The sequence below is a fragment of the Ischnura elegans genome, chromosome 7 (genome assembly GCF_921293095.1).
Source record: "Ischnura elegans chromosome 7, ioIscEleg1.1, whole genome shotgun sequence".
In the NCBI taxonomy this organism is placed as follows: Eukaryota; Metazoa; Arthropoda; class Insecta; order Odonata; family Coenagrionidae; genus Ischnura; species Ischnura elegans.
In genome coordinates this window covers 18,991,154-19,063,242 of record NC_060252.1, presented here as the reverse complement: position 1 = coordinate 19,063,242, position 72,089 = coordinate 18,991,154, and the positions used below count along the sequence as shown (strand labels likewise).

General features: G+C 38.2%; 1 protein-coding gene across 1 annotated transcript; it reads right to left on the bottom strand.

Annotated features, from left to right (window-relative positions):
- Positions 1–23,531: 23,531 nt before the first annotated feature.
- LOC124161953 (arylsulfatase B-like) lies at positions 23,532–46,597 on the bottom strand. The gene is made up of 9 exons (XM_046538232.1): positions 46,330–46,597; positions 41,704–41,850; positions 40,900–41,059; positions 39,231–39,457; positions 33,664–33,931; positions 32,594–32,751; positions 31,589–31,724; positions 30,274–30,429; positions 23,532–25,913 (listed from the first exon to the last, which is right to left on the bottom strand). The coding sequence occupies exons 2-9, from the start codon at positions 41,839–41,841 to the stop codon at positions 25,177–25,179; spliced, it is 1,980 nt and encodes a 659-aa protein (XP_046394188.1). The 5' UTR covers positions 41,842–41,850; positions 46,330–46,597; the 3' UTR covers positions 23,532–25,176.
- Between the last annotated feature and the right edge of the window lie 25,492 nt (positions 46,598–72,089).

The window sequence follows — 72,089 nt, the reverse complement described above, 5'->3', positions numbered from 1 at the left end:
GACAAAAAAAGGGAGACAGACTGCAAAACAGACGGATTTATGTCGTCTTTCATTCCTGGTTCTATCAGGGATAGCAACAGTGCCTCGATTATTAAAATTAAAGGCATCACTCGTAAGGACGACTCATTACATGTTTTTATTTCTCATTGTTCTAACCTTACATGGATTTTCGAGAGGAATTACAAGCCGTGGGAAAAGCTTGCCTTCGCATGAAGATGGAGGTATATTTTTTTACTGCGCTTAACATTTTACGACCACGTGGTGTGCAAGTGAGATCATTTTGCACTCTGAAGTGTGGATAAATATCATCTCCTAGCAAACACCCTGGAGGTGGGTCTTAGGGCAATACGAAGATGTAGATGACAAGAGGTAGTGTACGTATCCAACTTGGTTTGGACCCTGCGCCTTGCACTCCGCAAAAGGGCATTGAGAACCATGGAAATTTAAGAAATTTTCCCCTGCATTTATGATACTATTAATACTGTAATTTGATTTTTGAAATATGTCTGACTCACAAGACAATTTAAGCACTTCAAGAAGCTCTCTCCTCATGTTCTAATAATGCTTGTTCTCCTGAAGATTATTAGTGTATAAAAAGATCGCTGACATTGACTTCACGGTAACTAAAAGATGTTGCTAACATTGAAATCTCAAACTTCATGGTGATGATAATAAAAGCAAATGGTTTTATACAGTATTTACAAACGTGTTTGGAAGTTAAGTTCTATTAAGAAAAATGTCTGTTTTAGGGTAGAAACAGAATTTCACGGGCATTGGTGAAATGGTGTAACGATATTTCATTAATATGTATGAATGAAAAAAATAAAAAACTTTCTCTAACGTACTACTTGACCTTGGGAAAAAAGGTAAAGAGAAAGAAAAACAAATGTTCAAAATTCAATGTTACGATGGGAAAGGAAAAATTTAGCTAGATAAGAATTTATAAAAATAGTGTTTTATTCGGATCCTTAGATTTCTTCATGTGGATAAATTTCAATGAAAATTACCGTAGAAACGTACTATTGGAAAAGAACTAATCATCGTATTCAAGCGATCCGTGTCCGTATAACGAGTCACGTGACACGATCACATGCACAGTATCAAGTCAATAAACATTGATCGCATGCACAAAGGTCTAATACTGCTCTAGCTCACATATTTGATGTGATCACTTTCCTATGAATAAATAAAATATGTATATGATATACGGCCTTGTCGATACATCTATCCCTAATCTAATAGTTTCCATATTAATTGTCTTTGGAGAAATGACGTTAAATGCGAAAATTCTTTGGTAAAATATCAGTTTTACAACGCGAAAATGTCTTATTAAGCCATTTACTAAGAAAATAGCTTTTGGGGTTTTCGTTTTCTAATTAAATGAAAACGATTCGCCAAATTTGGTCAAAATCGATTGCGTCAAAGGTCACTTTTTCCAATTTTCCAATTTCCAATTCGAATATAGATGGGGCAAATAAGAATATTTAGCCACGAGCAAGTTCAACAACGTTGACTCGCAAACAATTGAAGGTGCTTATTGATAGGTTTTCGGTCTGGTTACTACATATATCATGCGCAACTTATATCCCATAGCCTCCGAAATGTCTGCACACGCCGGTACACTACATACTACCTACCCCACCTTAAGTTCAATAAAGTTTAACATTTATATTTTGATATAAACCTCATTTTATGTGAAAAGTCAATTTTATTCGAAATATTTATGCACTAGGGAAATTCTTAGTGTAATTTGATGCGGAAGGGTGGGTGACTTCGTGTTCGGTGTTCGTAAGTTGTTGACACTCTTACCGAGGCCCAAATTGTCACTTTTCAGAAAAAGTTTCATGTAAATTGGACAAAAAGTTTACAACTCATTGCCATGTGAGTACAAAAGGACGGTAAATCTTCATATTAAAAAAAATTAAAAAATGGCTCTTAATTTATCGTAAAATTGAAGAAATGCATTGTTAAATCAAAATCGATTATTATAATTATATACTTTTTATGTTAATACATTTTAACCTAAACACAGGTCCACTTTCTAAGTTACCTAAAGCTCTTTACATTTTTATATGCTATTTTTTGTAATTAACGTGGAGTAATAAACATTATAAATAATTTCAAGGAACATTAACAATTACGTTAAGTTGCACGGTTTATTTTAGGAGCCAATTTTCCTTTAATTTCCATTGCATCAATCCTTTAGAGATAGCTCTAGTATTATTTTAGGCGGGTTATGAGACCGCTATTACAAAAATTATTGAAACAGTTTAATCATTGTGTTTTGAACGACGTGATTATATATGGGATAAAATCACATAAAACGCTTCATGAGCCGTTAGTAGCCAGTTGTTTTCTGTGGCAATTATTGCATACAAGTTTAAGGCACTAACCAAATCTTGTACGTCCCAATAACTTTGCACATGAAGATTATTATAGTAACCCATAAGAGTAAACACTTACTTTAAACAGATGGCAATCGAAATCCGGATGTTCTGGCCGGCCCTCGGCATCTTTCTACCTCTCTCCTATTGGTCCTGTCTCCCTTTATATATCCGACTGCTATTGTTTGTTATTTTTGTCGCTGGCGCCACTTGTAAATTGGTTCGTCTTGAACCTTGCGCTTTTGTGACGCTTTGGTGATTCACTACGATAAACCGCTTCGATTACAGCTCTATTCAGTTAGGAAGGCCCGATTTTCTGATCACATATCGTTCATTGAGTGTGTATGACTGTGAAAATCTGTCTTTGTAGGTAGGCAAATAAAATGGTGGGGAAAAGTTGCAATGTTCCAGGTTTTATTACTGGTTAAAAACGTAATCCAGAAAAAGTACATGTTTTTTGTGGCCCCGAGGGAAGAAAGATCGTGCTGAGTCTCATGCTAGATTGGTAAAAATTGCGTCATAATTCCGTTGTACATCCGAATAGAAGACTGTTTTCTTTAATGAAAATATTTGAGGAATATTAAAAAACATGGCAAGTGAAGAGGTGCTGTTAAAATAATTTTGTTTGAGGAATTAGAAAAGAAAGGCCTATCCTTCACATGCAATTTTCATCGGGAAATAATGATTGTTGCCCGATTATTAACACGATTTTTTTACTACCTTCACCAGTTGGTCTATTTCATCAATGGAATCTTTGAATTTATTTCTAAACCCTTTTTAATTTCTAAACCCCTTTTCAAATAACTTTGAATTTTCTCAAAGCTACGATTATTTGCAGACGAGGCAGTACTTTACAGGGATATCCGTTCCAGTAAAGATAGGGATGAACTATCGAAAGGCCTTGCGTGGTACGATGCATGGCAGTTAGAATTAAATTTAAAAAATGCGTCGTAGTGAATTTCTGGAAGAAGAATAACTCCTCACAACGTAGCTATATCATTCGGGGCACCCAATTAAAGGCGGTTTAATCCGTGAATAATCTAGGAGTTAGACTCAATAATTATCCATCGTGGAATAAACATATTCGGGAAATAACCGGTCAAGCTAGTCGAACGAAACGAATCAAGCGAATCGAATTAGCTACTTTTCCCTCGTTAGACCCCATTTAGATTACGCTGCCAGTGTTTGGGACCCTCATGAAAAAGGCTTAATAACAGAGTTAGAACTCGTGCAAAGAAGAGCTGCCAGGTATGTGAAAGGTCGTTACGATAGTCTTATTAGTGTAACTGACCTCTTACATAAACTCGGATGGGAATCTCTGTCAGACCGTAGATTGAAAAATAGACTAAACCTTTTAGATAAATTCAGGCGCGGTGTCTTTTCTAACAAAGTTAGCCATATCTTACGAACACCAACATACTACGGAATGTCAGATCATATAAATAAAATAAGAGAGATAAACTGTAGATCATACAGATTCATAATGACTTTTTTTTCATGATCAATGAGAGATTATAACGGCGGCGTTAGGACTCACAAATAGATTAGATGACTTTTAGTGTAGCATACTAACTTAAGCATACATTAATGCATGTTTCTGAAGTTTATAATTATTTCTAACGGCAGGTGTTTCCATAATTTGTTAGTATGTGTGGAGTTTTTACGGACCGTGTGGTGTGCATGTGGGAATCCAATTGCATGCTGCATGCTGGTGATTGATCATCCCCTGCATAACACCCTAGAGGTGGCTCGCAAGGCATTATGCAGATGTAGAATAGATGGCGTAAATTATATTTTTGACCGAAATTTCTTTAACAGCTGCGGTTTAATAGATTATATAATGGTCCAATCAAAGAAAATAAAAAAAGGAAAAAGGTCATGTTTTTCCAATAAAACAACATAAAATGCACAAAAAAGCAAATAATACGCTTTACATGACTCGGAGAATGATGGGTGCTTATAAATTTTTATATTAATATTTTGTGCCAATCTATACTCACCTATCAGCCTCTTCTGAACTCATTCCTAGCAACCTAATCAGCACCCACGTTTTATTTATTCAAGTATTATAAAGCGTATTATTTACTTATTAGTGAATTTTATACAATGTTTGGAAAAAGAGTGTTTTTGGAAAACTAGTTTTTAGTTTACATTTAACCCTCTTAATGCTGCCGACCGTTATACCGGCTTTTGCTTTAGAGTCGAAAAGTTCCACGTGCCGAAATATCGGCTTAGAGGTAGTTAGGTAATTGTACAAATTAATTATTATGAAGCAACTAAACTCTTAAGTACGAAATTAGGATTAACTTACAGTTCAAAATTAATATAATAGAGTGAAATAAAAAAACAGCCATAACAAAAATTTCACAACAGAAATTTTTCGAAGATGTTAAATTTTAGTGAAATAACTTTGGCATTTCCTTCTTTCCAATTATGTGACTCTTAAGAGGGTTGAATGATAATGTTTCCAGCCTGTGTATCTCGAAGGCTACGCTACGGCGACCGGCATTCCATCGTATTGATTTTTTTGGCGGTGACAGTGCCAAGGGATGAAAACTGTGCATAACTTCATTGTTTCACTCTATTACTCCTACTTGTGTCTAGTCTCTAGGAGATTCCCAATTCCCTCCACCGCTGGCGAGACGCATTCGCTCTTACGCAACAATGACGTTGACGTATCGCTGACCCGGTCGCTCGACCCACGAGCGGGGATCTCCAAGATGTGTGCGTGTAAGTGTGTGTGCTCTAGTGTGACGTCACTCCTCTCCCCGGCGGACATGTCAGAAAAGTCATAATCGCTGCGATAAGCTGTTGCGTAGTTGGGAAGGCTTGTGCTGAAGCCGTAAGAGGAGAAATGGTTTTCTCCCCAAGGACGCAGGGAAGGCCTGAGAAATGGTCATTAACGAATGATTGCTTCGATCGCAAAATTTCCCCAGCTAATGTAACTGCAGTTTCCTCATGAACTCACACATAATTTTGCTCGTATCGCCCTTTGGTAATTTCATAATTTCTGTTGCCAGGTCGATAATTCTTGAGATACCCATAACATTCCTTGCTCAGTATTTTTGTATGTGTAGTGCTTTTGACCTACACTCGCAGGCACTAATCAGCGTTAAACATAGAGATTGAGAGAAAAAAAAAATCAATTGATTGAAAAAAACAAAATGTGAAGTTTTGACGGATGATCTCTACATACCAAACTCCCGAAGCCAGTTACTGAATTCGTAAAAGTAAAACGTTTGGACGGGTGCAGTGTCGTAGCCAGGAATTTCGTTCGGGTGGGGGGAGGGGTCCAAAACCAGGGGGAAAATTTTTGAAAAAACAGGGTACCAAGTGGAGGGTTTACTAATTTTAACATTTTTCATAATCGAAAAAACTTCATTTGTTAAAGAAATATATTGTAAATTCATGATTTTTCAATATTTTGTTTTCTTTTATGAAGGAAAATAATTGTGTTTATATTTCGGGGGGTGTCCGGACCCCCCAGACCTCCCCCCTGGCTACGCCATTGGGCGGGTGTGATGGCGGACTCTTGCTTGCGGCGTTTTAGTCTTGTTGGTAGATCGTGTGCTCAGTGACCCAGGCATCACGTGGTCAAATCCCAGGTATATGAATGAAGCCTTAGTACACCCGTAACTAAAATTTCCGATTTAAAAAATCTCAGATTACCCATTAAATTACCCATGGATCGCCGGATGGTGATTTCATTGGCTCTGTTTTGAGGGTGTCCATTATTCATGAAATATCCATGTATATACCACAATCGCTCAGGATTTCTTACGGAGTAAAATCATTTATGAAAGCACACATCTATCCCGATAGAACCTTCTTTCTTATGGCACATTTCCCGCTTGTAACTGACGCCATGATCTTGGAATTTTAAAGGCGTATTCAGACTAGTAGTAATTGGAGGCTTCAAAACCCTCGGAAAATTTTCCCTGGTGGCAAAAATACGCAATGCATCTGCTGAGGAGACCACTAGCCTAGGAGCATATATCATATGACCTTCCTTTTTTCGATATTAAAAATAACATATTACTTTATGGATATCTTCCTTATCCGCTCGGGGAAGAAGAAAAAAATCAACTTCATAATTTTGAATTATTTAAACGTCTTTTTTATTTTAAACTACCTTCTCTCAAAGTAAACTTTTTAAGCACCTAGACGACAAAAAAACAACTCAAATAAATTGAGATAATAGCATTTAAAATACTGTAAATATGCATACTGTGCTGTAAAATACATTAGTCAATGAATTGGAACAAGAGTGTGGCGTTGCAGTGGATAAAGTTCACTCACGTTTGCAGGCAGATGGGTGTTTATTATTACCAAGCGAAGTTTATATTCACAATAATTGCGTTGTAGCTCATCAGGGGTATGCATTACACCGAGTAGAGTCTGATTTTATCGTCAGCATCATAAGTCAACAATCTGGAGACTCGTTTGACGTCGCTCTGCACACCGCTCCTCTGTCTGCTGAACTTTCCTTATTTTCGTATTTCTCATCTTTTCCGTTCTTAATAATCTTTTCTATGTCCAGGGCCGATTCTAGAGATTATTATAGAGAAAGCAGACAACATTCCGACTCCCCAAAATAACCTGATAGGTAGTAGGGATTCTCTCTGGGTACATTTTAAAATAAATACAAATACTTTAGGAATACATCTACATACAACCCCGCAAGCCGTCTAAAAGGCGTGTGGCAGGAGGTGTTAGGACACCAGCCATTTGCACATAAAAAGGATACGAAATTGCCACTGACATTTATTAAAGTCATTTATGGTTCGGGGAAAAAAGGAATTAGAGAACTATCCGTTCGGCAATATATCTCTTTTAATTTATCCCCTCTGTAAATATAGTGGGGCTCTAATATTATGTTCTCCGTGTCGCTCTCAAAGATATCCATTCTCAATTGTCCAAACAATCTAATCCTAGCGCGTAGCCTCGGAGTCTCCAGCGGCTCCCAGCTTTCCATTGTATTTTATTCAGTTGGCTGATTAGGTCTTTCTGCACCGGATCCCATACGCTCGCTGCCTATTCAAGGTGCGGTCGGACGAGTGCGATATGACACTTTTCTTTTACTTTCTCATCCGAAAATCTTCCCACAATGTTTAAAAATCTTTCCCACAATAGGCTTGGCGAATCCCATTTTTTCAGAGCTCTACTGCAAATATTCCTCATATGTGTTCCCCACGAGGGGTTTGAGGTAATCGTAACTCCTAGGTACTTCACTTCGTCTGTTGCCTTTATGCTGATGCCATCTGCAGCATAAAAATGGTTAAAGTTAGACTAACTCTGCAAAAAATGCACCGACCTGCATTTGCTCAGATTAAGTTCGAGTCCCCACTCTTGACTCCACAAATAATCGTTGTTTAAATCCAATGATAGAATTTCATATTCAAGAGTGATCACTAATTTCATGATAGATGACAGCGTCGTCAGCAAATAAACGTATTTTACTGATAATTCAAGAGCAGAGGTCATTAATGTATATAATGAAAAAAAGGTGGCCGATTATGCTTCCTTGTGGAACCCCTGATGTCACGTTAACTATATCAGAGCTAATTCCTTCAATAACTACTTTTTTTACGATCACTCAGAAAGTCACGCATCCAGTTTACCACTGTTTCGTTTAATCCGTATGACTGTAAAATCCGCATGAATTAGGGTGGAGACTAAAATATCAGCGTGAACTTAAAACATGCTTCTTCTTATACATTGAATGTTATATTTTTAGAGGTTAAAAACCAATTTCAAATACTATACAATCATTAGCCGCTTAGCCGCCCCCTTTTGCTTGGGGCCCTATGTGCCCACGTACTTTGCTTACCCCTTGAACCGGCCCTGTCTACGTCACTTATTCTGGACCTTCCTTGCCTTTTATTCCCATCCACTGGTCTTTCCACCATTTCCTTCCCAGAACTCTTGCTAAATATGTCCTCACTCCTTTCTCAGTCCTTATAAGTATGTTTTTTCACTGTCTCCCCGCTGTTCGTCTGTTTCCCACCCATTCCTCACCCTTGTCAATCCTCCCCATCCCTTCCTCAAATGTATAAATGTGGTTATCTCATGTATTGTGATGTCTTGTAACAGATGATGGCTCAATGAGCCGAGACGCTACGTAGGCATTAAAATAAATGTGGAAAAGTACAATAACATTTTATGTTAATTCTTACATCATTGTATTCATCCTGCCAATGAGGACTAAGCATTTCGCATCTAGAAATATTGGCAACCACTTTTTTACTCATACTGCTGAATATTCGATGAAACTTTGAAACTCATATCGGATATGTTTCGTAAGCAAAAAACCGCAAGATGAAGTCGCTTATAAATAATTACGTGCGTGGTGTGGTCATTTATGCGATCACATAAAGCGTGACTATTCTCGTAGCCGAGACAAAGCACGCGACAGGATAATTTATCTTGTAAAATAATTTATAATGGAATCCGCGACAGGTTTCATATTTCTAAGGCACAGGAGAAGGTTGGAGGTTTTCTTGCTGGATGCTATGGACATAAGTTTCGCGGAATTCAGTCCGAGAGAATTTGTGCCGTATACGAAACATTTCGTCGGTTTAACATGCGGTCTTTGGCAGTGATGAAGATTAGTATCTCTTCGGATGTTAGCTGTCTAAGCTGTCGAAAAAATCTAGAGATGAACTAGTAAATCAGGTTGAGAATAAAATTCACGTTTACACTACTGAGGCATCACCACCAAAGAATTACAACGGATTTTAGTTATGGTTGGTGATTGTGAGAATGTAGCTGTTAAAATTGTTGGATTTTAAGCATTCCATTAAGAAATAAATAGTGCCGCCGGAACAAATGCCACTTTTGAGTATAAAAATGTTAATTTTAGAGTCGAATAGGCATTTTGCATATGAAATTTGTTCATTATTTTGCGGGAATGGTGTTTGGGGACTACACATTATAATAAATAACTAGACATTATAATGTTTCCCTGAACGTGCGCAAATTTTTTCAGTAAAAATTTCTTTTTTTTTTGGGGGGGTTCTATATATATCGTATGCTCATCGTGGTCGTGGAAAACCAATGCCTAAATATAAAGCGATTCATTGTCATGCTCGAGACTGAGGAGTTTGTTGACATATTATCATCTGGGGCGATTTCTTTTGTGTGGGTCTGAGTTTAATAGTTTGTATGAATGTATACATCAGTACATAGTATTGCAATTCTGAGATTGATTTACTGCAGCACTCAATTTCTCTTGATTCAAAACTAGTTATTTAACCTCCCTGAGGCACTTCTTTCCAGTATCCCTCTTGATCGGTGCTATTAATTCTCAATTGATCCATTGGTTTTGAAGTTAACAGAAATTTGAGTTGTTTGAAACAAATCCATTAAATTTTCTAATATATACGATTTGTTTTCCACACAATTTTAATATTAGGTCTGGCTTCCATGTATCAAAATTGCAAGTTGTCCGAACGAAAACTACAGGAAAACCAAGCGCTCAAATTTGGGAAACTTTATTTTTAAGCGCAAAAAACGGATAATATTTTGAAAAAAATAAAGTGAAAGAAAACTATCGTGCCGAATATTTTTTAAAAGTAAACTATCCAAAGTAGAAATAAATTCTCTTTCGTTTGATTTTTGTTGCACTGAAATTGATTACTTCGTTTAGACGAAAGAAATCCTCAAACTCGGGCGTTTTGCTTCTTTTACAGACCAGGTACTTATTCCGCGGGGAAATGGGACATCTTGGCGCGGCCATTTTGACAAAGTGCTTTGTTAGAAAGTTGCAGAGAGCTTCCAGAGAGAACAGGAATTAGGCTGGGAGCTGATCGGAGCTCGGAGGGTACGTGCTATGATAATATTGCTAAATCATTTAAGGAAAGTTAGCATAATGTGTCCCTGCTTCCAGAAAAGTCATGCTTTACGTAACCATATATATGATTAAAACTAGTACGAAAACATTTAAAATTAAATTCTGCTCGCAGTTTTTGCTTGCGAAAAATATCCGAACGTATAAGTTTCAAATTTTCATCGGATATCCAGCAGTATGAGTAACACAAAGATCGCTGATATTTTTGGATACGACTCTTACTTACATTGAAACTTTCGATTGCTTCTATCTCACTTTGCACTAAATTTCTATGTCGGACAGAAAAGATAAATTGAGAGATATTTTGCCAAACGGAAAGGAGTAGGAATACATTTTTACCTCGAACAAAAAATGGATCTCAGTACATGCTAGGTGATATTCAGCAATAAAATCACTCCAACGCGCATCTAATTGTTGTTGCCATGACAACCTCGGCCACATACCTATTGATGTGGCTTGCGAGGTAGCATGTTCATATCATAGATTGAGCGAGTTCGAAATTATTCAGCGCTTAAGGAAGAGATTTTGTAGATTTAACCATAATACGAAAATATTAATATAAATCAGGCAATCGTATTTAGTCAAGCTGTACTGTTTACGAGAAAGTGTTGGAGTAGTTTTACTTATCAACTAAAATTTAATGAGCCTCCCCACTTATTGAGGCTTTTTAATAATTTGCCAATAAGAAGGCATGAGGCAACACTCAAATATAATATCGAGATAAAAAATATTTTTATAAATGCAAGGTTAGTAAATTGGAAAAGTAGAAACATGGAATGAAACGTCCCAGCGAGTGATGCCAATAATATTATTAATTGAGACCACAATCTTATCCTTAATATTAGGATTAAATAATGATGCTTTTAATCTCTCTGTTTGGCAGTGTATTTCCTTTATTTTCTTCTCATAATCACTCCTAATTGGAGCCAAGAGTGGGAACTCGACTTTAACTGAACAAGTGGATGTCGGTGCATTTTTTGCAGAGTTCGTTCAATTTTCTCCATGTTTGTTCTGTGGATGGTATTAATATAAAGGCAACAGACGTAGTGAAGTACCGAGGAATTACAATAAACTCGAACCTCTTGTGGGGAATACCTCTGAGGAATATTTGCGGCATAGCCCTGAAGATGATAGGATTCGTCAAGGGTATTTAGGGAAGATTTTCGGATGAGAAAGTAAAAGAAAGGTGCTATTTCGCGCTCGTCCGACCGCACCTTGAATATGCAGCGAGCGCACAGGATCCGGAGCGGAAAGACTTGATCCCATAACTGTAATATACAAAGGAAGGCTGCGCGGCTAGTCAAAAACTGCTACGGGCGTACAGGCAGCGTTACCCAGATGTTAAGCAAATTGGGCTGGGAGCGCGCTAACAATAAGCTTAGATTGTTTGAACAATTGAGAATAAATATCTTAAAGAGCGACATGGATAAAATCATCTTAGAGCCCCATACTATATATTTGCAGGTCCGACAGAAGCGATGAATTAAGAGAGATATTTTGCCGAACGGATAGATATGCGAATTCCTTTTTCCGCCGAATCATAAAGGACTCTAATAAATGCCAGTGGTAATTTCCTTAGAGCATATACTTTTTTTGTGCAAATGGCTGGTGTCCTATCACCCCCTGCCACACGCCTTTTGGGTGGCTTGCGGAGTAGTGTGTAGATGTTGATGTAGACTTCTACCGTAGTAAGACGGTGAACGAGGGATAGTTTCACGTCGGTTAACAAGGACTCTTCTCCGAATTAACTAATTAAGTGTAGCCTGTATTCTGCTCCACGCTCCTACAAAGATTCCTATCCTAACTCGCCCAACATATTGCAAGCGATAAACATTTTATCCTAAAAACTCTTCACGAATCTCGCCGCCATACGCTGTACTCTATTGATTTCAGCTCTTAGTCCTAATTCCTAAGGATCCCACATGCTAGCAGCAAACTCCAAGAGAGTGGTTTCCTATTTTTTATAAATTGCGTAAATCGAAAGGTTATTATTCCTGGGTACGTATTTCACTCTTTTAGATTTTTAAATGACGATATCTATTTTTCTCGATTTAATAAAAAGTGAAAATTTTCAAGCGCGCGAAAACGCGACGGCTAAGTATGAATGCTGGGAAAAGGCCGTGTGATGTCATTCTGGTTCCGACCTCCGCTGTGTGAGGCCACCTTGTTGCGAGGTAATGAGCGCCGCTACGATGCAGGCTGCGAGCAGGTAGCGGTTGGCTTAAATAAGGATTATAAAACGAAGGAAACTTTCCGACTATAGGGAATTCTAATAGGTGATTATTAAGAGTTGTTTCCCTGAGCTCTGTGCCTAAGGCATGCATTGGTAATCTCAAACAACGTGAGACTCCTATATACTCGTATAGCACATAGACCACTGTGACCTCACGTGGAGTGGCATCGCATGGGCGCCAATTTGACCTTTTTCAAATGAGGTTTAAATTGACCATTAACGTTCGTCTAAACTGGGATTTATAAAACCAAATAATTTGTATATTATGAATGCAATAATGGTGGGTAACGAATCGCAATCAATGCCTTTCGTTTTCTTTGATGACGGAAACTTCCCTATTTGGGCCTTACCAAAGTCAAGAAGCTTATCCCATTCAAATTTAATTGTGGCCGGTCGGTCGTGAGTGACCGACAATCGTGATCGAGACCTTTTGTGTGAACGATTGATTAACGGTATCAGTCCGGCGAACGGCACATTCTTCTTTGCCGTTCGAGACCGAAGTCGTTCGTCGGTCGTTCTTTGCTTTGTCTTCGTGGAAAGTCAATCCCGTTTATCTGCGCTTGAAACTCTCGTGACCTTTACACGTGTACTTAGTCAATGCATTCTCAGCTGAGCCGGAATGCTCTAGAAATCTTGCTTGGGTTAGATAAACTTTCTCCCGTTGCTCTATTAAGGAAAATCACCAGAAAATAATATATGAAAGGGGAAATGAATCTCTATCTAAGCAAAATATCATTGAATTGAGATTTTTGCAAGTGTTTTAATTGATTTTCCGCTGTGAAGACCACTATTTTATGCAATCAAGTATTTCAATATATTTTGTGCATTCACACTTATCTTCGTTTATTAAATATGATATTTATCATTGATCTTATGCCATTTTCTATTAGTGCCCTGATTCAAATACAATTCTGTTAGCTACTTCACATATATCCAGCAATGTGAGCCTGCATTGAATCCAAAGTTAGATTCCTTGACAAAGTAAAATATATTTTAACCTTTTTTATGTGAAAAAATGTATTTAAGATTCTAAAACTTGGTTGGAGTGTTTTAGCACCTTAAAATCATGTCAATAAAACTTTACTCCAAAATATAATAATTCTTGTCCCTTCTTTGATGACATATTTCTATGCAATATGTAATGTTGATATCGTTTATCTAGATATCTTTGTATTTATCATGTATAATTTTGTTTTGTGGACTATGCATAGTTTTGTGCTGATGTTACCACGAGACAAAATGGTCGGCTTGTAACTATTATTTTACTAATAATAAATACCTTTTCCGAAAGCACTAGCTTGATAGCTGGGCATATTGATTCCGTATATGTCCTATTTTTGATTAAGTTAAACATCTTACTTTATAAAATTTTATTTTTTGATTTATTTGCCTCCTTGAAAACCATGGTTATAGTGCACTATTTCATGAAATCGAATATTTTCATGTATTTTTTACATTAATTTTTATCTTCGTTTATTCAAAAGACGATTAAGCTCATTGATCTTATCTTTTATTGAAGGAAAATTTGAATCCAATTCTGTCAACTTTAGGTCAAAATATGGATACCTAATAAATTAAATGCATTAGAGCGTATTTTACCACAATCAACTACTATAGATTGATGCTGAAGATTCAGATAAATTTTTTGGAAGCTCAGGGGCATATCAGATTTTACTGTGTCATAAAAGAAGATGGTGCATTGTACCATTGTAAGTGATATATTTCTGTGATTTAACTGTGTGGGTATCACGAATGGAAACGGTAGGAATATTCTGCTTGAACATGGTGCTTGTGATAGTTCTCACATGGTGCGTATAATATTTCGTCATACCAAAATATATATCTTCGCCAAAGACTGCGATTTAATTTTTGCTACATTTTATTGCCATTTTACAACCAAAGTGAAAGAGTTTCAGTGAGCATAAGACGCTAAGTAATTTTTTTCAAAATTTTATTGAGAAATTTTAAAGTTTGAGGCGTTCAGCTACCTAAATTTTTGATAAAAATCCACCATGTTATCCAGCTATTTTTTAACATTGCCATAAGTCAATAATCCTAAGATTGGTTTGACGCAGCTCTCCATTTCTCTCTCCTATCCGCTATCTTTTTCATAGCAATGTATTTTATCTCTTTTACATCGATTATAACCTGTCCTATGTAACTCATTTGGAGCCGTCCCTTGCCCTTCCACGTTTCCTTCGACGATTGTCTTCCTCAGGCCATTATGTCTCATTATGTGACCGACCTGAGACCGTGTCTTATATTAAGTTATTCTGTCTTCTTGCTGTTTTTAGTATACTTCCCTTTTCTACCGCTCATCGTGGAACCTCCTTGTCCCTGCTACAACAATTTTACAGAATAGGATCAGAGTTTTTGCGCAGATAAATCCTAAATTTCAAAGGATTTTTCAAAAAAATTATAGGAGATTAAAGAAATATGACAATTCAAATTTATGCATACCGGGAATAGGGTGGTTTCCTTTTTTTTGTCCAAATCGAAAGATTATTACTCCTGGAGTACGCATTTCACGATTTTAGATTTTTTAATGATGATATCTATTTTTCGCGATTAAATGAAAAGTGAAAAATTTCAAGCGCGCGAAAACGCGACGGCTAAGTATGAATCATGGGAAAACTCCATGTGACGTCGTTCTGGTTCCCGCTGCCGCAATTGAGGTGACCTTGGGGCGAGGCTTTGAGCGCTGATACAACGCAGGCTGCTAGTAGGTAGCGTTTGGATTTGGAAATAAGGATTATTAATACCCTTTCAAACAAAGGAAACTTTCCGACCATAGGCAATTTTCATAGGTGATTATTAAGACATGTTTCCCTGAGCTCTGTGCCTCATGCATGCATTGGTAATCTCAGACGATGTAAAACTCCTATCTACTCGTGTAGAAACTAGGTCCCTGTGAAGTCACGTGGAGTTGCTTCGCATGGGCGCCAATCTGGCCTTTTTCAAATGCAGTTAAAATTCACCATTGCCATTCGTCTAAACTGATTTGTAAAAACCAAATAATTTGTATATTATGAATACACTAATGGTGGATAACGAATCGCTATCAATGCCTTTCGTTTTCTTTGATGAAGGAAATTACCCTGCTGGTGAAGATTATTTTTCCTTCCCAAAAAAATCACGAGAGGCCTTGTGGTGTTTTAACAAATATTATAATCAAAACGGTGACCGCTCGCTGGTATAGTTGGTTTAATTTTTAGATGGAATGACCCATACGACCGACATCGCCGCCATTGCATACTTTTTTCTTTCGATTTACCACATACAGAGCGCTACGGGGTCAAGACATATATTGACCGACGAAAAGCGGAAAATCCCGCGCGAGGATTTCCTTGAAGACGGCGTCCACTTCCTTGAACTGCCAAGCTCAAAGTTGAAGGGAAGCAGACGTCGCGCGTCGCATACGCGGAGTCGTTTCTCAATTTTTTTTCCCTCCGCTTTCATTTCCGCCGCAGTCTCAGTGCGGCAATCAGCCTTCCTGGGAGAGTGTATCTCTGGGCACTAAAAGCACCTGTGGCTGCATTTGCTCCTCTTGACGACCCTCCACATCGTTGGCACACATCGTCTCGCACGGAACGGCCTATGCCATTTGCCCATCTCCGTCGAGAAAACTTTATGCTTGAGATTGTCAAGCAGTGGCAGCTTCCCGTAAGGACTCTCGGACGCCACCCCTCCCAAATATTTTGAAAAAGGAAAAAAATTTAATACCCATTCAATTATATTTATACATCTAATTGACCAAAGTGTTTTTTTCAATCGCACACATCGAAAATGCAGGAAAAACACGCAAAAATAGCGCGAGAAGTTCGCATTCATAGCCACGGGGCGCTGGCCAGAACATCCTAATTCATTAACATGCAGTTATATGAAGAGTGGTAGTGGTGGGGGCTGCTGGTGCTATGACGCGTCTAAGCTTGTGCCTTATGAAAGTCTTGGGACGCCGCCCGAGCATGTGCAGAGCGAAGCATCTAGTGAGATGACATTGCCGCTACGGCTCGTGGCATTATAATCTGTCGTCCACTTGGTGCTGCAGTGTTGCAGAATACCTTGTTTTGGTTTAAATTTTATTATTATAAATATTTACATTATATTAATTTAAATTAAACAAATTTAATACCTAGATAACCTTAAAAACTCACTAAAATACACAAAATATTAAAAAAGTTTGTCCCCCCCCTCCCGGTGAAGTGTGCATATGACTTACGAGCCGCCACTGTTGTCAATATGCATGGATTCAGGTATTCCTCTCGGGCTCTACACCAAGTTGATGCAGTTGTATTGGCCGACGTTTCGGGAAACGACATGTTTATTCCATTCTCAAGGCGTGTTACAATCTGAATGCCCAAATTCACCGTATATATGATTTTTTTCTTTCCTGGAGTATTGTACTGCCGATATCTTCTCAGGTTTACCACCGGGTGAGTTGCATGTAGGTTTCAGGGTATCCTCAGGACGATGGCAGACGAGGTAGCTATCGTAACGTCGTCCTGCAGGCGACTCATCCGGTAGAAAACCCGAGAAGATTCCACCAGATTCACCCTGAACTGAATTACCCGTTTGGCGAATACAAAATTAAAGCTAAGGGGTCGTCTGATGGGCTGATGTTCTTTTGAAGGTTTTTATGTTCTTTCCTTATGTTTTTTATGGAATTGATTACAAGTGTCCAAGTACATGGCTTAGATGAAAGCCTGTATCACGATTGTAATGTTTTGGATTGAGGCGGATCTCTATGGCTTCCTTGATAATGCGGTCACAGTAACGTTGTGAGTGGCAAAGAATTTTTGCATCTCTCCATGTAATGGCATCGTCTTCATTAATACTGTGTTCCGTCATAGCTAAAAGTGAATGCATTAAATTGGTCTGAGAGGAATACCTGAATATCATTCATCAGGAAAAAATCGTTTATAATTAGGTATGTTGCATCTATTGTCGTCCGGAGCAATCTTCTGAAATATTTTGGTGACATATCAACTTGTTTCTTCCGAATGACCCATAGCCATATAGCTAGTCTGGGTAGTAGTGAGGTTAGAATCTAATGCTATTCAATCTATATGAGCGGCCTTGATAGAACGGATGAATCTTCAAGGACAGGCATATTTTAAGAATAATGAAAGTAAATCGAAACATGAAGCCTGGACGTGGTGGGAGGTCTCCGTAATTACAATAACAGACACTTTGTTTCTTCCATAAAATATTTAGAAAAAATTCTATGACCGGTTTCGGCTACTTCACCATTAGGCCTGAATCACACGATCATTTTTTTTCGTCGCGAAAGTAATCACTATCGCGATCACTTTTCTCGTCGCGAAAAGGTTTTTCTGAATCACACGGTCACTCCTGCCGTCGCTTTTCGCATCACTTCCGATATCACAGCACGTTGTCAAAAGACCGGCATCACGAAAATATATAGCGTGTTTGTTTATCGATGTCGTTCCCACGATTGTCAAACGTTGCGCTGCAATAGCTCCATACGGACATGCGTTCCGATTGGCTGATATGGGGTTTTAGGGACGGTTTTAGCGAGGGAAAAAGCGACCGGACTAGTGATGAAAAATAGCGATGGGAATCCTCATTGCGATCGCGAACGAGAAAAACAATTGCCGGCGACGATCATTTCGCCTAGTGATCGCGATAGTGATCACTTTCGCGACGAAAAAAAATGATCGTGTGATTCAGGCTTTATCAAATATAAAAATATAAAATAAAATGTAAATAATATGGTTGGGATAGGTATATGTACATTATGTTTTTTTTGGAGTGGGGTTGGTAATAGGGTGGTTTCATATTATTTTTTATTGCCTAAATCGAAAGATTATTACTCCCGGGGTACGCATCTCACGCTCTTATATTTTTAAATGACGATATCTATTTTTTGGCGTTTGAATGAAATGTGAACATTTTCAAGCGCGCGAAAACGCGACGGATAAGTAGGAATGATGGGCAAAGCCCGTGTGACGTCAGTCTGCTTCCCGCTGCCGCATTGTAAGGTGACCTTGGGGCGAGGCTTTGAGCGCTGATACGATGCAGGCTGCTAGCAGGTAGCTGAGTACCTTGCTAGCAGGTAGCGCTTGGCTTAGATAAGGATTATTATTCCCTTATCAAGCGATGGAAACTTTCTGACCATAGGCAATTATAATAGGTGATTATTAAGAGATGTTTCCCTGAGCTCTGTGCCTCATGGATGCATTGGTATTCTAATATCAGACGATATAAAACTCCTATCTGCTCGTATAGAAACTAGGTCCATGTGACGTCACGTGGAGTGGCACCGCATGGGCCAATCTGGTCCTTTTCAAATGAGGTTAAAATTGACCATAAACACTCGTCTAAACTGGGATTTGTAAAACCAAATAATTTGTATATTATGAATACACTAATGGTGGGCATCAAATCGCAATCAATGCTTTTCGTTTTCTTTGATGAAGGAAACTACCCTATTCTGTATTTGATAACGGTGTAATAGTCGAAACCGGTCATAGAAATTTAAAAAAATATTTTGTGGAAGTTACATAATGTCTGTTATTGATAAGACTAAGGAAAAATGAAATAATCTATACAACGTCATTTCCTGTTTACTTTGATGACTCATGTAAGTATGCTATTTACAAGCAGTTGTCGTCCATCTTTAATTTCCGTTTCACACCTTTTGTCATCCGTACGTGGGCTCATTTAGATCGGCTTCAAAAATAAACTAAATAGTGGATTATAATTACAAATTTTCTAAAGTATTCTCAAAAATGTCTGAAACTTGTGCGTGGTATAGATTCTGTTTAAAATGGCTTATGTTTCTTTTATTTCATAAAAATCATTCCAACATTCCTATGTCAGTGTAAATTTTAAGATTTTCGAGAGAAATGAAGGTGGGCGTGTTTTCTTTTTATGTTTGGCCGTGTTTGAGCCTCTGTATCTCGGTAAATGATGATACCATTGACAATTAACTTACCATTTCTTAAAATCATCTATTCGTGTTTTTCCAGAGTTTGGAGAAGCTTTCTTAAAAAAAGCTCTTTTGGACTTTTCGCCCCGGCGATTTTCCACTTGATCCCACTGTGCGTCCTCCACTTATCGGGATCCTTGCGACCAAAAAATGCTCAGCCTTAACCCTATCCCAGGCGTCACGAACTCACGGCCGCATTTTATCGTAGTATTGTGTATGGGTCTGGTGTGGTTTGTTGTTGTTGAGTGATGCGTAATTCCTGGACGGGTTAATGAAACAAAAAACCGATTGAGATAATGTCTCTGCTCACTCACCATGTACTCTCATAGTCCTCTGGTTTTCCACCGGGTAAGGCTATTTAAGGCCTTCTTTTGGATGAAAAACTCCCCCATCGAAACGTTGGTCTTAACCCGCTTGTCTGAAAAAATCCGCTGAGAAAAATGTCTGCTTGCGATGTTTAACCCTTAGAGTGCCAGGGAGCGCTATCGCGCTCTTCCAATCTCTCGCGAAAAGTGCCAGATGCGCGGCAGCGCTCCTCCTGCAATGTCACTCTTAGATACTGACAGTTCACCAATCATTCAATAGACACTATTCATTTTATTTTAACGTTAAATATTATCTTTAATAGGGTAGTTTCCTCCATCAAAGAAAACGAAAGGTATTGATTGCGAATCGTTACCCACCATTAGTGTATTCATAATATACAAATTATTTGGTTTTATAAAAATCAGTTTAGACGAATGGCAATGGTCAATTTTATCCTCATTTGAAAAAGGCCAGATTAGCGCCCATGCGATGCCACTCCACGTGACGTCACAGGGACCTAGTTTTTATACGAGTAGATAGGAGTTTTACATCATCTGAGATTACCAATGCATGCATGAGGCACAGACCTCAGCGAAACATGTCATAATAATCACCTATTAAAACTGGCTAAGTTCGGAAAGTTTTCTTCGTTTGATAAGGTATTAATAATCCTTATTTAAGCCAAGCGCTACCAGCTAACAGGGTACTCCACTACCTGCTAGCATCATACGTCGTACCAGCGCTCAAAGCCCTGCCCCAAGGTCACCTTACTTGCGGCAGCGGGAACCAGAACGACGTCACACGGAGTTTTTTCATCATTGATACTCAGCCGTCGCGTTTTCGCGCGCTTGAAAATTTTCACTTTTCATTTAATCGCGAAAAGTAGATATTGTCATTTAAAAATCTAAAATCGTGAAATACGTACCTCAGGAGTAATAATCTTTCGATTTAGACAATAAAAAAATAATAGGAAACCACCCTATTATGTAAATTAAAAAAATCGTTAAATAATATATTAAAAAGACGACTCCACATACCAAAAAGATTTCCTGAAGTTTTTGAATATGTACCTTTAGTAGTTTTTGAGACCTAATTTTTTTCCTAAACTACAGCAAAATCAGCAAAAATACCTCTGCGCTTTTAGCGTAGTACCTAGAAAACCGGTTGGCACTCAAAAGGGTTCGGATAACTAGGTGTGTCGCCCATATGATCGATTTAAGTTCGCCTTTTAAAATATCTTGGTGACGAGTTCATCAAACAGTTTTCTCAGTTTGCCACACCTGGCCACACTGGGCGGCAATGGTGTCAAAATATAATGTGATCGATTTCCTACTAGTATGATGAAAAAGGATTAAGTCGTCAGGGAAAGCATTTTTTTTGGTAGAAGGAAACTTAAAATAATCTCTAATACCTCCTCCTATTTTGAATTCTCATATACCTACTTTGCATTTTATTTACATTAAGCAGGCGTCCATGTCAAAATTCCTACTTGCAACTATTTCTTTCAGTAAGTTGGATTATTTCCATCAGATTCACAAATAAACTAATGGATGGATTAGGTTGATAAACCATTCAGCATATTATTTTTAACAATTTGAAAAGGAAATTAGGCCCCCTTCTTCATCAAGAGCTTCATTTATTCAGCACTGCATGGTGTAGACACAAGCAGTGGCGCAGCGAGGGGGAGGTTTTCGGGGATAAACCCACCCCTCCCCCAGAGCTCAGAGACATTTTGAAGTTTAATCCATTTTACTTAATGAATTATTATTACTTATAGAATAGTGTTCGGATTAATCAAATATCTTTCATAAAGCGGTAAAACTAGTCATTTTGAACCATAAATCTTAAAATTTTCTGGAGGAGGGCCCCCGCAACTCCTACTTACCCTGGCGGGTATGCAATATCCCACACACCAAAGTATTGGTTGCGCCTAAAACCCCCACAGCCTTAATTCTTAGCTGCACCCCCGGAGACTAGTGGGCAGAACTGGGTTAAATTGCCTTACCTGGTGCCAACTTTGAAAAGTTTACGACAACAGTATTCGCCGGGAAAGCCTGCGATCTTTTAATCCAAAGATTGTTTTTGACGCAGCTCTCCACTCAATTCTGCCATCAGCTGTTATTTTACACCTAGATAATTCTTCTGCCTTTTCGACCTTGATCACCTGCATTAATAATCTCATCCGAGGTCCACCCCTGCCGAACATCCCTTCCGCTTGTCCTCCAACGATTATATTCATCAGACCATCGTGTGTCATGACGTGTTCGATTGAGTTGTCCCTCCTTCTTTCCAAGGTATTCAAAATCCTTCTTTTATCTCCTGCTGAAACTGACGCTATAATTATGAAATTTTCCGGGTAAAAAGAGTGTTCTATTTTCTGTATCTGTTTAATGCATTAAAATGTAACTATCTAAAAAATGCGGGGGGGCTGTTTGTACTTTAAATGTTGATAATGGCCTGCTCTCTATACCCTTAAATTTTCAAGACGACCTTACCTTATAACCTTACAAAGATTTTACTTAAAAGAAAGTAAATAAAAAAATTATCTAACGTGGGTGGTGCGAACTCTTCATTTCACTCCTTGCTAATCATTACTTTGATTTCAAAAATGCAATAACAACATCCAAATCTGATTTTTTATATAAAATTCCTAAAATTTTTTCCGGTAGGTATGCAGAATGGAACCTTTTCCAGATTTTACAGGATTTCTAATTTGATAACATTGACATCATTATTATCTCACATTAAAATTTTATATATTGTAGATGTAAGTAAATTATAGCAGGATTAACACTATGCATCCTTAAAATTTCACGGAGTTGGCTATAATAAAAAAAATAATCTCCAAAAAGACAAAAGGCATCCGGTATGTACCATGAATAATTTTTCCTGCATTTCCCACTATTCTTGGCAAACTATATGCTTCTAAAGAACGTGCCTACACTGAATTAGGTAGTAGCATATAGTAAAAATTAACGGAGTTAAAACCATCGTCTCCAAAAATAATGGCTAGGCTTTAAGGTACTTCATATCCCATTGACCTACGACAATATCAAGCTTATGTAAAGGGATGAATGCGATTCAAGACACGGGCTTTTGGCGAATCAATGAATAAAATACAATGCTCATAAATGACCTTGCCGAATTTTTTTTCGCCAAATGGCCTTCATTAGTTTTGAGAGACTTTCTACCCAATTACATCAATCATAAGCCAAGAAATCTGTGATCCAGAGGGGGACATTACTTGTTGAATTAAAGTAGAATGACCCAGATATGAAGTCTGATTCATATATGGTTATGGAAATCGTAACTTGTTTTGACAGCGTAATTATTGACAGCATGACTTTGAAATTGCACATTAATTTTCCCCGATACCTGCTTTGAGTGCACAGAACGTTCAGCAAAATAAAAAAAAGTACAAAAGGTAAGGGATTCTGGAGGCTTGCGTCAATTATCGTTCCTTTTCCAATCGTAATAGTTGTTGAGGTATTCTGCAACTTTTACTGGAGAGAAAGTGACTCTTTACGTTATCCATAAGATAACAATAAAAACTTAATAACCTTATTTATTTTGACACATTTAAGTATTCAACCTCTCCCGGAGAAAATTGACAATGAACCAACTGTACAAAAGATCAATAAAAAAACCTTACTCCAAGTTCTGAGCTAACTGTTTTCCGTCAAGGTTAGGCACTTTGCGGTGTTCACGCAATTAAGGCTTTTTTTATCAAGGCCCATTCTAAGAAGTTATTTAGCAACAACCAGGAAGAATCGTTGAGGAGATAGGGGTAAAAAAATAACAAAATCATTTTTTATATAGTAAATTAATTCGTTTAATAAAAATAATATTACAACTTTCAAGTGAGGGCTCTTGTGCATTTTTTACTAAAGTGAGTTACATAGACATCATCATGTTTGCCCCATTAATAAATCAATAAATTACACAACAAACCACGTAGATCTATGTTGCACAAATATCTCAAAAAAGAGATTTTTAAAATCTTTCTCACATAATCAACAGTTACACAAAAATATTCCATGCTCACAAGGCACTTAAATACGAATACTGAAATCACAAGCGCTTATTTCGCTAAAATTAAAAAAAAATCACTTTCAAGTTAAGAAGCGTAAGATGCATGACAATGAACATATGAAGTGAGGGATTTTCTTCCATGCCTCGGATATAAATGAGAGCATCTCATGACTTGTTCCCTGAAGCTAATTGCACTCTTCGTTTTTTCGACCACTCTCGAAGTCGAAACGTGATGAATCGATACGCCAATGCGCACCACAAGTCGATTTGAATTTGAACATAATACTGACAAAATAAGTTATCCCATGAGCGTTCTATTTTTTTCGATCACGGACGGGCGGCTCCCATACGATCTTGGACGCTCTCGCGCCTCGCGATGAGCAGTGTTTCCGATGGAAGGAAACCACCCTCCACATTTCGCAGGGAATCAGGAACAAGATTTCAGGTAACAGCACTCACATCAGCATATCACGGCGTGCTTTTTGTCCAGGTAGAAAGCTAGCCTGTTGATCACATCGCACAGGCTGTAGAGGAAGAGGCATTCGCCACACGAACAAGATGGGCCACACTTTGAACCACTGCTCATCATCCTCCAGCAACAGTAGGCGAACAATAAAGTGACCACAGGGAACAAGGCCATGTTTACCAGCTCTATGGAAACTTATAAACAAACAATGGTGGTTACGAAACTACCTTGTATTGTTGGATGACGATTAATGAGGCGAACTTAATGGCGCGAAAAGCGATGGGATACAACAATCATAAACACACACACTTGAAAATGGCGGGAAAACGCGAGACAAGTCTTGCGGCGGAATTTTTGAAGAGTCAAAATAGTGGGAATGGCAGACGTGAAGGAAAGCTGAAGGGGAGAAAGGAAGAATATCAAAATACCTACACTTCTCTCCTCTAGCCCTTTCCAAACTATCTCTCACCACAACCTTTCCTCTTATTTACAAAATGTTTATCTTACACAATTGTAAAAAGTGTCAAGTGATGACCAAGACTCCCAAGCACATTCACTTCACGCGGGGACCCAATTATATTTCAAATCCTCGGCGACTGATGGCTTGCGAAGCAGTCCTTGCCCGATCACAGTGAGGTGGGACGCTCAAAAATGGGTTTTGTTTTCAGACCACAAACACGCTCGTTAAAAATTTAAATTTCTTTTTAACACAGCCGTTGTGGAAAGCAGCAAAACCAAACACAAGTCCGTGCGGGCACCGTCGAGTCGTCGTTTGTTGTTGTTGTTGTTGCTGTGGGTACGACCCTGAAAGGCCCAACCGTGCTCTATCTCACTAAGGGGAGGCACTAGTAAATCTTCGGGAAAGTCAGGACGAAGATGGTGTCGTTGCTATTTTTTCCAGTTCGGCAAAAAAACTCTCACGACTTTATCCAGTGGGGTAATAAGATGAGCAATTCACATGTCCATCTTCTTTCCCCTCCTGACGACCTTGTGCAGACCGATCCCGATGACAAACACCAACAGCACAACAATGGCCACGATGACGGTGATCTCGAGGGACTGGGGAATCGCCTGGTTCACCTCCTGCGGATGGCTGGGCACCACTTTGACGGAGTCGTCGTGCAGGACCGGGAAATTGTGGTTGCCGCTGGGCAGGTGCTGCTGCGGCGGCCGGTGGTCTGCCCAGTTGACCCACGTGTTATTCCAGAAGGCCGGGTCCGCGTTCAAGTCGTCCTTTTCCGGGTTGCCGGGAGGGACGGCGGACTTCCGGTACCGCGCGAGCGACTCCTCTAGACTGAGCACGACCACAGGGCGCGACGCGGCCAAGTTAGTCGTCTCGCACGGATCGTCCCTCAAGTTAAAGAGGCACGGCGCCTCCAGCGGCCGACACGCGTACTTCGGGTTTTCCCCTACGTCACCCTCCTCCTCCGAGGCGCTGCTGCCGGCCTCCGTCAGAGCGGCCCCTCCCCTCCTGCGCTTGCATCGCACTTCCGCTTGCGAGCGCAGCATGCGGATCAGCGGCTCCTCCAGCGGCTGGCGAGCGAGGCCCCTTCGGATGCGCCGGGCTCGAACCGAGTAGGACGCTGTGGCGGATTTTGAGCCGAGGACGGCTTCGATGTCGTATTCGGGTTCCTCCAAGCCGCGGCCCTTGTCGCCGTACCACGCGTCGTTCTTGCCGCCCATTGTTGTGCCTGCGCATTCATAGAAGAAAAGACAATGGGATGAAGAAATGCGCCAGCAAAAAAAGTGCGGGACATTCCGCGAGGATAAAATAAAATGGTCATCCTTCAAAAAAATCGAATTAAAATTTTCACTGGGCCAATCACAATAAAACGAAAGCGAATTTCCAACCAAAACACACCTCGACTTAAAGTTAAAAGACTAATATTTGTGAAGCCGACCATCGAAACATCCGTAAGCAATACGCAAAGTAACCACGAGTCATTGATAACAAAGCAATGAATTGGGTTTTTAAGCGTGACTTAATAAATATATTTAAATCGCTACATGGGTACGACAAAGTTCTATCTGCAATCACGTTAGTTTCAAGAGAAATCAGGTGATATATTGCTGTCGATTAAATTATCGTTACGAACACGAAAATAAATAAAAACTCGTCGACAGAAAGTGTGGTTATTTACCAGAGAATGAACCTCGACTAAGCTTGATAAAATTAACGTAAGCAAATTGCGGCAGTTGTTCGACAAGGTTCTATCTGCACCCTAATAAGATTCGATCAAATTGATTTGATCTATTTATGTTTTTTGGCACAAATAAGGCAATCATGGTCAATCCCGGACGTAAGTCAAGGTATTGCAACCGTGCAGAATATTATGGGAGATACATTGTCGTGTGAACACCCTCACATTGAACTTCTTCCCTCCTACCTCCCCCAATTTTTTTCTGACTACGGCCTTGGAATTGTTATTGCTTGATCACTAGTACTTTGAAATTCACCAAAGTTGGGAACTTGCTATCGAAAAGTGTTTGAAAATGAAATGTGGTGTTGAAACCCGTGGTAGCCGAACGCTCCAAATAGCGTGATTTATCCAGCAAAAATGATTTCGCTTTCCCCATAAATCAAATTTAGTCCCGCGATGTTTTACTAAGCTAACACACGTACATACTGAGAGCTAAATTGTATTAATACGTCGATCAATGGAAAATGCTTTGGGCTTCTCTTATTATGAAACAAATCAACCCATTACTGTACTGCGTGTTAGAAACGTAACGGAAATTAAGTCTAGTCCCCCTTCCAATGTTCTTTTCCTTATATTGTATTCTATGTCTAAGAAACAGGGGAACAAATATTTAATTGCTAATATAATTATAACGCCCACAGTAATACAAACATATTGGCCGGTAAAAAACATTAACATAGCAGCTTTTTATTCGCTATGGATTAACATAATTGTGAAAAAATGAAATGGTTGATTATTTCTCACAAAATTCCAAAAAGAACATAAGAATCGCCACTTTATATAAGTTTGAGAAGAGGATAATAATGCATTCAAGTGGTTATTTGCACATATGAAAACTTCATCGGTGATTTGAAAATTACTTTTGAAACAAAGGTTTAACCTCATCTGCTTAGTCCTGCTTAGGGCATTCGAATGGTGCAATAATAAATCCCATTGCATACGTGATTTTTATTGGGTGTTTAATCTTTACGTGTAAAGCGTTATTACCATAGGCGTCAGTCACTAACTTCGATAGAATCCTTAGCAAGTAATGGTAGTTGAATTCTCGCTGAAAATTTTGACGAATTAATTTCCCCAGAAGACTTAAAAAAATTTTTCCGATTCAGCAGTTTGCGGTCCATTGGACGGAATTTCTAAGGCTCTCTGGTTTTCCCGCGACCGTGTTATCAATCGGGAAGTCCAGAGCAAGAGGTCTCCCCGGCAGTAAAGATTCTATCGCTACGCGACGAGACGAAGAGAATATCAACGCAACATGTGGTGTAATATGCATAAGGTTAGTGTGATTTTCCTCATTATTGAATTGATGGACCATAAACCGTATCTTGTGAATGATTTTAATGGCTAAAAATTTGGAAAACTCCCTTCCGATAATTGAAATTCGGTAGTCTCAACGGAAGGGATGCATACCTATCAGCTTGAATCAATTGGCAGGATTTCTCCTAGAGGCAGGTCAGTTATGAATCGTGATGTGAATGCTGGACTAGCGACTCGATTGAAACGACCTCTTTCTTGAGTGAAAGTAATTTATAAAACAAACAATTAAACTGCTTAGTAGCGAGCACAATTCTTAGAATATCGTCCCTTCATGGGCCCAGTGATGAAGAAATGAGAAAAGTAGATGGCGCTTTTGTCGAACCGTTTACCAGGTAACATAATGACAGGAAAATGTTTGAATTGCCCACAGAATTGTGTTTTTAACGGACCTTTTGCAGTAGTTCGAAATTTCCACGACAAAACAAAAATGTGTGTTTCAAACGACCTTTTGTACACTCCCAACTCCTCACCTCTTCTGTCGTGTCTTCTCAACTTCAACCGAACACATCGGCTATTTGTCCACGAGAAAGTTACCCAAACCATTCCCCCAATTTCTAAACACCCCCTCCACCTCCAAAACTGTACGCATATGTTCACACCATGTGCAGTAAAATATAATTGACTTAATTTACAGCGTTTAGTTACTTAATTGATCATTTCTCAGAAAACACCAATTAGCAACATAAGAATCATAATTTTCCATTAGTTTGGGAAGAAGAAAAAAATACGTATCTGCGGCTATTTGTACCTGTGAAAACTTCATCGCTGATTTGAAAGTTACTTTTACATTCTAAACCGAATATTTAGCCTCATCTGCTAAGAGCTGCATAAAGCATGAGAATGGAGAAATATTAAATCTACGTCGAGCATATGATTTTATTGGATGTTTGAAAATGAAAATGAGACATTTTTGAAAATATGGTTCTGTTAGCAATAAAATTATGTGGACCATACTAATATTTTTCTATTAGGTATTATGTTACCAGGCAGTCATAACAAATTAGATTGTACAGAAAGCTTTTCCTTGAAAAAACAGCACACAATTGCCAACTTTCGCAGCGAGTCGATCAATGGCGCACGAATGTATAAAGGACGAACAGACATTCATTTTTACGCACATGGTTCGCTTGAATCTAAATTCTGCTCGATGCTTCACGGAGAGAACTTTTCCGAGGAGTCTGACTGTCTCTCGGCCGCGCGAATCATCACCGGTCGACGGGAGATTCCATTCCTCTGCGGTTGCGTGTCTTATGATCTCTAACAGCTGTTCAGTCGGCTCATGGCCACGCGGACGACTGGAGTGCAGTGATTGGCCAAATGGACGAGGAGTATTCTAAGGCCAACTCTCAAGAAACGAAGGTTCCAAGAAATGACTCAACGCTTCGGGATTTAATTCATTCAGAATGGACAGCTCCACATTCTCTCTTCTCATACGTGGACTACTTTAATCATGCACAAGGCGGTGCAGTCGGCGAAACAAGAATATCTACTTCTAAGTTGAAATTTATATTCTGTTGATCATTTTAATAAAATAGAAAGTAGTTGAAAGTGTTGAACTAATGTTTGCGGATCAAGAAGAGATTTTATAAAACAAAAATAGTGCGATACGCCCTACTCTAAGAATTAAATGTACCTGTAAGTGATTCAACAATTCGAGATTAATTTCAAGCAGAACTGAATTAATTATTCAATTTCATATACTCAGATTTTAATCGTCGCGAATCAAATGCTGTCCGTGGTTTTTCCCTCAATAGTTTCAAACTGTAACATAATTTTCAATGCATTTTTCTTTACTTATCATTGATAATTTTCTTTGCTTGTAAATAGTTAAAGGCGTTAGCCTATCCTAGGTGTTGTAAGAAAAGTTTAATTAAATTTTAATTATAGCGAAGTGGTCAAATTAAATAAGAGATTTTAGTTTCAAGCAAGTTTATTTTCAATCATAATTGCATGAAATTTGATATTACTCAACTAATATGCTCTGATGTGACCTTGTGTACATTTGATGTGGTACATCTTTTTTTGCACTTACTACTCCTTCGATTACGGATTTACAATCATTATAAGTCGATTTAAACAATTAAAAACGTCTTTAAATCCACGCTCGGTTGGCTTTAGAATGTCAAAATTGAATTTTAGGGACAAGTTTGAACTCATATGCGTGAAGGGGTCGAAAAATGGACCTACTATGGATTATACGAACGTAGAAATAAAACTAGAATAAATCCATGCATCAATTGATTATAACATTTTATTCTATTTACAATTTACCTAGAGTTTTAAATCATTTATGTTGTCCGGCCATCTAAGCCCTTTATTTGAGGACATGAAGACTTGTGTCCTTCACATGAATGAGGAGACTTCAGCACCAGAGATTTGAATGGTGGCGGGAGTTGCTCGGCTGTTTCTCAAACTCGCCGCCAGGGGAAGAATGGCCCCGGCGTGCGTGCGATCACGGGCGGCAAGGTCCCTACGGGCGGCTTTGGTTGGTGGCGCCCTCAACGGTATAATATTTAACTATGACAGTTGAACTCACCATTGATGTATTTCCAGTCGCCTTGTCGGAGGGAGGCATATCTGTCGATGTCATCAATGTTGTTGAGGACCTCTGTGCGCGGGGAAGGCAAATCCTCCGATAAGGCCTTCCACTGGTCAACCCCGTACAGGCCCTTGAGTTCAGATGTGTCCACGCCTGTAAGGGAAATAAGAGATAGCAGGTTCATCAGGAATTTGTGATTATCGTTCAAGGCTAGTGAAATAGCGAAGTTAATGCGTAAAAAAATAAAATTTTGCAACGGAATAATGTAGAAACATCAATAAATTTCATTGAGAAAAACGACCCTTTTTTACTTGATATTTTGGATACATTTATTTAAAAAATTATTGCTCCGACATCCAGTGATGTTCTTCGGTGCAACCCGCGTCACAGTTAAAATAAATAATTCTCCAGCAGAGTAGACAAAACATTTGGTCCACATTTTTTGGACTCTTACGCAGGTTTTCCCAAAAATACATAACAGGATATTTTGGTCCGTGAATGTAGTAATCAATGGACGAATTGAAATATTATAAAAAATCACATTGCTTTTTATTAATAATATTTTTCAGAAAAGCTTATGATATTATTGAGTCGATGGTCTCGACTGCTAATTTTAATTATCCCAAAGGAAGAAACAAGAAGAAAAATATCCGTGAATTTACATTAAATTCAAGTTAATGAAACAGAAAAAACTTTTCTCTCCTTATTATGGCCGATTCATTTGAAAATAATTAGCGCTGAAAGCTATTTTTAAATCACATATCGTCAGCACTTATTGAATAATTAGGTTGATATTTTTATCAATTTTCATATCGCAAACGAAATTATTTATAGTTAAGTAATTTTGTTGAACGCGCTGATTTTTTGGAGTACACAATGCCTAAAAACATTTTAAGCAACGAAACTTACGTAGATTGAAGGTTTTTTAATTTGTTGCAACAAGTTAGACTTTGATAGTAATATATATTTGTCTGCACAAAATTATTCTCCGAATACTTTCTTTACAATTGATAACTATTCAGTAAGAAAATAATATCTCAAAATGTTGTAAAAATTTCAACAAATATTTTATTTTACTTTATGCAATGCTTAAATAAAACATTTTCGACACTTGCAATTTTTTTCAATTACTCAAGCAGAAAAAACATCTTTTCAGCGAGTGATTGGCATGAAGGTTCGCCAAGTTTTTTTTATCGCGCAACATTTTCGTTCGGAATGTGATTTTTTTAATGCAGCCGCAACCTAAAAAGAGTTCATGAGTACGATTGCACGCAAAGAAAAGTCATCGAGCGATATCAGAAATATTCGTTACCTGCGGCAGAGAGGAATGTAGGCAGCCAGTCACTGGTATGCATCAACTGGTTGGATACCCTCTGAGTCTTGTTCAGGAGAGGACTCCAGATGGCAGCAACGTTCCGGACACCACCTTCCCAAGGAGACTGCTTCATCTGTCGAATGGAGTGGAAAGGAAATGATTAGTGAATGGCGCAGTTTATTATCCGAATAAAAATACTTTAATCCAGCATTCTTTAGAGTAAATCTGAGTGAACTAGAGTATTTTCTTCTACTTCGTGTGCAATCAATATTACAATTATAGCGGTGAATCCTTAGATTACGTGATCCATAGTGGCTCTGATTGACGGATTTCGTCGTTAAAAACTAGTTTATTTTGATAAGAAATTATATTTTAATAGAATTCAATACTCCTGAAGAAGTACAAGTTGAATTTTTATAAGATCTGTAAATATGCATTTTATTTGATAGATTTTCCGTTCTAACATTAAAGTTGGGTATTCAATTTTGGGGCCTCATCTATTGATCATTTCTCAGCCACCTTGTGCATGGCCAATGATAATTTTCTACGCATGCATTTATTCAGTGAATACTGCTACGCTGAATTCAAATTGAATTTATATTCTGTTATCAAAAATTAAATATCGCCTTCCATTTTGACGTAGTTATAGAATAGTGTACTTAAATATTTGGATTTTAAACATCTAACTGCAATAGTAGTATGCATAAAATGCAAACTGGGAGATGAATTCAATTATGTATTGGTCATTTTTTCTGCAGTTTGAGTCGGTTGCGTTGAAACTGCATGTCTTAACACAATAATTTGTGGAGTACGAAGGGAGGAATATATTCTGAAAGCTCCGCGAAAATGACATATATAATTCAATAATTCCTCGAATATTTTTGATTGTGGGCCCCGTATAATAACAAAAATAACAATGGCTATACAGATTATATTTTTAAAGAATCTGCGATAGTTTTCACCTTGAATCATTAAACGCTACATGAGTGAATGGAAGCTTACCCCTCTGAGTGGATAGTTGGATCCTTTGTTGAAGTGAATGCCGTGTGTAGGAGCGCCGTTGTCGGACATGAAGAGAACTATTGAGTTTTCCAGCATTCCTTTCCTTCTCAGGGCGTCCATGACCTCTCCAACGGAGTCATCAAGTTTGGAAACCATTGCTGCGGAAGAAAAAAGAAAAATTAGGAACCGTAAGAAGATACAGCCAACATGAAGCATTTATTGTTAGCTACAGCCACTGTAGATCCATAATATTGGGTAAGAAACGCAGATGTATAAAGAAAACTATCTTTAATCAGTGATTTAACTCTTGGTAAAACGAATTGCCTCTTTAAACCTAAATTACAATTGTAAAACCTTCTTGTTTTCTGGTTGGCTGCTTTTTGCTAGTTACTGTTAAGGACAAAATTCCCAAAAAAATGAGAAGATGTAATTAAAAATAACGTCCGGGGTCCAGAAATAAATTATTACGAAAAAAAATGGAAGGAATGAATTCGATAGAGAAAAATGATTGTATACTGGAAAAGATTCAGAATTATTTCCTGTGATGACATTTTTGAGAGCAGGGTACTAGATAGAGGAGGCCCCAGTCTGTCCCATAAAAGCTTGAGATATGTGCGTTATAATCAGTTTATAAAAATACACGCAGGTTTTTAATAAGTGCAAAGCATAAATTGATGTTTGCGCTTGCCAAGAATATCATTTGCCAAAGACGGGGGGAATAATCTAATGAAATATTTGTAAAATTTAAAATTTATATCCAAAAGCCAATTATAACAGGAATTAAAGTCTCTGAAATCGGTTTCCGATATTTCATTCCAGCCAAATTAGCAGCTCCACCCTATTTTTTGTTACATTCGTGGTTTTCACTCACTCTATGACTTAACCCGAAGGTTTTTTTGGATAGGTGAGGGTAGACCTCACCCCGGACTAAGCCACAGGCGTGTGAATTCCACTTATGCAGGGTAGATGAGCCTTATCCACTAAGCTACCGCGCTCCCCATTCGTGGTTATAGAATTGATGAATTGAGAAGTGGGAGTAATATTGTTAGGAGTATTTTGTGTGTACCCACCAGCGTAGGCGCGTCGGTGCTTGTCCTTGATGTAGTCGACGCGGGCCCTGGCGTCCTCTGGCGCCTGCAGCGGGTCGTCCTCGTTGCCCGAGTGCGGCGCCAGGTGCGCGATGTACATGAAGAGCGGCCGCGCGTCCGGTGACGTCGTGTCGTGGTTCATGATGGTGCGAACAGCCTCAGCTGTGAACAGATCCGTCGAGTACTGTCCCACGGCGTCCCAGTCAATGTCCAGGTCACGACGCATGTCGTATCCCCTCCAGGGACGGAACTGCCAAAGAATAAGGGATAACTCATTTAGGTTAAAAGAATTCTCATAGAAGAAGGTGTCGGTCAACTTCACACAAAACGTAAAAATTTCAATAATTTCAATCATTCATGTTTCAGCCTGAAGGTAGATTTGGATAGGTTCGGGTGAAGTTCACCCTATAACAGTGCGTAAAATAGTATGCGCACTTCGACTCTGAGACTTTTAAGCATGTAATCCAAGAATACCATCCATCAAATATACAAATCAGGCCTAACGCAATATAATGTAACCCTGATATATTAATTCACTTCCTGGTCCTTTCAAGAAATAATGTAGCATGCTGGGATGATTTGGTGCGTATGCCAAAGAATGCTAAATTCGCGGCCGCTCGCATGTGAGCATCGTGAGAAATATTTTGAAGTGAGGCCAAATGGTAGAGCTTTGTGTGTTGTTTTCATTCAGAGGAAATTTGAGAGTATTTTGATGGAAGCTCAAGCGATAGTAGTTTCTATGAGTAATCACAGTGCCACACGCCATCGTTGAAAACACCGTCAATGAAAATGTTACATGAACGTCTTAATTTCTCCGTAAATGAATGAAAAGTGATACCTTGATGTGACCCACGGAACTTCAGCTTCAGTACCCATATTATTACCACATTCGGTGGATCAGCTGAACAGAGTCTTGCATTTTAATTTGCAATTTTTTTTCCAACCGATATCAACTTCCAAATGAAAGGAAAAAATCATAACTTCGTCCCACTTCTAAAGACACCTGATGGAAAAAACCCGTTATTTAATCTAGTAGCACGCGGTCGAGACGATGAAAGCCAATGCGATATGGAAACGCCTTTCCTAGCCGCTTATCCATTTTAGCGCTCTTTGAATTGAAAGTCGAATGCAAAGTAAATGAACGTCCTCGGCTCTCCAAGTGGGTCGTTGAGATAACTCCTCCATCGTCTTCCCGCCCGGCTGCTGGCAATAGGGCGACCGGTGGCTTAGGCCGTTTGCGCCACTGCACGGCAGGTGGGTTTGGCCTCTGAAGGCCTTGGGATGAAGAGGGAGGGGGTGGAGGGAAACCCGGTGCCGTCGCCTCATTACTGCATTGGTTTGAAAAGCTCAAACTGCAACCACGATACTGGACTTTAATTCTTCGATTCTTATTTTTCGTTCATACTCATTCATTATACGTGAGTACGAGTGAAAAATAGTTAAAGATGAAAAAAACCGAATCGGGCAATTAACCATACCTATTGAAGCTGAAATTATGTGGGTTATATCAAGGCATCATTTTTCATGCATTGACGAAGAAATTAAGACATTTATTCAACATTTTCATTGGCGGTGATTTCAACGGTGGATTTGGACACTGTGAATACTTACATGATCGATCATTGTCATTAAAAATTGAAAAACATTCATGAATATTGCTGTAGTTTTATTTTACCTCATAAGCAAAGGCGTATCCTGAGGATTGGCAAGGAAACACTTTTCTTTGGTAGAAAACATAAGAATAATAAAACTGTATTTTAAAAATGCAATGTCTTCAAGGAATATCAAGACTCAGAGCACCTCTAAAAAATTAATTCGCATGTTTTCGGAATTCCCAGGCTCCCTGTTTTAAAATGGGTGGCGTTCTTTACCCCACATATTCTCTTTGCATGCACTCTTAAACACAGTTAGTTTGCGCCACTGGCCGCCATTTCTCTTCAAGAGTCATCTTTTGCCATTGAGCCTATCTCGTTTCCTCCGAGTCTGTAGTGATTCCTAGCCTACTCTCTGCGTAAAAGCCTTGTAGATAAAGCTCCCTGTTCGCTAATGGCAGTTTTTGACGCTAAATAGCGGTCCCACAGTTAACTTTTGCGGCTCATAATGTTAACCTTCACTGCTAGCTAATGGCAAGGTGACGCAAATCGTTTTTCCTCCGGCAGTCCGTCTGAGAATGGTGGTTGCTGTCACCCAGCGACCTTCGTTCGCGCCGTGAGGCTTAAGTTCCATCCATTTTTAAACCATCTTGTACCACGCTGCCGGGTATTCAATTGACGCTAATCTGTCTATGGTAAAATTTATATGCATGACAATGGTTCGAGGTTGAAAGAAATCTCTGAAAAAGAGACCATGGAAGGTGTATTTTATTTCTATCCCTGTTAAATAAAAACACTGGTATTGGCCACTATTACTTCATATCTACAGAACAAATTTTTCGTCACTTCTTATGGTTTCTATTATGAAAATATAATTCTTTAGTAGCGGCAACTATTCGAAGTTCTTAATCCAGTAGCAATGAGAGTCATGGACTGTTGTGAACCTCACTAGCTGCTCCCAAGCAATTTTCTATGACTGTTCCCCGACCTTCGCGTTCTCATAAGTATCTGATGACGTCGCAAATATTTTTTAGCAGACAGCGCATTGTTTGGTATTATTATTTTACTCATAAATGTGATACTGGTCGCAGAAGAGTTTCTTTCATAAAAGAATATATTTTCACATCCATCCTCCGAGTTTATTAATGATATTACTAGTTTGTTTGAGATTGAATGATATCATCATTCATTTCTCCATTTTCTTTCGTGATGTGATGAAGAAAATGTCATCCAATCACAAAAAGAAGGAAAAATACCTTAAATTTTTTGGTGTATGTGATTACTGAATTCAAATATTTTCCCTTAGTGATACGCATGGAAAATTGTGAGCAGTCCGTGGGAGGATAATGATAATCCTAACCCTCTCTTCCCAGCCCTATCATGAGTCTCAATTGCCTCGTCCGCTCATGTCTGCTGCCTCTCAATGCCTCCTTGCTGGAATACGTTCGAACTTGACACCGTTCCGATGACCTTGCTTGCAATATTTTCCGAGATCGCGGTGGCGGAACAAAGGTTTCGGTCCTCCATAAATTGTCACATTTGAGTCGAATTTCTTCCCCAATTTTATTCTCGCTGAATTAAAAAAATGAACTATAGACGCTCAGCTAAATTTTTTTAGATGACAGTATTCCAAAATATTTTTGAATTCATGTAAAATACCAAAGAAACACATTTACTCATTTATAAGGAGAATTGCATTGTGTTGGGTGTTGATGGCAACTCGCATCTATGAAAAAAAACTTTCATTCGTGTTTATTTCTAAAGTAAATAATTCAATATTTCATCTACAAAACTTTGTATATATTTATAAATACACTTACTCAATCCACGGTCAAGCTTTCATTTGTATGTTATGGTTACTGTGATAGTCAATCTAAAACGAATTTCTCTCACGGATGGGATAGCAAGAAAACATAACTGCCAAGATTTAAACCTTTACTAATAAAAATATTCGAAGTCCATGTTGCAGTTCTTATGGTGTAAATTTAATTCAAATAAAAATTATCAACGGAAATGCTCCAAGTAAAATCGATCCAAACAGTACTCACTTCTTTTGTAATCGTATTTTTATCAGGAGTTGAACAAGAGCTAATCGCATTTCACTTTAAACTTCACTACTTTACTAGTTGGAAATAATTTCTCAACAATTATTTTTACCGGTTTACCATGCCTCAATGCTATAAGAAGATACTACTGAGCCTTGAACATACAATGACTGTATTAAGAGCCAAGGTGACTTCCATTACAATTTAAATGATAACTAGAAATGGATGCTATATAATAAATTGCTGGAACTAAGTACCCATATTAAATTAAGAGTAACAGAATGACCAGATATTAAAAATACCATTAGTTTCTATTGATTTTAAAATCACGGAATCAGTTATGCAGTCGATTTTATGATAATTTTACAAGATTAAATACATTTCAAAATTAATCTAATGTGAATTGACTCTTGAGTTAGTAAACTGATTGTTACTCTCAAATATGAACGATAATGACACCAAATGATTATTGTCACAGCTGAATACTTTCATCAGGGATTAAATGTATAGATAAGTTGCTTTTGAAAGCACCTGCGGCAATACTTATGGCATAAAATGTGAGTCATGTCACATTACATGCGTAGAGCAGAGATATAATCCTACTGTTTGGTACTACTCCGTTAGTTAATAAATAGTTGGCAACGATTACATCTTTTGAGGGTGTTTTTTTAATATATGTCTTAAATTGGGGCAATTTTTAAGAAACATCTATGCAATTACCCAACTATGGGTATTGACTGTAATTTTATAATGACAGGATGTCGTTACTTAGATGACAGGCTCTTGGTTGATGTTTATTGCCTGCGAATGCGGGACTTTGGCCTCTTGAAATACGAAACAAAGTGCAAGCTACATAAAACCGAAGATAAAAAGATCGCAAATTGACTATAATTAACTATTTCGTTTTCTTTACGAATACCTATTCTTTACAACTTTCTAGCAGTTGCCATAACAACGCGAAAGCCTGTTTCCGCTGCAGGAAATAAGGGAGTAGCATAATTCAGAAATATCTTGCCATTTTCGCTACCATGGGAACACTGAAACTATATTTTTTACTAGCAGTTGCAATTATCGGCAAAAAAACGAAGAGGTGTTGGAAATGCGATGGATATACTCATTTTTGAAGCATAAACCAATAGAAATGCTCATTATTGCAATGAGGTAGTCGTTCCTGGAAGCTAAATGAATTCTACAGCTATTAAACCACGAAAGCACGTGGCACCTGTGCTGCATATTTTTCAACTGTTTAGGTAATTTTGCAAAACGAGCTGAAAGGTGTGCATGGTATTTATTTTTCTCACGCCCAACAGCTTTTATTTCCGTAATATTAAACAGAGTTTTGGAAAATCATGTAATTGATTTGCTGTAAATGCATTATGAGTGCCCTTTGTTTAGAGTTGAAACTTTGATTAAAGTATTTCACTCTATTGAGGTTTCAAAGCTACAAATAATAGGGAAATAATTTATGAAGGAATACACAGTTCGAATTTTCGAGGGTATCGCAAGACGAATTTTGTTGTCCAACTTTCCAATGGTTATTGAAAAACTCAATGGATGCTATCCATTTTGCTAGTTTTTTTTTAATGGTACTAGGTATTATAAAATTCTATATAAGATTTTATAATTTTTTTAAAATAAAAATTTCATCATTGATTGTTCAGATTGATTAAACAGTTTTAGGGCTTTGAAATAAAACCTAGCTAAACACCGTTTAATTGCTTTTCCACTGCAGAAATCATTGAATCTATGATGAATACTGTAACAAAAATCTTTGAAGTCATTGGCTAAACCAATATGTTTGGTTCAACGTCGGCAGTGAAGTAACAAGTTAAAATTATCAACAAGCAATTGGATAAATAAGAGTTCGGGGGGCTGAAGAGGTAGGAGGTATGAATTCATAAAAGAGACTCACCGTGGCCTCGACTGTGTGGTCGTAGTAGTCATGGTAGCCGTTCCAATAGCCGTAGTGTGAGTCGAATCCTCTGTAGATGGGCGTGTATTCCTTCTTGAAGAAGCCCAAGTGCCACTTGCCGATTGCTCTCGTCACATAGCCCACGTCGCGCATATACTGCGGCATCAACTTCTCCTTGAGCGGCAGTCCCCACGGTTCCGGCTCCAAGATAACCAAGTGCTGCATTCCTGGACGATAGAAAGCATGGGAAACCTCATTGTGAGCACGTAAAGCAGCGGATTCAGAAAGATACCAGCGCGAAAACATAATTTTAGTGACGTAAAACAACAAATTCAGGGATATAAAAGTGCGAGCACTTAATTAGATGAATTCCTCAAGCTCTCAACTTAGTTCATAGTTCAGTGCGTAAGGAATGGACTGAAAAAATGAGGAATTCTTTCGGGCGAATGTAACTTTGGACACTTTTCCCTCATGAAAGTAAGGAAGTAGCGACGATTCAGAAGTATAAATCATTATTATAACGGCCGTGGAAACAAGGAAGGTATGTATATATTACCTAGCTAAAATACTTTTAGCACTGCACAATTCTCAGTGAAAAATGAATGCAAGCTAGAAAGTAGATGAACTCCATAAAAACTGAACAACGTAAATATGTAATATGGATAGGGCTTATTAACAAGTGTCATATTCAAGTTTCAGATGTACACGATTTACTTAAATTTGTAACATCCAAGGATGTCACGATTAAAAGCAGTGACTTTAAACAGCAGTCACGAAATATTGAAATACTATTTGCCTTGAATCGCTCAGTTTTAAGATAAGATTGGATCTCCTTTATGGGGGTCGTGAACAGGCTGTGAAACGTGTCCTACATCTGAACACGTTCATAAAATTTCTCCTTGTTAGTAACTCCTAGTGATAAACCTTAATGGATTTTATACGTCAGTATTTGATATTTTACTGCATGTATCGAGGAAAATGTAGCACTCTCGAAGAAATATTGAAATTATTTGGTCAAGGATAAATTATGAGATTATAAATATCTCTGGAAAAATAAAAACGGAGAAATGAAAGTTTTCACTTGCCTCCTATCCCTAGGTGGTTAGTAATTTGCAGTAAAGAATGTTGCAATTGAAGCTTAAAATGGAAGCAATTTAAACTCAAAATCTCAGCGTGGGATTAGAAGAAATATAGATGGTTACTTCGGCCATCTTCAATACTTTTTGCGTCTTTTTTCGGTTTATCAGATAAATTATAAACTTGCATGAGGAAAAATTGCTTATCATTAATAACGCTTTCAATTTTTTTTAGTTTTGATTTTTAGTATAATGAGTAATTAATTATTGTTATTATTATTTTGCGTGAAAATTCACTACTTGATCCCCAAAATTGAAATGATCATTCATTAGCATTTATTAGTTTTTATGCTCAAATAGTAATATTGACATCGATAAAACATAATGGTTATTGTAAGCGGAGGAATCCAGCGATGCATCATTCCAACAGACTGATTTATTCACGTTTCACATAAAACACATTTCTCCGTGATGTTAGGCCCAACTTCCGTTCACTTCTATCCCCCGGCGTGGTACTCCATTCTAACTCATATCAAAGAAAACCTAGACAATTTTTTATTAATATTTCAGACCTATTCAATGAAGAGCCTTACCTGTATGGATTGGATGCTTCCCAGTCATCAGGGCTGTTCTAGATGGCGTGCAGAGAGCCGGCACATAATGCTGGTTGAGGATTATACCGTCGTACGCCAAAGCATCGATGTTCGGCGTAGGTATCTGGTTGGAACCGTGAAATCCGACATCGTTCCAGCCCTGTAAATGGAAAAAGGGAGAGTGTGAAATAACTTGAAATTACTCTATGATGTTGTTTGTTTACGTTGTATAATTTTAAAAAATTGTGGCAGATTGAATAAACAGCTTGCGATCCTATTGACTACCATAATTAATTAACGTGATTTTCCATGAGTAAAAATTCCATTGAACCGGGAAAAGAACCACGGACGTTAGGCTTTGAAATGCAGTAAGAAATCAAGTATGTGAAGCGCAGATGATATAAAAACGTTAAATATATTATACTTAATTCTTTTCTCAGGCATTGTAAGATTTTCACTTTTGCAGTGAGGAAACGTCTCGCAAGAGAACAAAATTTACGCTATCTTGAACTCCGAGCGCTTTTTACATTTAAAATTAATAAATTACGTAACAAAAATTAGTTTTTCGAAAAATATTATTGAAATATGCAAAACAGTGCGCGAGTAGATGATAAGAGTAATGCTGAATGAATATTTATTAGCATTACATATTTAAGGATACTTTTGAATGTTAAACATTTTTAAACGTAGAAAACATGTACTTATAGAAGAATAATATGGTTAAAACGAATTGTAATGAGACTTATTTGGTTAAAGTGGACTTTTTTTAAGTGTTTCAAAATATATAATAATATAGTTACTTACCATGTCATCGGCCAGCATGATGATAATATTTGGCTTTTTTTGATGATGTACTGCTGGGTTTCCATGGGCCACATAGCCGCTCAGCAGCAGTGTGTTTAAGAGAGCAAAAAAGGCGAAGCTCTGCCTCGAGGAAGTCATTATGGCCCTCTGAAAAGAGATAACAGCGCCATTGTTAGACGTGCTGATTGAAAGACTGGGTGGACTCATTAACATTGCCTAAACAACAGACATGGAAGAATATGAACGGTCAAGGTTTCATGCCTGAATTACCATGGGACTATCTGCGATGACTAACTTTATTCGATTGAGAAACGTTGAAACTTTTGAAAAAAATTCAGTGATTTGTAGATAGTTGTCGCGAGTGTACTACGGGGTGTATTGTTTCACCTATATATTTCGTATATTCACACCGCTACCGTCTTCTGGGATGAAGTCTTTCCTACTCTTCCATCATTAGATAGTGAAAAATGCAGCTAATGCCGGATAATGGAACTGCTCATTGGATGAAAACCCGAAAACCCTAGTCACATATAATCCACCACAACTTTCACAAATCATCTATCAATCTATGATTCATCTAATCTGAGATTCCGCCTGGAACCTAAAATATTTGGGCTAAAACGCAGTTCGTAGACGTTAAATTTTTCGACCAGAGTAAGATATTTGACTCTGAAGTTAACTTTTGCGTTAATTTCACGTGGAAAATGGCATGAGTGACGTTCAAAATGAAAATGAATGAAATAAAATCTCGAGAATTGAAGTTCAATGCATTATAACAGAAAAAAGGAGTTGTCTACGACGTTTGAACCTACTCAGACGAATTCCTCACGCTATAAAAGCTGCTGCTACCGTCGACCTTTTCAGCACGCAGCGCTCTCCGAGAGCCTTCCAAACGAATACTGGGAAAGTTTTGTTTTTATGCGTACTATCGCAGCGGATAAGAAAGCTAGCAAGAGGTCACTAATCTGGACTGGTTTCTTCGTATTTATGGTAACAGTTGTGGACATTTTTGTCGCAAGAAAAGGCGAGAACATTTATCTTAAACCGTGTATTGGAAGAAGACCAGCAAAGAAATAAGTTATAAACAATTTTATGGCATTAAGATGTATCTAAGAATGCCAGAGAAGTTAATTTTATTGTACTTGAAAGGGAATTAGAGTCTATGTAATTACTTGGGCTTGAGTGACGTCTACGACGAATTATTTATTAGTAAAAAACGAAGGATTTTTAATTTTCTTCCTTTCTGCCATATTGAATGTTACATAAGGGATTCAGGAAGGTGGCGTGCTCGGTCGAGACACTACGCTACCTAACGGAGACTTCAACGGCCGAGGAAACTTCATCGGCCGAAGTAGACTCCCTGCGGACCCTAAGCTTATCGCCAGAAAACGCATGATAGGGAAAAGGACATGCAAAAAATGAAAGGTAATTAACATATAACGAGAAAAGTGGTAGTTTTGCCCAACTTGGACGCCAGAATGTTCCACATTCATTAAATTTTGACATGCATATCAATCCTTTGATTGGAGAAATAAGGCAACGTGTCACAGAACTTGATTTTCCCAATTAAAATTATTAGCAATTCATCCCAAGTGGCCCTTAATAATAGTGTATAAATGATTTTCAACTATCATATTATGCACCCACCACCAAGACCATTTTTCTGCATTAATAAGAAACAGGATATAAAAATTGAAATTTAAGCGAGTAATACCATTTTATCGAGCAATGGGTGAAATATTGTACATCCTTGATATATTTTCGATTGTAGCGCGCATAGTTAAAATATTTTAAATTGCAAATTTTATTTAAAAAGAATTCCAACTGTCATATCCACAGTGAAACAATGAAGAAAGTTTTATGACAGCCAGTATATGATGAATATTCAAGCGTTAAAAATAAACTACTAATGAATAAACAAGCACCAGTCTTCAGCGTGAAAACAGCCACACACTAATCTGCCAAATAATAATTTATCTGGTGGTATTGTATAGCTATAAAAGTAATTCAAATATGAAACGCATTGAAAGTCTAGCAAGCAATAATTGCATCCTATGAAAAAAATACAAAATATAAAACATGAAAGAAAATGGTAAGAATAATTTTTTCTCATGTTCAAAGCAACGCAAAAAGTGACACCAGAATTTTTTCTTAGGTTATGATTCCATGAGATTTTTACTCGGTCTTTTTTTTTAGTGAAATTGAAATTTAACACTGCAGCGTTCCGCAATTCGAACTACTGAGCGAGTATATTGTTTGCTATCACAAATATTTGCTAGTATGACTTGATAAAATGTGGAGTCTTCGTGTTGTCGTGCAAACTGATTTTTACGCTATTGATATCGCATCTACCGTGGAGGTCTGAACTGTTGTATTTTGAAGTTGCCCTCAGCTAGGCACTCAAATAGGACTTGGGTTAAGTTAGAGCGGGTGCTAACCCATTTAAGTCTATGCTGGCACGCCTAGGCGAAGGCCGGTTACTTGCGGTGTGAGCCGACCTTCCGCGTTGCGATTCCGATGTCGTGCCGTCAATTTGAGTAGCTGTCCAACTCCGCGACAGTTACTCCAATTATTATATAAGTTTCCAGGTAGAAATTAAATGGGGATACATAATTTTAATTTTTTTCTTCCAATACCGTAACATCATGTGTTAAAAATTGCAATTTTCGCTTAAAATAGTGAAAATTCGTGATACGAATACTTTCAACTGCAGGTTGGTTTTTATTTAAAATATTAATCCGGCGTTAAACTGTTGCTATGGTTACTATAATGAGGAGCGTGGCAGCCTAGTGGTTAGTCCCCTCGACTGCTCTTCAAAGGGTCCTGGGTCGAAAGCTTGGGGAAACTCCAAGCAAAAAATCTTCGAAATGCGAGAGAAAAAGAAACTAGCCCCCATGCCCTGAACGTGCGTAATACACATGACCGTGACTTCGTACGGGTTGAGCTCTGCCCTCATCCAACCAGAATGACCTTCGGCTTGAATTCCGCGGTTGGTGAGTGGTATTTATATCGCCATTTTGTTGTTTTATAATTGCTATTTTCGCACAATTTTTAAAAATTATTGTTCTATTTCTTTCCACAAAAATATTTTTTTCGTGAAAATGTGACTACAATGTCTACGTCTACCTCACAACCTCATTTTGGAGCAAAATGTTGGTCAGACCCCCTTTCGATCAATGTGGCGTGAAAAGACACTTGTTCGCGTGGCGGGTCAATAGCTGCCCGTGTGTCGCACAGCATAAGGAATTGTCGCGGGTGTTTGCTGCCCACGTGGACGCCGGCCTTGGAGTATCAAAGTCGCATCCCTTGTAGGGAAGGGGAATGTGCGGATACCTAGCCGATGACCTTATTCTTCTGACATTGCACAACTTGCTAAAAGCGTTAAATCCGAAGGCAATAGCCTCTCCGCGGAAGTGATGTCCAAGAGGTTGTTGCACTATGAATTCAATGTTTTATCCTCCGATGCGGCGAATAAATATGGTCTCAATGAAGGGTTATTCCATTTTAATTTATAAATAATATCTCACAAACAACTTTCATTAACTGATTTGGGTGTTACTTGTGACGTTTGGACGCTACTTATTACTTCGGCGTTTGGGAGTTGGGAGGAGTAATGACGGTACAGACGTCGAAACTAGTTGATAGCTAATAATAAAAAGTTTGTGGAACAGTACTGGGATTTGATACACCGTGAAATTTCGTTAATTTGAAATAACTACGCGTTTCTTGAAGAGAAGTAAATAATTATTCAATGGGACCAAAACCCGAAAATGTTAATAAATAATTGTTCACGTCATCATTGAACTCACGAAAAATGATATTTTCCTGTGAATGGAATAATAATTCGTCCTCCTGTAAATTTGAGCCAAATAAAGCACGCACAAACTCTGCATGGGTTAAGGTATTGCTACTGAACTTTCAGTCAAGTGAAGTAAGTCGAAAAAATCTAGAATTTAACACTGAAGATAATCTTTCAAATTCATCTTATTCAACAGGGTGCCTCATATTAGAATACACGGATAAAAGATTTAGAAATTGAGAAAATTTGACCATTTTTGCCAAATTTCCACCATTTACTGGATCAATTTATTACAGAGATGAACTAATTTCCGACCGATTATTAGTTCTATTTGCGATTTCAATATCAATTTTTTTCAATTTTTGAAGAATCTTTTTTTTTTTAAGTTTTGTCTCCAAAATAAATCTCAAACTAGGCTATTGCTCACTTTAAGTTTGAAAATTATAACTCATTGACGAAGAACACGTAGCACAAATCCACGTTTAAGAATTTTTCACTTTGGGCCTTCGTAGGACGTTCACCGACCGATTGCTGAATGTTTGGTCGGCCGAACCGGATGTACTTTCCGCATTCACACGCTTGGTCGGGGCGACGAATTCTCCCATTACATTCGCCCCGAAAAAAGGTAAACACATATTGACGTAGCATCTGATGCTTCACCGGCGTATCGCAGATTTATAAGCTATCCCGGTCTCCCACCGGTTTTAAACCTCCACCGTTTTCAGCAGCTTTTGGAAGATGGAGAAAAAGCCGGCGACGATGGAAATTTCAACGCGGAGGAAGACCTGGATAGATCTCTACACATTCTGATGACGGTCGGTACTTACGTTACGCGTTGCAGCTTCCCGTGTCAATGTAGTAGTCAGTCTTTCAGGCAAAATCTTCTGAGACACCACCGCTAAAATCCCGAGACGATATCGTGTTGGGGGTAATGCACTATCTTCTCTTCGATCCAACTTATTCTAATGTGAATAAATAAATGTTTATAAATATGTGTTGTCTCAAAAAGGGTTTCTCAGCACCCCTGTACACTCCAGGCTCGCCGGAATTATTCGCAAGACCAGCGCCCTGCCCGAGTTCGGAGTCAAGACTGTTGGTCTCCACCGGCTCACGTGGGGGTATATGAGCTAACGAGCCTCCCCCCCTCCCTCCTCTTTCACTTCCCCATCCCACTCTTCCTTTCCCCTCCCCTCCGGCGCGGGCCATGCGTATGTGAGGACCTCCCCTACACCTCCGAGGAGTACGACGGGCGGAGAGTGAGTTGATATTGGGAGGGGAAGAGGAAGACGGCGGCGGGACGCGTGGACGAGGAGGAGGAGGAGGTGGGATTTTTCGATTCATTCCGGAGATCCCATTCATGAGATCGGGTTCCTACTGATCCAAATGATTGAACTATTCAACTGCGAAGAACTCTCATTTTCACTGGCTGAGTAGGTGTCGAGGTAATCTACATCTACATAAAAATCTGCACTAATTACACTTTTCGCTTGTGAAGAACTCTCATTTTCAAACCTAGGTAGTTGTCGAGGTATTCTACGTCTACATAATACCCTGCACTAATTTTAAATTTCACTCCTAGGTCGGCTATCTACACAATACCTGCACTAATTACACAATTCAACTGTGAATAACTATCATTTTCATAGACCAGGTAGGTGTCGAGGTAATCTACATAATACCCTGCTAGACTACTCATTAAGGGAATGTACCTATGAAGGTAGAACATGCAAAACATGTGCATATAGATGATGCGGAATCATGTTCATCCTTCCAATCACGGGACTACATAGAGGATGCTCCATTGCGTAGGTACTATAGAACCTTGGTTTATGTTGCTAACTCAGGTGCTTTTTAATGTTACTTAATTTGCTATGTTATAAGTTTGCTAATGTTATAAGTTTGCTATGTGATGCAAACTGAGAGGTAATGTAGGCACGTATGGGTAGAGGTCAACTTAGTCCAAGCCACAAGCGTATGAGCATCACGCTGTCAATTCCTAAGAGCAATAGTGTATGCAAGGTTTCACAAATTCTAATTATACTACACTATTTTGCAATCACGTGTCCACCAAAACTGTTTCCTACTAAACTAAATAATTACACTATTCCACAGGAAAAAACTCTCTTTCATCTTAATAGGTGTTCTACACGCAACGTGTGAATTCAAAATTGATGCTGAAAACATCGTATCACTCCCAATAACGAGTAAAAACTGTACTCCGACAGTATTTACATCCCACGTTGCTTAGATAAATAGTAATTAAAAACATAGGCCTTTGAAGTTGAATAAAAGTTGAAACCATAAACTTATGGTGATTATGGATAGATGCATTCAGAGAATGTGGAACCAAACATTCGCAAACATCGTTCACGCAGTGGTTTCTCAGCTATCGCAGTACAGTCCCTGTTTTTACCCCCACGGGGCTTTCCGGAATGCTCACAGTTATCGCTCACCGTCCGAACATCCCAAATTTTATGATAACGTTGTTCCATTTCCTTGATTTTCTGTTGGAGCCTTTATTTTTTCGCCCAAGTTTTTCATTAATGCAGTCATTGTCAAGAAAGTCGAATCTAAACCTTAAAAGTGGAGATTTTCTCTTATGCAGTCATTTTTTAATCGATTTTATGATCTCCTCGAAGATAGATGATGATAGATAGATATGATAGATATTTTTCTATTGAAGTATATTAATGCTGTCAATGAGGTACCGTGCTGAACTTGGATTCCCCAATAGAAATCCAGTCAGAAATTGTCACATGGGGACGTAAAACGCGAGTAAGATTCTCAGAACGATCGATACGGGATACGGAAAACGAGAGGATGTTACCCCCGCTCCATTAACACTCTTAGAGTGGACGGGGAATAAAAGGTGCGGGAGATGGTGAGGAAATTATTTTTAAAACCGAACGAGGCTAGCGGGATTCGATTCTGGGAATTTCCCTCCCGATTTAGCGCGCGCCCGCAGAAAGAAAGACGCCTAACGCGCACGTCACTGTTGAGAGTTGTAGGAGGACGAGAGGAGAAAAAAAATATCGTTAAAATCCCACTGCGCGCGTGTATATTATGTGATCTCTCGGCGCGCTCAGCAGGTGGGAGGGGAGGGGAAGGCGGGAGAGATCTCTTACGCACGGCCGAGCAACCCCACCTTCTCTCAAAAACCTGCTCCTCCCCACCCCCATCACTTCTTCACACTCCCCCTTTCACCAGCCAACCTACCTCACTCTGCTGCCCCGCGCGACCGTCTATCCAGAGATGCTTTGCCGGTCGTGAGCTACGTTCCGTTCTCCATGTGTTCGAGTCATTGGGATAGCAGCGGGAGCACATGGCATTCGGAGCAGAAGGAATTAATCCGTGAATTTTCTCATATATTCATGACAAAAAAAAAAAACCATCAGCTCCATTCTTGATTAGGCTGACCCCTTTGTCCAAAAGATTTCATACTATGAGCGGAGTAGTTGTATTTAGAAAAGATCTCAGAATGAACGATTAATTTATACCTATCGTAAGGGACCATTTCTAACAAATATTTTAAGCCGAGCTCTGAAAGAGCGAAGATTCCTAATTAAATATGGAAAGCAACCGAGCACCTCAGTAAAATAGTGTCAAGTGATATTTTTCAATTCCCCAGAACAATAGTATATATGCAAGGTTACTTACTACTTACTCTAATTTCCAATCGCGTTTTCACCAAAACTGTTCTGTCATTCGACGTTTTATCTGTTATGTATCAGTTTGATAATAATTAGCTATATTGCGCTTCTCAATGGAAAAAAAGATATTTACAAGATTCCTCGGGGAAAAGCGGCTGCCTCGCCCCGGAAGAGTTAGTCAATTTTGGCTGATGATCGCAGGTCCTTGATGCGAGAAAACACGCAGAAATAGAGGCGAGTTAGATGAGTTGAACGCGGCTTATTCTTTATCTATCTCAAGAGATTATTTACCAATTATATTGCTATTGTATTTTCGTGGAATTACCACGTTTTATGGGAAGAGCGTGTAACATGAATGAGTGAAAATTTAACGGCTGAAATAGAGTCCAAAGAACTGATTCTTACGCTTAAAACTAAATACCTAAAGACTGTTATTTAAGTTAATCTTAAAAATTAAGCGGCGTTTATTTTGTATTTGATTTCAATTCATTTCTAATTTATAAAAAAATTCACTCATCGTTGAAAATGATTTTTCTTGTTGAAACTTGGATTATAACAACTATACGACTTGAACTTTAATGCCTACTTAAAAGAGAGAAAGTAGGTATTTGGTCTTATTTTAAATCCTGCGCGAAATCCTTCTATCCTTGTCTTCTGCTTTCAATTTTGGACACCACTATTATTACCTATCACCTTTGACCAGTTTCATCTTATATTAAACATATCCTAAAATATATTCGGGGGAAAGAATGTTCACTAGATTAAATATTTTTGCGGTGTGTACGACTTGATCATCATTTGCCTTCGTTTTCATTGTTTATATGGTATTTCTTATGCATAATTCGGGCTCATAATGCAAGTGATGATGGAACTTGATATTCTTGAAGTATGAAAGGAATTTTAGACGGGAAAATTTTTATCTTAAATGTATTTTGAGTCTTAATTTTTTAAAACACAAGTCACCTCTGGATCACCACAATTCATTTATCCACCTATCATTCCTAATATCCTCTCATAAATCTTCAGCACACTGTTTTTTTTCATTCTCCTCGCATTGAAATTTGCCATCGTAAATAATCCTCTCCACCAACCGGCCAGCATCCCCTCCGTTCGTCCGCGCGTTCTACATCATAGTACATCCGGTGCATTGTCTTCATCCATCTCCGACTCTGCTTCCGATCTCTTATCAAGGATCCCATTCTTTAGTCAAAGCGCAACCGAAAAACCTTGAGACTCCACACATGCCGTGCGAGAGGCATTTCTCATGTTTTTTTTCACATAATACCTCTAGATATATCAAATTTTTGGATTCCTAAGTCGACCTGACATCAGTTTCCTCAATAAATGACAAGGTAATTAAAGGATGCATTCCAGAACTTGTCTCATTCTTGAGTTTTCACTCTACCACGTTGGTTTTGATGGTAGACTCAAGTTGAGATAGACTTCGAGTTCGTATTTTAGAGACAAGCTTCAGCTCAACTCTCTTGAGCTAGAGTAATCGGTAGTAATGCTCAGTCAAAAAAATTTACAAAAAAAATACATTTACCAAAGCTTTTGCCACTCATGGTCTCCCGCTCGTATAAAACACTAGCGTTACCGGAGTACAATAACACGAGCAGAAGTATTTTTACAAGACATGTTTCATTTAAAAAAACTTAATGACGGAAAACTACGCGATGCGTTTACGAACGAAATGAGATCATTACACAGCTTTTACCCGTATTAGGGTAACAATATCCAGGCGCTTGGAGGCTGTGTGCTAGGCTTAGATCACTGGAGCGATTAAAAGCAATTATATTACAGAGAAACACGGAGAACATTATCTTAGAACCTCCCTATATTTCCAGGTCCGTCAGTAATGATAAGTATGAACAATATTTTTCCGAAACACCGTAATTAATTTTCTCCCGATCAAGAAATAACTTTAATCGGTGCTTGGCTGAACAGTCTAATTCCTCCAAACGCAGTTTTTATTTATTTATTTGTATTCTTTACAGCGGTTGGTTCCCAAAATCCCGGCTACACGGCTATTTAGGCGGCTAGCGGGGATTTATGTAGATGCACTTATTTGATGGGTCATTTATTTTTTAGTTAATTTGTCAGTAAACTACTTTCACATACGTTTACACTTTTTCTGTCGTCGTAGTTTCTTCCGTGAACAGTTGCGTGAGGTTATTCACATACATGTCGGAGAAATATTTTTTCTCGGTCTATTTTTGTGGACACACGAAAGTTGTTGTGTTCGTACGTTGAATTCTCATCATGACATGCATTCTCGCAAGAGGCAGTGCGTGTTCACGTAGGCATAAGACAACCAGAAGAGTAGAAGCAACGTGCATTCATATGCAGAGGTCAAATAATATATCGATTTTACATCGAATAGCACAGAAATCAGTCAAAAAGGCTGATTTGAAATAAAACAAAATGGAATCGAGCCACAAAAATTATGACAGTTGTTGTCCCTGGAGTAAATCCGTAGACTTCGCAAAACATTGTTATGGAAAAGCAAACCCCTAGTAATTATGCACAGATTTTTATACAACTATCGTTTCGGCGTAGAACGCCATAATCAAGCTCAAGACAATATTTTAACATACGCACTTTGAAAACATGTTTGCATAAATAAATGATGCTTAGCTGCCAAAATCTTTGTTTTTCAATGGCAATTAAAAAATTATGGCGACATTACTTATTCTGTTTACATTTACGTCAATTGATTACTTTTTTTTTACAAAAAATCGAGTGCTGAGTTTTAATGAATATTTTTTTCATATTTAGTTTTTCATTTTCTCAAGGATTTGTTCAAAAGATGAACTAAATTACTGTGCAAACGATTCGTTTTGTTCATATTCCGAGTGAACTCTAAATTTTGCAGTTACTGCTCTGGTAGTTCTCGATTATCACATCTGACAGCTCATATTCATTCCATTCAAATTTTTTGTTGCTCTTGACCATCTTTATTTATATTTATCTTGTGAAGTTCTTGAATATGTTTAATAAATTAATAAAAAAACCTAGGCAAGACAATTTTGATCAAATGACCCATTGGCGTTTTCTAAAGCTCGAGTGATGGATTGAATTTGATTTCGAGTTCCCTTGATAACGTAGGAAAACGGCTCAAATGACAATTTTACGAAATGCCTCCTACGAAGGTGATATCTAGCCGCGCGTTGCGTTTCTCTGAAAGACGGTACGAGCGATGGTATCAGCGGTGGAAAAAGGGACGTGTCGAGAGGTGGGAAAAAGGCTGGAATTTTCATCCCTGGAGCCACCGCGAAAATGATTGCGTGAAACTGTCATTTTTCCGACACCATCGTGTAGATTCTTGATTTGACAAAGGAAAACAACTTTTTAAGTCAGTCATCCGAGTGAAACTGGTCGCTCATTTACTTCCATGTGAAGTAACTGTCTGCATAAATACTTATATTAACAGTATTAAGACCTGACGAAACCCAATAAAATGCAAAAGAAACTGCTATCGAGAGGTAATAGCCAACGTGGTTAAAACCCAGAAACCATTTAGCCACTGTGATTCTCTTTGCTGTATTTATATTTTGTAAACTGCTCCTATTCTACTTGATTTTCAGATGCAAATCCGATTTTACACTCTGCAAGTGTTTGCAATTTCAAGCAGTCAGTTGATATGGAAACTCCTTGTTTTCTTTATGATTATTTATTATATCACATTGATGCATGTACTTTGAGTGACCGACATCATTTTTGTACAATTTTTTATATAAGTTTCCATTTTTTAAATGTTTCATTTTCTGAAGTTCACTTATTGTTTTTTTGTATTTGATTTTTGATTTTTTTAGTGTTTTGTGTCGATTTGGTGCCTTGGTTACAGAGGGAAAACTTATCGATTGTTGTGGAGTGAGCCATATTGATATGTAATGAATAAAGGAAGATAAAATAGTGTCAAATAATATTGAAGTTTTTCTTAAATACAGGGTGTTTATAAATGAATATCGGGAATTTAAAGCTTTATAATATTTATTACATTATTAGTTTAAAGTATACCGGGACTAGCCGCGGTGATAACTTTTACGGGAAGTACGTGTCTTTTTGCTATTTATTTTTATTTACGTTTTGCTGTATTATATATGGACCTGATTGCAAAATAGAGTTCACATCAATTCAGTTTTAAGAACTAGTTTCCCCAATTACGCGCAACTGTAGCAGCCTGTAGGAATACATGCTTGTTTTCGTTTGTGTCCTTTACAGAGCATCACCTGCGTCCAAAGGCTCCGTTTTTATACGTAAATAAATTTGACAGCAGTTAGCAATAACACAGAGGTAGATTACTCGGTTTGAAAAATAATGTATACACAATCATAGACTATGACTTTCAACCACCAATCCAGTACATTAATAAGTAATCCTACACAAATGATAGGTACTATCTTTTTTCAATAATAAGCTATTAATAGAATGTCATTGTTAACTAACCATGGGCTTCATGAATGGGTAAAAGGCAATTCTAAGGAAAAGCACTTCCAATGTTGCATGACTTTCAAAGCCAGAGAAGAACATTAGGAGCTGTAACCAGCTGATTATTCCTCATATCTGGTAATTATCTCTCGTTGCTCAGGGCAAATTGATGAAAATATAGCTTAAGATCCTAAGAATGTTAATTAACAAAAGTACCCGCAATAGTCACAGTGCCAGCATTGATATTATGAAATTTTATACGCGAAAATCTCTCGTACGTAAGTCAGTGCGCATAAAATGATTAAATATGCTTCAACATATACTAGTAAGAAATTCTTGTTTATTAAAGAAACCTTTAACGATATACGTCCACTGGAGGTGTAATGAAAACATCGCAGATAATAAAGTTCATTCGAAGATCTATTGCCGACAATGGAAAACAAGGTTTGAGTACAAAAGTGAAGCTCAAATTTCACTCCATCAAAGAAGACTATAAATTTTACATTCTAAACGACCACATATGTCCATATATTTGGTAAAACATAGGGGAACCCAGTGCGGAACGGGGTAGCGGGGCGGAACGGGGCAAGCGATTTTTAAGCGCGAAATAAAGCAGGAGTAAATATAACTAGTCCAAACTGTTGTTGTTAAACATATAAGGAACACCAATCTGGGCTAGATATAGTTATTGCCGCTTGCGCAGCACCTTTTTTCGCGTTTAAAAAAATCGCTTACCCCGTTCCGACCCGCCACCTCGTTCCGCCCCGTGTTCCCCTAAATATCAATTTCATATAATTCCAAAATAAGGATAGACAGCATCCATTAAACAGAATCTACAAGAAAAAAAAAGGTTAAGAAATAACATAATAGCAATCAGAAACCATACAGTCTAAACGAGATTCAGTTAGCATAGGGCAATAGAAAAAAAGAGGAACCTGAAGAACTGATTAAGGGCTCAGCCTCAGCTCACACTCAAATAGGCATAATGTAGCCTAAAAATAGTCTTTACAGTTACATGCCATTGGAATTGGAAGCCATACAGATTCTGTAAAATACATTTTGTTCAGGTAGCCGAATGCGTTGAAAATAGATCGAAAATAAATCTTACTTGTTCTTATTCTTGATTGATCATTAGGTATTCGAATATTATTTCACGAACTAAGTTATTTGTCTGATTTTCTTCAAAATCTCGCTCCAGGATATGGTCCCTTAAATGTAGAAATAGGGAAGTAATAGCTGTGAATACTTAGTGAGTACTTCCATCGTCAAAACACGGAAAATATCCTTGTTCTGTTACTTGCCGGATGCTTGAGCTACCCTGAATGCTTTTTATTTTCTTATTAAATAGCGCACTCAATGCGTTACACGTATCGTTACTCAGTAATAAATATATCCATGGCTAATACGGCATTAATTTTAACAGGAACAAACTTAGCAGTGAAAAGAAACACAAATTCCTTTCAGGAATCTCTCATCGCAACCGAAGGCACTACGCGTATTCACCACGATGCTGACCCGAGTCACATGATACACGACAAGCTTATGTTGACCACGCTTACGTGACGTCATGCACCATCTACCTATATGAAAGATCTATGGTCCAAATCGTGCGCACAGCGCCACAGCCGGAGAGTGCCGGCTAGTGTCCGGTAGTGTCCGAAAATATCTCGGTAGCTTAACTGGCTAAAGCATTCGACCGGAAATCGGGGGATCCGGGTTCGAATCCCGGTCAAGGTGAATGATTTTTTCTCTGTGGATCTTTCGCATTATTACATTATACTTACAGTTATAAATTATACGTCAAATTAAAGAGCAACTCAAACAGTTTTATTTTTTAGCAACAAAGCACATGTGTGTGTAATGTTTCCGCCACGATCCGCTCGATAGCGGTAGTAGCGGAGATGGCGACTAGTGAATAGAAAGCGTTTTGTGTTTTATAGTTTGCAAAGACTGAATCTGTGCAACGTGCGTTCCGCATTAAATTCGGTTGTGATCCTCTAAGTGACTATAGCATCCGTAGATGGTATCATCACTTTGAAGATATAGGCTGCCTTTGTAAAGGGAAGAGCATAGGACGACCAAGAGTTAGCGAAGAGACTGTTGAGCGAGTGAGAGAGTCGTTCACTCGTAGCCCAAAGAAATCAGCCCGGAAGACTAGTTGTGAATTAGAAATTCCTGTGTCGAATGCTTGGAAAGTTTTAAGGAAACGCTTGCAACTACGTCCTTACCGTTTACAGTTATTACGGGCTCTAAAGCTTACAGACCACGGATTACCGGCCAACTTCACAATGGAAATGTTGTTTCATGACGATGACGATTTTTCTTGATCATGTTGTCTTCAGTGATGAAACGACTTTTCACCTCAGTAGACATGTAAACACTCATAATGTGCGGATACACACGTTGCACGGTAACTACAGATTCAGTCTTTGCAAACTGTAAAACACAAAACGCTTTCTGTTCACAAGTCGCCATCTTTGCTACTACCGCTATCTAGCGGATCGCGGCGGAAACATTTTACGCCCATGTGCATTGTTGCCAAAAAAACAAAACTGTTTGAGTTACTCTTTCATTTGACTTTCATTCATATAATTTATAACTGTAAGTGTAATTTAATAAATATTATAAAGCTTTAAAACCACTTATCCATTTATATATATATTCATTTATTATATATATTCATTTATAAACACCCTGTATAATCGCTTTGATACATTAATATATACTTATAATTGCCATTGGAGCGATCGCTGGAAGGTACGAAAAAATGACAGTGTGATTCAGCTTAAGATTGATAATGGCGCGGATAGAGTATTTACGGAGGTGCCATTGTATGCGTGGGAGATTAGGGGAGATGGGTGGGGGGATGTTGGGGCAAGGAGGGGAAGGGGCAGAAAGGAGGAGGGGGCGTGGAGAATCCCGGGGGCAGGGGATAGTTCGGGGAAGAACCGACAAACGGGTTTCCTCTGTCTCCGGCCGCTTTCAGGCGTGGGTGGGTGGACGCTCCGGGGGCAGTGCGTCGCCGGAAGAACAATTGACGTCCGCAAGGCGAAAAAAAATTATTAAAAAGCGATCGCGGATGTCTTGACCGGACAGGGCGTGGGTGCATGACTTTGCCATCTAAATTTGGCCCGATCACTCGGACCATGAACTATAGCTATTCCTTTGACTTCGAAAATGCCGAAATTTTAGATACTGAAAGCAATTCAAAAGAAAAAAATTCTCAAATAAATGAATCATATTTTTAAAAATTGTGATAAAAGATCGGACATAGAAAATTGGATCAAAATTTATTTTTATTCAGTAAATCAAAATTGATAGGTAACTGTGCCATGTATTTTCTTAAGTTTCAGTCAATAAAAAAATCAATTGAAAAAAAGATTGCAAAAAAAGTAAGTCAAAATTCTAGTCTCTCCTTTTTTTATTAATTTACAATTGAATTCCTTTTAGTTTTCATTTTATTATTGTATAAACATATTAAAAATCGTTCTCACCTTTATGTATCAAATTGATGTAATCATATTATTTTACATTCTTTAAGAACGTATTAAAAGATACCGAAAATTCGGCCAAAAATGTTTGCATTCAATTTTTAAAAGAACTGCATTCCATGGCATTAATCAAAGTTAAATTTGAGCTCAAGACAAAGAAATAAAACTAAATTTACCACGTAAATTACAATGTAGGATTCTTCAGTCGGTCATGAGATGTGCAGTCACCCACCGCACATTTGAATGGGTCTACTAAAGTCACTATTTGCGTCGCTGGCCGCAAAGCGATCTAAATTTCAGATTTTAACATGGTGTAATTATGCCTGATACACAAAATTTAGATTCGCGATGATATGATCAATCAGGTTCATGATTTTTTATTGCTATTAATGGATAATTTATTTTCTCACTTGATTATGTAGAGAATAAATAGATCGTCTCGCACTCAATGCCGCCCTGCGGTTATTTTAGAAAACCGAATGAAAAGAAATTTGAACAGTAACTTTAATCAAATTTCTACGTGGCGGACTAGAACCACTTTTATATCGTATGGGAATAATTTATGAAGTAATCTGCTTCCTCTTTGTGTTCTATGTGCATTATATTGTATCATCATATCTGATCCGGGAAAGTGCTTCGCCGTAAGAATTTTTGACGACCGCAGAGCGAAAAATATGAAAAGTCGTTCGCGGATATCTTGGCCGGACTGGGCGTTGGCCGATGACTTGGCCATCTAAATTCGGCACGACTACTTGGACGGTAGAAGGTCCTTAATATCCCGGATAATATCACCCGGATGCGGACTTTAACCGGATTAGATATCGGATCAACAAAAAAAAAGCGGAAGGGAAAGAGATTGGGATGTGTCTACAAATGATGAATGGGTCCCAAGCCAATATTTTTTTGCCATTCCTATGGTTCTCTCTCGTTCATTCATCCGAAAGGAATAGTGGGATTTTTAGAACATGCAATCTTCGCTACGGATCAATTTATCCGTTTAACGATTGGAAGTAATACAATTTTTTGGAGCATTTTTTTGTAGGAGTTTTACGTAAACAAAATCCATTGAACAATTATGATGGATTAGATAGTCTAAAATAATTAACTGAGGCATTTTTTGCGCGAGACAATCAGTCCAACTACACTATAAAGTAATCCATGTAGTTTAAATAGTATAGACCCATAAAATTGTTTCTTACCGTTAATTTATAACCGTTACTTAATAGAAAAATGCATTCAAAATCTTATTTCTTCAGTACATATTGAGGTAAAACTTAGTATGAGCTAAGTTCGTAACGATTAACTCCCTGTTTTCTTATGATTTCATTTGGAGTAAAGTTTATTAAAAACATTTTCCGCGCATTTTTACGTTGAAAATTATAAAGGTAGGATGTCAAAGGGTCAAAGGAGGTATTTTATAGACCTCTACCTTATATGTGACGCCCTAATATTAGTTGCAACGTTTAATGTTTGTTCTAGTCTCCTCTTTTTTGCCAATATCCTAGTCTTCTTTTGGTTGATTTTCAGCTGATATCTGGCAATTGTCCTTTCCACATTTATCAAAGTCTTCCTCATTCCATTATCTGTCTCACATATGGCTTCTATGCCGTCAACAAAACACAGCATACTAACTCTTCTCCATGGATAATGACACCTGGAGTCTTCTCTTTGATTTAAACGAGTGCTTTCTCGGTGTAAACATTACTGATGACGGGGGGCAGTGCTCACCCTTGTCTCACTCCTGTCCTCATTCTTGCTTCTTCGCTGTGGGGTCCAAATTTTATCACAGCCACTAGGTTTTTAAATAAACTGTATACAATTCTTCGATAATTGTATAACGCTCCCAACTTCTTTCATAACTTTCTTGTTAGCATTGATTTCCATCCTTCTAATTGTGGAAGAAATTAGAGTACTATACTATGAGGAATTGTATACAATGGAAGATCTAGACATTTATGGAATTCATTATATGATTCATGCGCTAGAAATTTCGATAACATTTGACATCGCAATCTGTGATGCAGTGAAGAAAAAATTCCATCCGTAATCCCCTTGCCTACGCCACATGACTTCTGCTGGCTCACTATTAGAAAAACCTTTGAGTATTGAAAATTAGTAATTGGAATAATGTGGTAGTCACAGTGGCGGAATGAAGTCATTTCTGTCGGACCCCGGGAAAGCCGAGACCGCGGTTATCTACGCTGCGGCCAGCTCTGAGGCAAGCGTATTATAATATTCCGCGCGTCTAGCGTGCTCCCCACCGGAAGGGTGACGAAAAATTCCAAGGTGCTGCGAGAGCCACGAGTGGAATATTTTTGTTCTTCTCTAATTGGACGAAAACCTGCAACCACGGAGTGCTCATTAAAACTGAAATTTTGAGTTGAATCATCAATTTAGGCGTGCTCTTGCATCCGTTTTTGATCTTGAAAGTTAGGGAATTTTCTTTTTTTCATTTATTTCAAATTTTGCATGTGATAGATTTTTGCTTTTTGGTACTAATTTAAATATCCAGAATGAGGTTCATTAAATCTATTTGGTGCTTCTAATTTCAAGTGATTATAGAAGTTATAACATGTGGAAAATTCATACAGATAGTTATCATTTATAAATATAATTAGTTATTAACTACAAACATCACGTTATGAGTGAATTCGGGATTTTTTTTCTGGAGAGGCACAAGGGCCTGAAAAGCAAACAATATTCTCATACTTGAGATTAAAAACAAGGTACAACAATTACTGTACAAACTGTTCTCTTTATTTTGACATGAAATTTATCACTAATAAATTAAATGATTGAGGCTCCGTAATATACAAAATGAAACAAACGTGTTGATAACAGTGAAAAAAAATTGCCTATTTTTTAAGCTTCAGGGAGGGCACGTGCCCCCCCTAAATCCACCTATGCATCACGTGGACATTGACATCCCATGCCAGCCATAGATTGCCAATTATTTTGAAATATTGCTGCTAAGTTTTGGGTGACTACCTCGGAAAACATCATTCCATAGTTTTGTCCACTTTTTTTCGAAACCAAGCAACTGTTCGCCCTGATGAGCACGACGAATCCTTGGGAGATAGGATAGGTTCGAAAAGATGGAATCTTGCTCCGTCATGGGGGACGGCGGGAGCCACCTCTAGCGCGAAGCTTTGAAGTTACTGCTACTCCCTAGAGAAAGGTAGAACCGCAGGACGAGGAGCGATGGTCCAGAGATTCTTTTCTAGATAGGAGTCGGGAACACAACCCGGAATTCAGCGATAATGGAACACGTGCGATGGTATTTTCTTATCGACGACCATTGGTGTCGCGAGCCGGGCAGCAAGTGGTAAGGGCTGATGTGGGAGATAAGAGCGGATAGAGTAAAGGCAGGCGGATTCTCGCGAATGCCGATTCGCAATAGAGATGACACTACCTGCGAAAGTGCCTCAGCTACATGGAGCACGTGGAGAATATCCAGCCCTCATATAATAAGGAATGTGTAATGCATCTACATACTGCCCCGAAAGCCGCCTCAATAGCCGTGCGGCAGAAGGTGTTAGAACTCCAGCCTCTAACAAAAACAGAAAAAGAAATGTGCTAAGTTTCGCAATGCATTTTATTTAAGGCCTTTAATGTTTTGGAAATAACGAATTTCCATACTTATGCGTTAGGCAAAATATTTCTCTATATTTTTCGTTCTGTCGGTCATAGTAATATACTGAGGTCTAAGATGATGTTCTCCGTATCTCTCTGAAACACATCGTTACTTAATTGCCTAAACAATCTTGGCTTAGCACGTAGACTCCGAGTCATTAGCTATTGTCAGTCTATAAAAAAAATTTTTTTATATCACGAGATGTGGGTCAAATGTAAATATTATTTATTTTTTCAAACTTTGCCTACGTTTCGGACATTATATTTGTCCATCCTCAGGGCTATACAAATGATAATGTATGATACAAAATTAGTTAAATACAGGCAATTTTACAGTTGTTATACATTAAAAAACATGGAAATACATAATAAGGGGTCGTGAAGTATAAAGTTTGAATAAAAAATATAATTTTTGTATTATTAATAATGGATTGTCACCTGATGTATCACACTGATTTTCCTATTTCTGTTAACTCGTTATGCTGATTAGCTAAAATCCCGATATACTCTTATTTTTGTGACGTACTCTGAAAACGAACGCTTACCACCTGTTGTGCTAAGTTGGATAACAAATGGTGAACGTCAATGGTCGCGATAAGAATAGGCATAGGCAAGCAGATTCCCACATGTGGCCGATTTGCTAAAGAGGTTAGCGACCCACCACTGTACCTGAGAAAGTCCCTCAGAGCACGTGGCCATGCCTGAGGTCCGGCTGAAAGGCCAAAGATATTAATAGCGAGAGACCCGACCTCCGGAGAATGGGACCTCCTCCGCTTGAAAATAAAGAAGTTGTAACGGTGACGAAGGCCGTACGTCATGGGTCGAAGCGGTGACGTAAAAGCGCGCGGCTCCCGCGGGAGGGAAAAAATAAATGAGAATCGGGGAGAGTGGGAAGCAGTGGTCCTCGGCCCCACGCGCGGCAGCAGATGGAATGGGGAGGGGAGGGGAAGCTGGAGGGATGAGTTCCGAAGAGGAGAAAGTCGTGTCGGATACACCTCTCTCTCGAGATCCATCGCCTCGTCCGACGCGCAAATAAGGTCCCATCGAAATACTGCGTGGCACAGCGGTCGCAGAAGATCTCGTACGACTCACATCTTTTGTGCAAAGGAAGGTGACCTGACGGACTGATTTTTATTTACTTATTTATTCATCACCCCTAAAACAGCAGTATTCGGTAATCGGCCTTCTAAATGTGGCGCTACAAAATATTGACGAGGATCAAATGGATCGACCTAGTTATTAATGAAAAAGTCGTAAGGAGAGTAGGAGAGAAGTGAAGCCTCATGAAAACCTTGACAAGAAGAAGGAACAATCTTAAAGGCCATATCTTGAGACATGATGGCCTGATGATGACAATCGCTGGAGGAGAATTGGATTGAAAGAATGGAAAAGGAGGAACTCGAATGAAATATATGGAACAAATAAAGAAGGATGTGAAAGAGAAGAAATACTTGGGTGTGAAAAGATTAGCTGATAGGAGAATCGAGTGGAGAGCTGCGTCAAACCAATCGTAGGACTGTTGACCAGTGATGATGGTTTGGTCGTCATGAGATTTATCCATATATTATCGGTAATTTTAGTTTTATTAAAATTTAATATAGTCGTCCACATTAATAGTGTAAACTCCAAAATATTTATGCACTTGGGCCAACGATTCTTCCAAACCTCGAAACACTTTGGGAAGGCCTTCACCTAAGTCAGCGATTTCTTATAATGTCATTTATGCTTGTAAAATGACGGCCCTTTAGGGCTCTCTTTAACAACAAATCTTGCAGGTAATCGCTTGACTTTTGTCAGCTGTTTGATCTCCTCTTGCAGATTAGGATCCCAAACGGACGCCTTGTATTCAAAGATAGGTCTAGTTATGTGTCTAGTTACATATCATATGCGAAGTCTTTAGTCTTTCTGCAGATCTTCCCCAAATATCTCATCTCAGGTTTCAAAATTCGTAAGTTTCACCATTTTTGCCTGTTGGGCGCGACCCGGAATTTATAATATATAATACCTACGTCTTCTGTCTCATCCTCTTCTTCAGTATCTCTGTCAGTTATCTAAACGCTCAATTTCATGCTCCCGTTCGGTAAATGTAGATGTCTTGCTCATAAATAAGGGAGTTGTGAACTTTCTGGTGACATAAGCTATCAATTGAATGCATCTAAAGTTTGTTAACTGGTATGAACATCCTAATTATAGTGAACAAAATCACGCATACCATAGAGCCATACGTTTAAATCACCATCCCTTTCTTTGAGTAACGTAATTTTCTTTGTCACTTGCTCTTATTTATGATTATAAGTGTGAATTTCACAATTTCATGAGATTTCGATTTAATTTCACGACTTTTGAGGTTCTCGAAATATGGCGACAAATTCCGAAGTTCGCACAAAAAGGTGATTCAAATGCACTTCGTACACTGACTCCGTAATTATTATTAATTATGTTTAAAATTTGATTCTTATTCTTCATTACAAAAAAATTAAAAGCAGAAAAACGGCAAGGTTACCGAACAATATAAACATTTTTTCGCCTATGCATTTTTGTTAAAAATGGTCGCACGTAAATAAATTATACACAAATGTCGAGGATAATGATCAATTTTTTATGATGTTTTCTCAGGTGGTGTAAATGTTCAGGGAAGCTCGAATAGCTATGATACAAAAACAGAATACACAAAGAGACGTGTGAGTATCTCCTGCGGTTTTCTTAAACTTGTTTATGAAAATACATTAAACAATGCAAATATCCGTTTCTTTTTTTACCACTACAATTTTATCACTTCTTTCATTCTTCTCAAATGCTGTTTCTATCACCATTTAATTTTTACTTGCCAAGTGTCTTTCACATAGAGTTTTAGTTAAATCAATCATTTTCACTTTTTAAAGGAATCTCCGGAGAACCATTCGATTATCGTAGTGTAAAATAAAATCTAATGTACAAAGTTAAGATAAGAAACTATGTGTTAATTTTAGCGCATGCTAATTTTCAAATGGTACCTAAAGATCATTTTTCCTTGGAGTAGAATAAATGATAAACATTACGTAAGCCAAGAATGGAAAAGGTGCAGCTTTCACGTGAGTAGGATCTAACATCGCCAGTTTTATGACTTTGCGTCATCTATAGGCAATAATGGTACGCATGCGATAGGAAGTGAACATTAAGAAAACATTTTATCATAAATATCTGATTTTATCAGAAAATTTCCGCGCTGAAAAAGCGCATATTTAATCAGACATCACGGCAACCCAGAGCATCACTAGATTTTCATCTTTCCGTAGAATCGACCAACTAAAAAAGGTCAAGCGGGGCGGGTGTCAGTGATGACATTCTTTGTAAGTATATAGGAAATGCTATCTGTCGGATTTGGCGTAGTCAAACGAATATATAACGTTGTAATAAAGCGTGAAGTCACATTCACAACAAGTCAACATGTCGAAAATAAAGAGTTATAACTTTTAGAAGAATATTTGCTGGTTCCCATCAAACGAAAACGGCGTAACTCGACTTTAAATGGTCCTAAGGTGTGCTAGGCTCAAATTTCTATTGACATTAGGCGGTATTAAAAAAGAGTGTTACGTCAATCGACAATCATATAAACTACCTAGAGTCTTATGTTTCAGGATCAATGCACAGTCTGAGCTTTGATTAGAGATTAATTCAGCTACGGGTCTGGAACATCTTAAGTCAATGCATCTATAAAATAAGATAGGTACTACTTGCAACTTTCCAAAAAAACATATATCCCCCAAGTGGAGTCACTTTTTAAATTGTCTAATATTGAATTGTTTTCCGACCACCTGAGTACACCAGGTGTAATCAGACGACCTGATGGTTATTCAAAATGTGTGGAGACATTTGTAAGATTAAAATTCTTGGGGAAAATAGCCATTAATGTTTATTTTACTGGGAGAAAAATTGCCTGTAATTATTATTTTACTAACATGTTAGATTACCACAAGAAGCCTGAAAACTCTTTGTATTAACGTAGGTGAAGTTAGAAAAATTTGAGATTTTTTTAGAATGGGGATCTTATGAAGCTGGCGTTATTACCGCGAGAGAACTTTTAAAACTCCAAGTAAACTTCCACGAGTGTTGGATCAAGTTAAGTTGGATAAGTTGAACCTTGGGGTGTGTGTATCGCTTCGCCCTGTGATCGCAGCTCATGGCCCCTTATATTCCAGCAGTGCCAGGTGGGCATCCTTGTCGCAACATGGATTTGAATTCGTGGGCATACTCCGGTTGAGGAGGAAATAGGTCTAGTATCTATTTCTGGAGGTTGACATTTAGAGAAACAGTTCTCATATTGAGACGGCAGAGCACTTGGAAACATGCAGCATGGAAAAAAATGAAAATCTATGGAAACTTAAAAGAAAAGATTTAGTACTTTTCCATAAGTTTATTGCGTTCCGTAAAACGCGTTTGGTATCTCTTAAGGTACATTGCGATATTGTACGATTCGCAAAAACTTTTGGAAAAGTGCTATACTATTGCCGTCAGCTCTAGGTCTCCATACCCTTTGCCTGTCCTGCTTCAGTTATTTTTATTCGAATGGGAATAATTACGGCATAAATATCATTCCATCACGTATTGTTCGTACTCAAATTTTTACACATGTAATTTCTAGTTCAATTTATCCCCAAAACTTATCAACACTAGTGTCGTAGGGTTTGATTTTTTACAAGGCAGAAAATAAAACAATAAAACATTTTATTAAAATATCTACCCAAATATATGAATATGAACTATTGAGGGCATACCCGGGTAGAAAGTCGCTGAGAATTTTTGTTATAAGAAATATCTCACCTTTAGTATCCAATCCCCACGATATGTCTGCCATGTATAACTGCTCCGGTACTTACAAAAAATGAATTCTTATTGTTAGTTGTAGACGCTATATCCTCTCTAATTATCAATGAAACGTTTCCGTCCAGGTTGCATGCTCGCAGTCGCTTCCAAGATCCGGTGTTCTAGTGTCAAATCTCTTGGTGGGTGTCACAAGAGGTAGTTAACAGGTCGCTAGGACACCGCCCATTCACCTCACGTTTCTCCACTCTTTTCGGTAGCTAAGAAGATGTTTCAAAATCTACTTCTGGCTAGAACACTCTCCTACGAATATTCAAATAAGGCGACGTCTTGTGCTCAAGAATTGGCCAATAGACACGTTGCTTAATAGATGATTCGTTGTCACTATCTCCTTGTGACGAAATAGAAGATATCAAATAGACAAAAAGGATGGAGGGGTTGACTCAGATGGGGAAATTTGTAGAAAGCAGAAGAGAAGTATAAGCTTCAGTACCTGCATCTCTGATGCTCTAGATGCTCTACGTTATAGACGGAGGTCTAACAATAAATGGATGCTCTGCGTGGGCTATTTTAGAGAGATGACCTTGGAAAGAGCCAAGTCATCATTATGATTATATTTCAGCTACTTCAGTCATTTTTTTTACTGAAATTTGTGGTAAAAACAATATAACAAAATCATTATCATAATTATGAAGGTTTAAAATAGACTGTTTGAAGAATTTTTAATTATCAAAATATATGACGTGATGGGAGAAAATGAAGGTGAATTTTGTAACAGTGCTTAAAAATATGTAGGGATAAAAACTACAAAAAATTAAACACAAGACCGTCGATGGAAAAAATGCCAATTTACAGATGGTGCTTGGGTCCAAGCTTTTCTTTAGTGAGAAAAAATCTTGAGGATTACTTTTGTAGGAAACTCATCATCTTGTGGTGTTCTGCCCGTCGGCAGGTGCCCCGCGCCAATGCTCTGTCTCCATTCCCTCCTATCTCTGGCCATCTCCTTGAAGTCTCCATATCTTCCAATTTTTACGTTGCCGATGAACTTCAGCCTTCTCCTTCCCCTTCTTCTGACCCCTTCCACCGTTCCCTCCAAAGCTACTTTCAAAATTCCATTCCCTCTCATCAAATGTCCCGGCCAGTTACCCTTCCTTTGGTTTCTTTTATCCATCAACGTTCTTTCCTCATCTATCCTATTCAACACTTGCTCATTCCTAACTCGATCCGTCCACCGTATTCCCTCCATCTTCCTCCAAACCCACATCTCAAACGCCCCAATCCTGGTCTCTCTTCCCCATCGTCCAAGTCTCACATCCATACATGAATACACTCCACACAAAGCACTTCACCAATCTCTTCCTCAATTTTAATTCCGTTCCCTTGTTGCACAACACTCTTTTCTTCTTCTTAAAAACTCTTTCGTAATTTCTATCTTTCTTTTTAATTCTCCCATAGTTTTCCAGTCTTCTGTTATCAAAGTTCCCAAGTAGCTGTAGGTTCTCACATTCTCCATTTCACCTTCTTTTGTCTTCACCCTCATACCATCTACATTGCTCACTTTCATCACTTTAGTCTTCTTAACGTTTATTTTCCTTCCATATGTTTCCATTCCTTCCTCCAACCCTGTTACCAATATTTGCAATGAATCTGTTTGCTCGGCTAAAACCACCATATCATCAGCAAATCTAATGCAACTTATTTTTACTCCACCAATACTTATTCCCTCTTCTCTTTCATCAAATGCCACACTTATCATGTCTTCAACATACATATTGAACAGAGTTGGCGACAGACAACATCCTTGCCTAACCCCTCTACCTAGCTCCACCCATTCAGGAAACTATAAGTGGTTTTAATTTGACCAAGTAAGTTAGTCGTGAAAATTTCATTAATTCCGTATTTATTTTAAGACGAAACCTACAAAAATATTCTTACGTAATTTTTGCATTTTTTGCAATGTTTTTTATATAAAATATTTTTATGCAATCGTCAGATACGAAGTCGGTGCGACAAAACAACCATGGGAAGAGGGAGAAATAAAAATCACCCCAAAAAGTCCTTGCGAGGCTCTGTTTGATGACGCACAACATTTTGTAACGTGATGGAATCCGGAATAAGTTCAAAATCTTTGAAAGTAAATTAAAATGAATCATATTAAATCATGATACCATTTTATCACATATCAAATAGCTTCGCCAGGTTCTTCATCTTTACGATTTTACTAGAAAACTGAAGAACGCTGTTCCTTTGAAAGTTTCGTCAGGTTTGCATGCCTGTATCTAGCGTGCGAAGAATTAGTTCAGTAGTTGATTATTATTGCCAACAATATTGTTAACTAGAAACTCGTCATGCTATGATTAAGTCCACTTTTTTCTATTGTTGCCCACTATGCGACGTCTTGACTAGACTGCTAAAGTCTCTGTCGGATCTTATCTCGTGGTCTGTGTTTTGTTTTGCGTGCCGGATGCAATGGAGGAGATGCAGGAAGCCTCAGAAGCGACTCCGAACCACTTCCTCACGAAGCAGACCTCTCGCCAACCGTCGACGATGCGAAGTAAACAGGCCCTAGACTTAACTAGAGCGATTAGAGGGGAGTTTATTTAAAACTAAGTGTATTTCTAGACACTTCATCTTTTACTGTGCTGAAAAAAGTCAAGCTTCCTTTGTTTGATGTGTTTTCTTTATCTCGGTTGCAATTGGATCGATTGTGATGAAATAAAGTGAAAAAGAATTTAAAATTTATTTTTACGTTTTTGGATAGCTTAAGAAACTCATCCTTACATTGAATATTTTTACCCCGTTTTTCATGAAATAGACATTCTTTTTTTTTGACTCTCTGATTATGGGTAGATACTATGGATTGGAATTCGATTGATTAGGCTAATTCGAGCCATGTGAAGTGGTACATGCCGAGAAATAATGCAAATTGGACAAACATGAAAGCATTGAAACATGAGAAGCAGATAAAAACTACCGAAAAACAAAAACAAACAGGGAGCGCTTTTACTTGAAACGGATAAACTCAGGAACGAACTCAGCGAATCAAAATGAACACTTCAAACCAAATTGAATCGAACCAAACGTTCCAAAATAAGATGGCAATAAAAAATATTTAAGATAATGCTTCGTATCGCGAAGAAATACAGAAATAACAAAAGGTTTAGAGATTAATATTTAGGAATACATTCCCGAAAAAATTAGAAATTGATTATTCTTAGCCACAAATGCCATTTTTCCTGATTTCTTTCCTCTCAGTGACATCATGCATTTCTGACTAGCGCACTTACTTCCCGAATTCGGCGCTGTTTCTGTGGCAAAAATAAAATAAAAAAAACCCTCGCTAAGTTGTCCCTTAACATGGTAGGGGTATGAACATCGCAGACTGTGAATTTGTTTGAAGAGAGTATTTTTCACGTTCGAATAAATAAATCACTGTAGGGAAATAACGTAAATTTTGTGCTAGAGAAATCACTATTTGACGTATTTATAAGCTGATTTGTGTGGTTCTATCCTAAGCCAGGGACTGACCAATCGAAAATTACATATCATTCGAGGAATTGATAAATTTTTCCTCACTTATTAGATAAAACGAGGCTCGTGAAAAAACCAGAATCACCTCTCGATATTTTAAGCATTGAGATATAGGTAATGAAAACTCTGCTAATAATCTGGATTGCAAAACAAAAGAGGCGTGTTATGATTTTTACTTGCACGAAGAATTTTAATTCAAATTCAATTAGGGCAACCTGGGTCACTAATTGGAGATAATCAATTCTACTATAAGGTAGTAGTAACTGCACGCGCCTTCTTCATATTTTTTTTTTAGTTGTATAACTTATAATTGGTGGAATCGGCATCGTCAGTCAGCTTTATCTGGGGCTTCTGATATTTAAGGCATTAGTCTATTTCCAAATCCATCAAATGTAAGTCGTTTTCTGTTGAAGAAAATTTCAACAAAGGCGAGTACTGTTAAAATCTACAACATAATAGATTCGATCGTTTCCAACTAGTGATCCAGATTGTCCTAAATCAACTCAAATCAATATTTTTAGTGCAGGTGAAAATTATATTACGTCTCTATCGTTTTGCAATCCAGATATTGGCATAGTTGTCATCGATGACTTTTTCCAACGAACTGTAAAACTAAAGTACTGAATGAAACAAGTGACTTTGTACGCAATCATGCGCACGGGTGCAAAGTTAAATGCACCAAGGATGAAGTTCGCCACGAAAAAATATTTGACTTACTTGTCTTTCTGACTTATCTTGACCTATCCCGAAGTTCGCTCTGAGAAAATGGCTTGGAGGTGTAGCTGACTAACACGCCTGACCGGTAATTGTGAGATCCGAGTTCATTTCAAATCTTCTATATTATTTCTACTATATAGATACCTTTTTCTCAACTTATACGCAACCAAACTCTACAAATGAGGTTCCAAAATGCAAAGAATTTATCAGAGAACATGCGAAGGCATATATTATTTCCTAAATATTGTTTCCTAAAATTGGGTTTTAAATAATAAAAAAACAAAAACAAATAAAAAAACGGTAAATATTCCTGACGTTAACGGCGCACAAACTGATACATTTGTTCATTTGCAACAATATCTCGCATTCTTTAAATAACTTTTATCAAAATGCGGCTAATTCCACATCCAAGTCTCCTGTTGATACGTAATCATGAGTCATCATGTGCGTTTAACAGAGGATATTGTAATTACTTCCAATGTTGTGTTTAAAGAGGTCCTCTGACCTCAATTTGTAAATGAACATTCCGATTAAATTTGTACATAAGGCCCTGTCTTTTTTTCTACATTTTAAAATTAGAAATGCGCCTATCCCTCTGTGGACCTGCATTGAAAAGAGCGGGGGAAGCCCGCTGGGAGCGGGCGCAGCACGCTCGTATTTTTTAATGGCGAACTTAATCCTTGGTGTATCTATAACTGCTGAAGCTTTGCATCCCGTATCGGTGACATTATTGCTATCACAAGACGTCGTTTTTCGTGTTCACATTGTTTTGTAATACGACGCTCAAAGTGATAAAACCGTAACTATTTTTGAAATCCACAATGAGTCTCCGTACTCGCAATAACTAAAAGATTAAAGCTCTCATAAGTAATTGAAAATATTTCGTATTTTTAACAAGTGGCGTAACTAGCAATATGCTTCGGGAGACGGGGGTGAATGGAGGTGCCTGGGGGGGGGACCACCCCCCAAGGCAGCGGGGGTCCGGGAAAATGTTTGAAAAATCCTGAAATAAATTTTTTATCATTCTGGCACTTAAAATTTAAGTTTAAGCAAATGCAGTTATTATACTCCAAAACTAGACAATAGTTTTACCTTTTTTCTGAGTCTTTGGGGGGGTCTATCCCCTCACCCCCCATGGTTACGCCACTGATTTTAACATTTAAACAGAAAAAATACCTAAATTTCAGTTTTTATTGATTATGCATGAGAAATCGATTTCGACTACAAATGAAATGAATGGTGGATATCAGTAGCATTCATTTTTTTGACATTGCTGACACTTAACATTGGATCTCATGAGGACTTTAAAGCCTCCGATCATATTTAATGAAGATAATAAGGCAGTTGTGTATCCATTAAAGTTATCTAGCATCGAATCTTATCAAAGTTTTGGTTACTCCTCAGTGATGAAATGACTAATAACGACGTTATAATTTTCGAGGCGCGATATTTCACAATTTTTGACGGCGATTGGCAGAGCACAGAAAAATTGAATGGGATGTTTGATATAATGGTACCAATCTACAGCATTTAGCAATCATATTGCAGTAGCTTTCAGTTATCTGCTCTTATTATTTTAGGCTCACAGTGACCCTGGTCACCCTGGTGACGACCCAGCGCCATGTGCAAATAAAACTCTTATGGCCCGAAGAATTTTATTCCGGAAGCGAGGTCACGGATTCTGCAGGCCAAGTTGCCGCGACTTCAGCGCCGCGCGCGGCGGTCGCGATAAGCGAACCAATGCCGCCTTGGCAAAAATACCTTGTTCAGGAAAGGCGGAGATTTCACACCAAACAGCTGTGTGAGGTTCAGAAAGCTAGGGGATTCACCGTTAGAATGTACTTAACAAAAAAAAGTCCTGTTCTTGCTGTTGTAAGAGAGACAGTTAAACTTTTGCACTAGTGAAAACCATTTTCAGGTGTACGACTGCGTGGAATAGAAATGCTCAACGATTCTTTGCTTCTGATCATCTTCCTCTTAGCCATTAAATTTTCATCTTATTAAGTTCAGCGCACGTCCAGATAACAACGAATAAATCTAATTCAGTGTCCTGACGACGTTCCCAGCAGAAGAGCCGAATTGATGAGCAATACAAGTTCATTCAACGCAGAAATACGCTCAATAAAGGCTTACGCCAGCGAATCTAACAACCTCGAGAATCTAATAGCATAAATTGCTAGTCTTTTGCATTTTAAGCCAGTTATTCTTGGGCTCTAAATTAAAATAAAATACTGGGGAGCTGAAAAATTATTAAAGTACAGTAATAATATCCATAATAAGGCCCTGCGGTGATCCGACCCGTCCAGTAATCAAATGTGGCGGGTTGGCGACCTC

Excerpts from the sequence above, each read along its gene's own strand:
- LOC124161953 (XM_046538232.1), bottom strand. The coding sequence starts at position 41,841 with ATGACTTCCTCGAGGCAGAGCTTCGCCTTTTTTGCTCTCTTAAACACA. Across the intron at positions 32,752-33,663 it reads GCACCGACGCGCCTACGCTG|CAATGGTTTCCAAACTTGAT; the intron begins GTGGGTACACAC and ends TTTCTTCCGCAG. Across the intron at positions 25,914-30,273 it reads CGACTGGAAATACATCAATG|GCACAACAATGGGCGGCAAG; the intron begins GTGAGTTCAACT and ends ATGAATGCGCAG.